The sequence below is a fragment of the Alosa pseudoharengus genome, unplaced genomic scaffold, assembly GCF_046254945.1.
Source record: "Alosa pseudoharengus isolate Yale_2024_CS ecotype anadromous, Long Island Sound unplaced genomic scaffold, YU_APseudo_1.1 YU_APseudo_1.1_scf_17, whole genome shotgun sequence".
Lineage (NCBI taxonomy): Eukaryota > Metazoa > Chordata > Actinopteri > Clupeiformes > Clupeidae > Alosa > Alosa pseudoharengus.
The window spans coordinates 18064662-18136750 of record NW_027468640.1 but is presented as its reverse complement, the minus strand read 5'-3'; the positions used below and the strand labels follow the sequence as shown (position 1 = coordinate 18136750).

Below are 72089 nucleotides of genomic sequence, written 5' to 3'. Positions count from 1 at the left end.
ATGCTATTTGTCATCTCTTGAAAGTTTCTACAAACTTGTTGCCTGTGATAGAAAATAAACTAGCCTCTGATTGACCACCCAGTCTGATGATGTCATTTATTGTCTTTTGCATTGGCCCAAGTTCTAAAAATAAAGTTCTCCAGCCTTAGTCTTCTACATTGTATTAGTTTGTCCTGGAGATACATACAACAGTATATTGCATTATGTGTATTACCTATGCACATTGCCTACACAGGCAAACAGACAAATTCTTTGTATGTCTCTCAAACGTTATATTTTTCAGACGTATGTACTGTATGGGTCCCACCAGGGGCTTCTAGTTTCAGCACCATGGAGAGCACCACATTGGGAACCAGACTCACACAGCTTCTCTGTGTTAATTTCCTCAGGCTTCCATTAGACTCCAGAGCTTAGTTGACATCTGGCCAGACTCCCATCCCATCTCACACAGCGGTGACTGCCTGGTGGTTTTAGAGTACAAAGGGGTATACCTGAGAGATTTCTAAACACTATCTGCTAATGTCAGTGCCAATTGAAATTGTTTACAACCTCTTGCAAGATTCTGTTTTTGCCTCCACATGATGACATAGCAAGTACACTACCGTTTAAAAGTTTGGAGTCACTGAGATATGTCCTTGTTTTCATCATTAATGTTGTAAATTCACTATTGTAAAAATAAATGGCTTATCTTTAATGCAATATCTACATACCGGTAAGTATACAGATGTCCATTATCAGCAACCATTCATCTAATGTTCCAAAGGCACATTATGTTTACTGATCCAATATCATTTTAAAAGGCTAACTGAGAAAACATTGGAAAACCCTTTTGCAATTATGTAAGCACATAATGTAATCTGAAAATTGTTGCCCTGATTAAAAAAAAAAACAATGCAATTGATCTCAGCTGGTATTCTGTCTATAATAGAGTCAATGGAAATTAATAAGTGACCCAAAAACCTTTGAACGGCAGTGTACATAAATACCTTGGAAATCCAGAGAAATCCACAATTTTAATTTGCTCAGCAGCGAGTCACTCTTGCAATGAGTAATGATGCTCATTACTTATGTCCCTTGTATTGTGGGGCACCAATCACATCTGTGTATCTGATATAGGTGGGCCAGTGGCGAGCTAAAGAGATGACAGTCGTAGTGTTATCCAATTGCGTCAAAGTCCAGAATCAGTCAATAAACTTGGTGACGCCCCTCGAGTTGGGCCATTACATTATTCATGGCCATACCCTTAATCTTTCGGATTTGGGTCTGGAATCTCCAGGCTAGTACATAAATGTAAACAATATATAATTTGAATCATCATTAGCTTAATTACTTTAACAAGCCAGGATCAGGACGTATGCTTTAGCGTCAGACACTGCATAAGATTGGGAGTTTTCTGATGGAATGGGTTACCTTTCTGGACCATGGAGAACTATTCCATAGTAGATTCCTCTGGGTGGACACAAGATGTTGGTTGGAGGTAACCAAGATTCCAACTTCATATTCTGGTACTACTCTCTCAGGCAGGGGCGTCGCCAGCCGATTTTACCGGGGCTTCAGCCCGGGGTAAATTGAGCTCAGCCCTGGTAGCCAAAAAAATGTTATTTAACTTTTTTATTTCGTTGTGCATTCTATCCCTCGTAGTCTGTTAGAACAAGGAATCCCGAACACTAAACTCTGACAAGGAGAAGCAGAACGGGCGGGGCGGTGCGGGGCTGGGCTGGGGGTGGGTGGAGAGCGGCAGAGGGTCGCTTTGCGGTCTGGTCTGAGATCAGTGGATCTGTGCTCTCAACTAACGTTACTGCTGTCAACTCACTGGGTGGTTCAGCGTCATAGGTTGCAATAGGCTACGTTGAGAAAGCAGACGTGACATGGCCAGCAAAAAACAATAGAAACTGTTTGGCTTTTTCAAACGAAAGGCAAAGGGTAAGAATTCATGTTTGCAAACTGAAATATAGGCTTAGTCCTGTCCGACCAACTCCATAAAGGCCAGCTATTAGTGTTGTTTACCTATCCTATCGCTAGCTGGCTAGCAGGCTATCATTAGTAAACACTAAGCAGGAGTCAAAATTTACTTTTTGAAATGTGAATATCTACCATTCACTATCTTGAATATCTTCACTGACAAATGAAGTGGCGAAATTCACCCACCATTCAATAGGTAGGCCTAATCCGTATTTTCTGTCTGAAATCTACCAACTTCAATATTTACCAGCATTTGTCTGGTGCAATTTTGAGCCCTGCGTAGGCTAAGCAAGCATTAGGCAACTGCAAGGCATCTGGTCAGGTTAATTGGCACGACACATTTCAGTGCTCGTTTTGAGAGAGAGAGAGATTTATTACACTCAGCTCTAAATAACTAAATTTAGCCAGAAGGGCTAAATGCTTTCCCCCGTTGTTGAACATTTGTACTGATGTTCTGAGGAGCAAATGAGGATGTTACACTCTCTAACACTATAGCAAAAAATTGCAGTTTTGATACACAGTAATGTAGGATTTTTTCGTAAGGGAGATGTTTTAACAGTGACAAACTATAAACCATTAAATATCTAAGCATAAGCAAAGCATTTGTAATTAGAGCTGAACATTGCAATCTCAAAAGTTCTTTGTATCCTGTAATGTAGTATGTTTTTGTTGGTTTGCCACACACTGATCTGATTCCATGATTTTGTAGAGGGTAGCTCTCTCTCTCTCTCTCTCTCTCTCTCTCATCCCATTTTAACATCAAACATTTTACTGTCTTCTTGGTAGATCTCTGGCATAGATCAAACAACAAAAGAGCAGTCAGGTGATGGAGAGAGAAGGGAGATCAACAGAAGGAGGTGCAGAGCATTTGCTTAATGATACATTACATGCAACCTCACACTTAAACGTGTATGTACCTAATTCAATAATAAATAATTTGGGCAGTCTAATGTAGTCTGTTGTCTACTATAATAACACCTTTTATGTACTGTCAGTGTTTCCCATGACATTGATTAATTTGTGGTGGCCCACCACAGTATCAAAACTGACCACCACGCAATGATTTTATTGAACTGGCATGAAATTCTTTAGAATAGAATACTGTTAGTATACTGTTGGGTTGTCGAGGTTAGCACACTATTACTAGTTACAGTTACTTCTCAATATTGACTTGTCGTGCAAGGCAAGTATAGCTATAGGCTATTCATCTTATTGACTCCGACTCAGACCCCCCCCCCCCCCCACACACACACACACACACACACACACCCTTCACCTACCACCACAAATACAATTCAATTCTGTGGGGAACACTGACTATATATATAAAAAATCTTTACATTTACATCCGGTCCAGCCGGGCTAAGCAGGTTGTCCTGAAAGTCTAGAAACGCCCCTGCTCTCAGGGCCCTATCATGACATTCTAAAGTGCATCGTCACTCGTCAAAAGTCTATTCAAATTTAGTAGGATGTCCAGTTCACATTGGGAGGGGTTTCGTTCTCAAAAGTGGAGCGCATGGCGTAACAAGGTGTTCCTAGGTCTTTTAATCAGTCATATGGGTGTGTTTGGGGCGTAACATCATTTTAAACCAATGAGAATGACATCTGTCATTCCCTTTAACGGCGCAACACGCGATATGTCAAATAAATGCATCGGTATTTTGGCATTCAACGGCGCATTTGAAGGAGGCTGCTTGCGAGACCGTATGGAATAGTCATTCTTAAACCATGCTTTACTAAAACCTAGCATAACCTTCACGCATTTGCACTCGTCTATTATTTGAACTCATTGGCAAAGTGAAACTAACTTCACCAAGGAGTCAGTCAACGACAAGACAGTTATATGCAGTTACTTTCACTATTGACTGACAATGGGTTACCATCGAAAACATAGGCTGGAAAAAGCAACACTTACCCTAATGTTGCTCAAATGACTGAATAAAACAACATTTATCCTGCAGAGGAGTTGCTTATACCTCATGACAGTGCGTCTTCAGCTGTGCTCCATACGTGTCTCTCGCCTCTCCCCTAATCACTTTTAACCGTCATTACCAATTTGCAAATGATGGTGAATAACTACTCATCATGAGATGTACAGTATTTCGTAATATCTTTATTCTAATTATGTTTCCCATTGTAATCGTGCAATTTAATGCTTTGCATGGATGTGCGCTGGTGTGCGTTCATGAATGATAGAAGGATGGTGCGTGCACCTGCCAATATGACTGTTGACATGCGCTCTTAAAATAGCATATGAACAACTCGCCATTGACTTTTGACCAGGTTTAGGTGGTGTATGATAGCGATTTTTTGACAATGCGCGAGTCCCCTCCCTAGGTTGTTAATTGCCACACCCCTGGGCGCAATGCTTAAAAAATAAACGTGCAAAATACCGAATTCAACTTTCCGCGGGTGAATAACGAGTATTACGCCATGCGCTGGTGACCCAAAATACAGCCCTCAGGCTTTTAAGTAGGTAAGGTGTTGAATAATTTAAAGGCATGTGGGGGCTCTAAAAGAAAAAAAACTATGATGGAGCATACAGTAAGTGATTCTATTATATTGATTCAATACAGATACTGTTTCAAATTCAAATGCATCTGGACTTTTAGTTAACAGGGCATATTATTTTACAGATTTGGGCCTTTCAGTACATACAAAACAAATCAACTTTATTGTATTCCAGGATTAGTATTCTAAGGTTGCATTGCATTTGCATTTTCATTCACAAAGAACTCCACTTGTAAATTATTGTTTCTGATTTGAATATCACCCATATACTGAAACAACTAAATTTATTCTGCAATCCTTATGACATTGTTATTGTTGTTGAGTACATCATTTTTGGTGATTTTCAGCTCAGCCTCATATGGTGGCAAATTAAGTGGACTTTATTCATACTACTGCTACTCCCTCTATTGGCAAAGCAAAGTAAATATTATCGCAATATCAGTTTGTAAACACAAGGTGGCAAACTACCAAGGAGTGGGACGCCAGTATGCTGGGTCACACATGCAGAGTGTAGGCCTACTTTTCTCTGTATCTCTTACACACACACACACACACACACACACACACACACACACACACACACACACACACTTCCTAAAAGACTAGCAGTAGGCCTATAGAAAGCAAATCTCAGATAATTAAATTGTGTAATAGTGTATTAGTGTTGTAATTGTGTAATAGTGCGGGGGGCATTAGGACCCAAGGTAGACAGTAATAGTAAACAGATAACAGTTATGGTAAATAGATAGGTAGTAAATACATACAGTAAAATAATACTGTGAATAAATAGTAGTAACAGTGCTCGAAGTGAGACAGTACATTTTATTCTTAAACGTACCTGTCCTTTTTCTTGCATAATAGCTTATTTGATGCCTTGATACCAGCTGATACATTCGCTATACCGTATGATACATGTGAATGATGAGTATCGGCACCTTTTTTTTCTCCACTTCAAGCACTGGATAATACAAATCTATAGCCAGGGTCAGACTGGGAACAAAATTCGGCCCTGGCAATTTTCTCCTGGACCGGCCCACTACTGGACCGACGACCCCCCCCCACCCCCCACCCCCACACACACACAAGCCCACCGATACCAAAATCACCCCCTGATTCCCCCCCATAAATAACAAACACACAGTATCATGCTGTAGCAACACTTCATAAACTGAACCCAAACATTTAGATTTGGACCTATAGGTTATTATATAATCAGTATCGTAATTTCTGTCAACTATGACGATCTCCATGCATGTTCAGTAGCCTATTTTTCATTTAGTCAAGCAGTGACATGTGGTTTAATCAGTGTTGGGCAAGTTACTTCAAAATCGTAATATATTATGCATTACTTATTACTGTCATTTCAAAGTAATTCATTACATTATAATATTACTGTCTCTGAATTGTAAGGCATTACACTACTATTGTATTACTTTTAAGTTACTTTTACCAAAATATCTGGAAATATGGATTTGGAATTCTAAATGTAGTTTATTATGCTCAATGCAGCTCATTGCACTTCTAATAAAGCTAATCATCGCAAAGTGTTGTGCTAATGCTGGGAACAGGCAGGGATGGGCAAAAATACATCAGAATGTATTTCTAAATAAAATACCTAATACCCTCATTTTTAATGTATCAAAATAAACTACAAAATACAGTAGGCCTAACCATATTACGTATGTATCAAAATAAAATACTGTATTTTTGTATTTAGAAAATACTCAAAATACTTTTTTCAAGGAAGTATGGAAGCACTGCAAAAAAAGCTTTTTTTTATCCCAAACATTTAGCCTATTTAAAGGAACACCAGGCAACGTTTTCGTGTTAATTAATCATCTTCGTAAGTCGGTATATGGTTAAATGACTCATTACGGGGCGAATGAAGGCTCTCTCGCCCGCCCCTACTGCCTGTAGGAAGAATATCCCACTTGCAAGTTCGGTGTATCCTACCCGCCGACCGAAGCAGGATCAGTTTACAGCACAGAGGCAGGCTAACGAAACGCTAGAGATTGTTGCAAACGTGCGTATAATGGCAGAGCCGGCGAAGAAGCAGCGAAAAACCTTGACGGAAGACGCAAAGAAAAGGAAAAGAGCTTCAGACCGAGCGAGGGGGAGCGAGGGGGCGAGTCGTAGAGAAAAAGCATCAGGCTTGCCTGGTGTCCCTTTAAACTATATAGTAAAAAACAATACAATTTGGCCCCTGTCGTATACCATATGCAAGTTCATGTAGTGTGATCAAAATTAAGAATAATTCAAGAATTTACATTTACATTTAGTCATCTACAGTAGCTGATGCTTATCCAAATGACTGACAGAGCTTTCAATTAACCACATTATAATCAATAGGCCAAAATCATAATTGTGTATCTGTGCCAAAATTCGTAATTCAAGTCCAGTGCAGAACTGAATAAGAAAATCATACGGCTATGTAGCTTGAAGTTCCAGTATGTGAGAGACTTGACGTGCCTTAATATCTCCAACCTCAAGTATGCAGCTAATAAGGAAATAGAATTGTTATTTAATTAAACAAGGTGAACTTCTCCCCACTGTGGAATGCAGAAAAGGATGCTACAAGGAAGGGAATTCAAACACACTCAACACTTTACCATCTATTGATGTCATTGTGGTTGAGATATCTGACATTTTTCTGTTAAAGATTGGCATGGAGACATTGGGACATGGTTGCCTTTGTCAGTGTCCTTATGTAAACTTGCACAGGTCAACTTGCTCATCTTTACTTGCGTAAACTTCACACCAGTACTTCAGACCAGAGCTGATGTTTCAGCAATAGCCGTCACTGAAAAGCTGTAAGTGTTGTTGAACACAGCTGTTCTCACATTAGCTGATTGCGATAAACATAAACCATTGTTGCCTAATTACCAATTATTCATTACACCTGTGTGTAGTATCTACTTTTTTGTGTTTTTCACATTTAGTATTTTGCAGTATTTTTAAAATACAAAAATACACACCAATAAAGTATTTTGATTAGGGCTGTCAATCGATTAAAAAAGGTAATCTAATTAATTACATACTCTGTGATTAATTAATCTAAATTAATCGCATATATATTTTTTGCTGTGAAAGTATTTTAAATATTTAAATTCAAATGAATCATTGAATAATCAGCATTAGTGACATTAAAGTTCAAAAACTCTTTTATTATTATTTTCACTGTTCAAATAATGGCCATAATAATCTATGATATGACCTAATATGCTGAGGAAATAAATTCAAAAGTGCTTCGGGAAGAAGTTTTTTTTTTCACATAAAAGGCATTTCAGGCCACAGATATAACCTAGGGGACACAATGAAAATAAATTAACACTCTCCTCAATGTCAACACTTGCAGACATTGCAAAGGACTATTTTCAACACTTTATTTTTATCAACACCATCAGGCCGTTTTTTAAAAGTAAATGTTCCAATCAATGATCCAGGCAGCACGTTTTCTTCTCTCTCCTTCATTTTACAGTCTAATTTTTACTGACTAGAACGGCTCGGGGTCAAAGGCCATACAGAATCGATTAATCTGCACTAATTTTTTTAATCAGTTATTTTTTCTCAAATTAATTAATCGAAATTAATCAGTTATTTTGACAGCCCTAATTTTGATACAAAATACAGAGCCATTTCCTTCAACCCAATAAAATACAAATGACAAAATACTATTTTGCATTTGAAACACATATTACATGTTTCAGAAATACTACCCATCCCTGGGAACAGGCAGATTACATCTTTATAGTTGGCCATATGATGACATACTTAGGTTAATACTGTATTTAACCAGTTAGGGCACCAAAATGGCCAGTAGCTGCACTGTGTAGCCTATCTTGACATGTCTTTAAGTTTTGGGTTACAATATACAGGTAGTGGGCTCTCTGTTGATTTTAATGAGTAGGCCTAAGCCTAAAGTTACAGCATTTCTATCACAATTGACCAGACTTTGACCTTTTGTCTTCTTTAAACAAAATTCTGGCTATGATTGTTCCTTGTATTGCATCATGAGCCATCACTGCACCTATTGCATTCTACTGTAGCCTTAAGCCTAGCTCAGTCATTATGTTGTACCACATTACCCTCCATTAGAAGTGCAATGAGCTGCATTGAGCATAATAAACTGCATTTAGAATTCCAAATCCATATTTCTAGATATTTTGGTAAAAGTAACTAAGTAATACAATAGTAGTGTAATGCCTTACAATTCAGAGACAGTAATATTATAATGTAATGAATTACTTTGAAATGACAGTAATAAGTAATACATAATATATTACGATTTTGAAGTAACTTGCCCAACACTGATTAAACCACATGTCACTGCTTGACTAAATGAAAAATATAGGCTACTGAACATGCATGGAGATCGTCATAGTTGACAAAAATTACGATTTTTGCCAACATGTTGTAGAAACACAACCACAGCCTTTAGGCCTATTTGGTGCAAATCTTCTACATTGGTTATAGTCAGCGATTCACATTAACTGTAGGCTATCACCACAAGTGTATACTAAACGTTTGTGTGCCGTCATCACATTTTGCAAAATTGGGCTACCTTCGTTACTAACCTACCAGTTGATACTTTTTACATGCATCGACTCGCGATTGATTTGCATCTAATGTAACACTCGGTGGAGAGACTTCCACTTTCCAAGTTCCACTTTCACTATCGTTGTGAGCTAAAAGGCTACTATATGGGAAATACTTTGAAGTTCCTTTTGAGTCCAAACATGAATAGGTTTTCTTTAACCTGTGCTACACTTTTCCACCAAGTTGTGCGAAAATTGTAGGTACCCGGAGTTGTTTTATGTTGACAGACAAACCGCACTACAGTAGCCTACATGGTGCAGTAAATGGAAGCTCTCTAATTTTTATTCCATAAATATATTGTTTTTATATATATATATACAATATATTTATGGAATAAAATTAGACACCTCTGATTGCTGTTTACGGTTAAACTGTGATGATGTGAACACCAGCCAGCGGAGGGCAGTTATATAGCCTAGGCTACCATGCATGGACTCGTAGGCTATATTTCCCCACAAACCAAGCGGCTGCTTGGACAAATCCACTTGAGGGGTGGGGCAGGGGGGCGCGATCGTAACACACTGAACCTGTCATGAAGAGGCCAAAATGATTGACCTGTCACCCCCCAATCCAAATGGATGCAACTGCATTTATAGGCTAAGCCTAGGTCTACATGACGGGCCGCAAATAGGCTAAATAACTTAAAAAAAAAAAAAATCCCGGAGGTCACCGGCCCACCGGGCATTTGCCCGGCTGTACAGATTACCAGTCCGAGCCTGTCTATAGCAAGTGCAAATATGGGGGCAATGAGACCCGCGGTAGACAGTCACAGTCCATGCACAAAAAAGCAAGCAGGGTATAAAGCGGACTGAAGTGCTCCATGGCTGTAAAGACAGAGTGGGGTAGTTGGGCTGATGCTGGGTTTAAATGCTCAACAAGGTTATGGTGCTGTGGTAAAAACTGGTGTGAGACCTAAGTCTCCCTAATGGAAGGAGGGAAAACAGTCCATAAACTTGCATGCCTGCCACAGACACTGTGTATGTCCCCAAATGGACCCCGGTGATGTGTTGAGCAGTTCGGCCACTGAAGATTCAGTGTGGCTTAGAAGTGATATTACAATCAATTGTTTATCTCAAATTCAAAATCAGTTTTATGTATAGTCTACAATAGGATCGAGAGTGACAGGTGGAATATGAGGAAGTCCAAAAACACACCAGGATCACAGAAATAGATGTGTGTGAGTAGCACACTATTACATTCTATTCAGTCAACTCAAGTGCAACAGCAGTATAGCTGAATCTTCTTGCACAGGTAAAAACACTTCTATGATCTTGGAGTGAAATCCTTATTTCACACACAGCAATGTCCTTTCTCTTGCCAGATCAAGCTGTTTTTTACATGTATAGTTTACGGTATCCATTTGCTTACTTATTTTTTATTTTATTTGTTTTATTTTGGTCAATGAAAGTTGTGTTTAAATGTGTTTTATGAATAAATGTTACTTACTTACTTACAAGATGTCTCGTTGGAACATTGTGATGAGACTTGACATCAGGAATATGATTAGAAGAAATGATACCACTACATGATGACTAAAATAATTAAATTTTCTTTCTATAACTGCAGTGAAAAAGTCAGGGCATCATGGTCTACAATCTAAACTTCTCCTCTGGAACTCCTGCCAAGACCAACGCAACGACATGGGACTATGGCTACAATATAAGACATTCCATCTTCCTGATAACCGGTATGTGTGTGGGTCTGCCACTCGTGGGTTGGGCACTAGCTGTTCTACGCCGCCATAAACACAACAGGGGCCGAGGCTCAGTGTTGGTCATCGCGCTCCTCCTGACTGACCTCCTGGAGATGGTCCTGAGCCCTGCCATGGTGGCGTACCTGCTGGCGCCGGGCGTCACGCGCAGCGGCTCCGTCTTCCTGCTCTTCTTCGGGGTGAAGTACTGTGGTCTGCACCTCCACCAGATGGTGGCGCTAGAGGGAATCATGGCCTGGACTTACCTGCCGGTCACTTCCCTTAGGTTCTGGCGACCCTTCTCCATCCTCCTCTGTCTCCTCGAGGGCGTATTTCTCCTGCTGTGTGTGTTTGTTCACCCATTTGCCCAGACGGCTGCAGTCACCCTCACCTGGCTGTTACTGGCAGTGATACTTCTGGGTGTCACATGCAAGCTAACCTTTACACCAACCCCCACCCCTCCAGACTCCTCAGAGACTGTCCAGGACAAAGATCGCACAGTGCTGGTTGTTGCCACTCTTAGCTTTCTCGCGTTGTATGGTCCATTTCTTGCATTTCAGCTTACCCAGGTATCAATACCACCGGCTTCCTTTGAGAGACATGCCAATGGCATAATGGCGGCCATGACGGTGATCTATCCAGCTGTTTGCCTCAGGCTCCTCACTGACCCTCTTTTGTGTGTGCTGGTTGTCAGGGAACTTCCACTGGATAGGCAACAGTAAAGACCAGTGTACGACTACAATTAAGGTTTCAGAAGGTGCATCTGAATTGCTTCTCAAACGATATGCTTCACAATATTTTATGGTGGAGATTTTTATTGGATTATTGCATAGCTTATTATACACATCCTTTAAAATTAAAATGACTGCATTTTCTATACTGAAGTTGAGATTTAATGATTTGTTAACAAATAAATGTATCTTCTGTCTGTTACAAAACAATATGCGCTGTCATTTTTAATGTGTGATGAACTTGAAATATATTGTGAAACACAAAGCAGTTTTTCAACCCAACACCTGCCTCTTTAAAAAACAGAAGTGAAACTTAGACCAGGATGACTTAAGTTTCAGTTTACAGTAACTATTTCAAACTGTGATTTCAGACAGTTGCCTCTCAAATTCAGATTCAAAGATACAAAATGTCAGTAATTAACTACGCGTTAGAAATGCCCAATCTGCCTTCATGAAGATTAAGTAAAAATCCATATAGGTGGTACCATTTTAGTTGTAAAAATGAGTCTTCATTACCATGGCCACATTTTAATAGGTAACAATGTAGTAATAGAATTATCATGACACTAACCATATCCCTGACTGCAAGTAAGTCTTCAGTTGCACTAGTATAGAAAGTGCTTTATACCTATTCACTTATTAACAGACTAATAACAAAGGAATCATGCCATAAAGGGTGGCTGAAGAAAGCCAGATTATCTCAGAGACCACAAATTTTCTGTGCTTCAGTGAGAACTCATAAAGCAAAAGGAAGTGCACCTGATAAGGTCCATAGAATTTGCATGCATAAATTTGAGGACTGACAATGTAGCCTCGCTGCAGATGTAAATCAAGCTTCAATTCGCTCACCCTACATTCCTATAAGCTGAAGTGGAAATTGATAGATGGAGAGAGAGACAGACGGTATAAGGATCCTTTAAATGGCTACTGGACAGTAAATTGTCAGTATAGCCCAAGCCTGTTACATTACAGAATGCAACTGATCCTATGAAGACACATGTAAATGTTCATTAAAGATATCACTAATCTGATGTCTGGGTTAAATCATGTGAATTTTGTGGTGAAATAATAAATAAGCTTTGCAGTACAAACAACTTGAAGCTGACCAAATAAACAGAGATTCACAAGGCTAGGGAACCATAACTACTTGGGCTCATTTCATTCTATAAAGTACTAGCATTTTATTAATGGTTTAATTGATTAAAGTCTCTGAGGTACCACATGTGTTGGGGATGGGATGCACATACTTCAACTCTCAAGGAAGGGAGGTGCACGAAAGATAGTCAGTCATGATGGCATGTGGACACCATGATGGCATCCAATCATAAGTAAGAAATATGTTTGCAAGGACAGAAAAATAACATACTTTTCACAAAACCACACAACCATGTACGCATCTTTCATAACTGAAGCAAAAGAGAGACCTTTGCTAGTCTTCAGCTAGTCATGTAGATGTAAATCAAGTTCACTCACCCATTCCTGCATTCCTTAGCCAAAGTGGAAATGGAAGCCTGGGAAAAGGGGGGGAAGAGAGAGAGAGAGAGAGAGAGAATGCTACATGCCAAGTTGACCTTTGACCTTCTGTTCTCATAGCAGGCCACCTGTGCCCTATATTTTGTATGAACTGATGGTGGTCTGTGTGTTTGGCTGGAAAAGGGAGGCTCCTGCTGTAAATCACTGTTTTACAAAAGATAATATTCAGAGAAAGTTAGGGTCAGGATTTGGCTAAAAGAGTAAAATAGAAACCTAGAAGTAGCTGACTGGTAAAGTATTTTCCACCTTAGTTTATTGCCAGAGCCATGGCACATAACTTCTGTTTTTGATTGTATGTGTGTCAAATTCACATGAATGTATGACATTTCAGTAACTGATGATTTATAAGTCTTTTTAAAAAAGGAGGTTGTTAAAAGGGGGGATTGTTTATCGAACAGCTTGTATAAAGGACAGACACTTCTCCAGCAGTTACCATTGAGTTCCAGCTCTCATCAAACAGGTAAGATGGCTCCTATATCCCTCAGAGAATTCTGAAGAAGTTGTCTTTATGCCTAAAACGTTCGTTTTATTTGAATGATTTGGATTTCCACCTATCAGGGCTTCTCTGGTGCTGTGCCTGAATTAAAATGTAGATGGGTTGCTTAAAATTTGAAAATAGATCATTACATATAAAGGCTTTGAACATCTCTGCTAACGTCTGCTTATTTCAGGCACAGGCACAGCCAATTTTCTTGTTTTAAGCCTAATGCCTGTCCATGATTCAAATGTACAATTCTGATGTCACTTAAAAACAAAATTCTCTCACCAGAGATTAACAAAAAAAATGTATATTATAGAAATTTTAACTTGAAAATGTCTCTTTCGGTTTACAAAATGGATTCATGTTGTGATAACCCAATTTGATTAAGTAATTCCAATGAAATTGATTAGGCTTACATGAAATATTCATGTAATTTCAACGATATGCGTTCATTTGCCTTACTGGTTCAGTACTTAGGTGCTTCACATTGATCTTTCTGTTGGATAAATTCATTTCTGTGCCAAAATATGTCAATTCAACATTTTCTTTGATGGAAAAACATGAGTTATGTTTTTTGCTCAACAGAGACCTCGCTTGGAAGCACCAGATAACCACCTCTCCCGCCCATTATACTAGACAATCTGCACTCATGTCTTCAACGTCCAAGAAGCACCAGTCCTTCTGCTCGGAGCCCATGAAGGGCAAGCCAGTGACGGCCCTGCCAGGTATAGGGCCTGCCCATGGCAGCCAGCTGCAGTCCAGTGGCTACCGCAATGCTACCGACGTGTTTGGGAAGTACCTGACGGTGCACGAGAACCGCAACCAGTTCGAGGGCTGGCTGAGAGACGAGAGCGGGGCCAACGCCAAGCAGCAGGGCGACTGCTACCGTGCGCTGAGGGAGTGGAGCGACAACAACCTCTAACACCATGCACCACTGGGCCGAGGGCATGTAATAAACATACAGGCAGTACAGTGCATGAGTCACATGACTTCATATCATATAACAAATTTCACATTGGTCTTCACTACAATACTTGCTGTTGTGACAAAAAAAAAATAGTATGAAGGCTGTTACTTCTATTCAACTGTATGTAGACTCTAGAGTATCATGCATTTACAGTATAAACCATTTAAATGGCATGTGATCATCACCATGTCTGTTTTTATTGGCTGTATGCTTGTTATAATAAAGAATAAATGAGGGGGTGTTTCTGTGCTTATTATCAGGTTCTCTTGAAAGGGAATAATTATCTTTTATTTTTTAAAGTCATTTTTGTGTGTAAAGTAATGCATTCTTACTGCTCCCATCAACAATGACACAATTAGATTGAATACCTTTTTGGATTTCTGATGAAAATTCAGAGTTGAATAAGACATCAGCAATACAATACAAATGATGCTTGGACATAATAATAACAGGGACGTTTGAGTCTGAGAGAGAAAGGGAGGGGTAATGCATATTATGACTATACTGTAATTTCATGTGTGTAAAATAACACATTTGTACATGTTATTTCAAAAACATCCAGATTTAAAATATTCTTTATCATCAGGGAACGTTCCCAAAAGGTTCCCTGACAGTTGCACAAAAACAGCTGTAAGGGGACGTTCTGGGAACGTTCTCTGAAGGCTGCATAACACAATACCTTTAGAGGACGTTCCCAGAACATCTTTAAAAGGTTTATTTTTTGTGACCTTGGAACATTGCACCCTCTTTGTACTAACCCATGTGATTATTGCTGATAGCTTATGCAACTCAGGATATTCATCCAAAACCTGTATGGTAGATGGTATTTAGATTGGACAATATCCAGTTAGTCCTTGATGAGTAGATCTGTAAGATGATACTGTCTGTAGCTTACTTTTATTATGACCACCGCGCAGCGAAGCGAAGGTTTAGTCAGATTTTTTTTTTTCTTTTTCGCATGGCCAGATTTCCGTCAAGGATTCCTGGGACACTGAAAGACCAGTGTACACGAAACTTGGTGGGCATGTAGCCCCACATGGATAGCATGGACTATCGTTTTTTGTTTTGATCTGTAGCCCCCCCCCCGCTGGACTGGAACCCCCGAAAGGAGGGTAGGGAAGACACAGTTTTCTGTGAATATCTCGAGAACCGTAGGGTTTAGGAAGACCACCTTTTTTTGTATTGATCTTAAGGGGCCATGTCAACCCATTCCATAACCACTCATTTCCTGTATAGCGCCACCTAGTTAAAAGCAAAAAAGTAAAAATAAGGTGTTGTAATCGCAGGTATCTGTGACCTAACATAGTCAAAACTGCACGAAATTGAAAGTGTAGGATCATTATGACACCCTCTAAATCAGTGTTTCCCAAACTTTTTTTCTGGCGACCCACTTTTTAAAAATGACAGACCATCGCGACCCATTTCACTTCAAATCTACCCTGCAACCACCAATATTGTTTTAGGCCACAGGTTCTCCAACTTTTCTATGCGTCCCCCAACCATACATTGCTATAGGATCCCTGCTTTGAACACGGTTGTGTTGCATTTTGAGCACCATCAGCGTGAAAAGTTGGAAATGACTACTGAAAAGATACGTTTTAATGCGCATCCGAGAGTAGGGGAAATTCTCGCATGTTGCGCAGTCGTCATTCGTCAGCATAGTAAGCTGTTCCTGTATTTCTAAAAAAAATGTTGTAGGCTATGTTGCGTTGCAGACAAATGGGTCCATAACACTGTGGACGTCAATTTGGGAAACACTGCTCTAAATGCACGGCAAGTTTCGTGGAATTCCATTCATGGGGGGCCACACAATAAATTAATTTATGTTACTGTACACCAACTGGCCTGTAGGTGGCCGGAAACAGTTTTCTGTGAATATCTCGAGAACCGTAGGGCCTAGGACGACCAACTTTTTTTTGTATGTTGGTCTTAAGGGGCCATGTCAACCCATCCCATTACCACTTATTTCATGTATAGCGCCACCTAGTTAAAAATGAAAAAGCAAAAAATTAGGTGTTTTAATCACAATATCTCTGGCTGACATGGTCAAAACTGCACGAAATTGAAAGTGTAGGATCATTATGACACCCTCCGAATGCATGCCATGTTTCGTGAACTTTCGTTCATGGGGAGCCATACAATAAAATAATTTATGTGTACATTTGGTGACCGTACACCAACAGAGTTTTCTGTGAATATCTTGAGAACCGTAGGGCCTAGGATGAATATTTTTTTGCGTATGTTTGCCTCCAGGGGTCATGTTAACCCATTCCATATGCACACATGTGCATAAACAGATACACACGCACACACATACATTTACAGTAATCATACGTATGACACATACTCACACAGTAGACATATGTACACATGCATGCACATGCACACACACAGGCGTACACACACACACACACACACACACACACACACACACCTACAAACACACACACACACACACACACACACACACACACACATAAACATAAACATGTACACGCACACATGCACACAATTCAAGAATTTCTCAGAATTATGAACAGGCAAGATGAGGGTGGGGTTGTATAAAATGTATTTTACATGTGAAATCTATGAACTAATCATGTTTTGGTACTTGTTGTCTAGCAGATACCAGTGAGAATTGAGTGTGGCTAATGCAATTTAGTGAGACAGTTAGAATCATATAGGCCTTTCAGCTGGACTTATTTTTGTGGAAAAATGTGCTGGACTGGGCGGCGGTCATATTTTGTACCACTCTGCGGTACATCTAGTTTATGTTGGAATTACTACATGTATATTATGAATGTACCTTATGATAGATTATGCTGAGTTAAAATTAGTTTGAACACCTTGCAGGATTTGGTTGCACTTGAGTTATTGGCTGCTGATGTTCATTTTGTTGTGTAGGCAGTAGACATCTGTGGAATGAATGGTGCATGACTGAGCATTTCTTTGTTTATGAACATTTGTCATCCTGTTCAACAACATCAAGGTACCTATCATTTTATTTACAGGTGTGGTTATCTATCTGTCTCCGATTGTGCCAAGTATATACAGGTGTGGTTATCCATCTCTCTCCGATTGTGCCAAGTTCAGAAAGAATGTTGAGTTTACATTTCCAACCAACTGGGGACGTGTGTGGCTGTATGCCATCAGCACTGCAGATTTCCCGTAAATGAAAACTATTTCAGGACATACAGTAGACAAGGCAGGCCTGGCTGCCTAATTAGGTAATCATGCACACCTGGTGAAGGTGTGTGTGGGTATTTAATGGATTGTTTTCTCTCATGAGCACTTTTCTGTTGCAGGCACTTTTGTGTGATCGCTCTCTCCCGTTTATTTCTCGATGATCTCCTGCCCGCTCCGCTATGGGTAGTGCCCTCTCACAGTTTATAAATGGTCAGTAGTGGGGACTGCATTCTCAATTAAATGGAGTAGCATAACGTTCACGCTCTTCGCACATGATATTCCATTATTGTTTGGGGGATACTGTGCCCAGTAAAATAGGGGCACTTGAATTTACTTTTAACTTTGGAAATGTGTGATTTAAAAAAGAAAGTTTTGTTTTAAACACACATTTTGGAATGTCACCAAACAAGTTGAGTGCCAAGTCAGAATGGTTGCCATGATAGATACCTCAGTCAAAGTTATCACTGTGTGATTGTTTGCAAGTAGGTTGGCCTTTCAAAGCCCAAGCATATTTTTAGAAAGCTGTACCTACAGAATGCTCTAAAGGTATGGTTATCTGTTGGTGATCAGCATAACAGATTTCTCTTAGATTAACTTTTGCTTTCTTTAGGCAGTTCACTTACAGTTTGTTGTAAACACTCAAATACACATTTTGGAATGTCAGCGAGCAAGTTTGAACCCAGAGTTTGGGTGTTTGTAATGTGTACCTGACCTCAGTCAAACTTTTTCACACACATGGTGTGACAGGTCATTAAGTTAATTTCTACATTTCAACACCCTAACACCCGTTTGCTCACCTAGGATGCTTGTGTGTTCATAACTTGTCTCCGGCGTCGTGAATAAAGCTTTGTACTCTGCCGTACGGTCGGCTTGCCTGTGCGTTACTTTTTGCCTCTCTGTGGATTAATACTTTATTTTTACCAATAGCTTATGCAACCCAAGGTTTTCATCAAAACCTGTATGATAAACAGAATTCAGTTTGGATATTTTTGAAGTAAACAATATGTATACATGTGGACAACACTTTATTTTTTTACTAATTTTAATACCTTCTAATACATTTTCTTAATATGTTACTGTTTTTGGGGAGCAGCCGTGGCCTACTGGTTAGGGCTTCGGGCTTGTAACCAAAGGTAACCAACGGTTCCCGACCAGTAGGAAAAATTTGGGCGGGGGAAGTGGTTGAGCACTGCTCTCCCATGCCCACATCCACGGCTGAAGTGCCTTTGAGCAAGGCACCTAACCCCTCACTGCTCCCCGAGCGCCGCTGTTGTTGCAGGCAGCTCACTGCGCCGGGATTAGTGTGTGCTTCACCTCACTTGTGTGTTCACTGTGTGCTGAGTGTGTTTCACTAATTCACAGATTGGGATAAATGCAGAGACCAAGCTTCCCTCACGGGATCAAAAGAGTATATATACTTATACTTATATATACCTTTTCCTTCAAAAATACATTGCCATTTCCCCACATTTCTACAGACATTTTTAACGATGTAACGATGAATAATACCTTATTCTGTAGGATTTATAATTGAAGGCAAAATATTCAATGTGAACGTACAGTATCATACATGTAATTTATCTGGTGTAAAGTGATCCAAAAAGGATCTACCTCAAACTGATATAACTTCTCATTTCTTGTCCCTGTATGTGTGGTCTATTATGAGTAGATCTGTAAGATGATACTAGCTTACTATTATTTCTGTGAAAATCCCTCTTTTTTGAGTGTACCTTATAATAAAGTATGGTGAGGCAAACAAATTATTTTGAACAGGGAGAACTTGCAAGCTTTGGGTGCACTTGAATTATCGGCTGCTGGTGTTTAAATCTGTGGTTGGAGATGTCATATGATTTTTTGTTTATGAGCATTTGCCAACTTGTTTAACCACATCAAGGTGACTATCGTTTTATTTACAGGTGTGGTTATCTGTCTCCAATTGTGCCAAGTTCAGAAAGAATGTTGAATTTACATTTCCATCCAACTGAGGACATGTGTGGCTGTATGTCATCAGCACTGCAGATTTCCCGTAAATGAAAACTATTTTAGACAAAGGTGTGGATGGTTGCATGGAATGGCACTCATAGCTTATGCAACTCATGATATTCATCAGAAATCTTTATGATAATGGTTATACTGTATTAAGGATACATTTTTTATCCTTTACTGACGTTCCCAGAACGTTCCCTAAAGGTATAGTTTTGTGCAACTGTCAGGAAACCTTATATCCAGGTATTCAAAAGGGGTAGTATCAGAGTATATCAGCTGACATCAGCCATCAGCCTGTGACCTCCATTGAACCCCTCTAAACTACTGTATGAGGTTTGATTATTATGCAAATGTACCGGCAGTGGCACATACACTGAGGGTACAGAGTTCAAACCGCCCCGACCAGATTATCTAGATTTGGTGGGCGTCTTCAATAACACATTAATATAAAGGTGGGCGAGTGCACCATTTTGTCAGTCCAAAGAATACTCACACAGGTAAGGTGATCTTGTTCTTCAATGGAGTTTCGATAAAAAATGTTATTTGTATAAATGTTTGGTTTGGGTGTATATACATTTTTAGAGACATTTTCCTGGCAAAAACTATTGTATCACTCAGGTGACAGATCTGCAATCTCAGTGAGTCATAGCACTGAGTCTTTAGCAATGCAAGGCAGGGACTGTGCTGAATGTTTATTATCCAGTGTTGTAATTTACTGATGCAGTGCTATTGGAGTGTTTATCCAATGTAGTTTGTCTAAAAGAGTTTCAAAAGGGTTTGTTGTGTATTCATTCTCATTTGTGCTTTCCCTCTAGAGTAGTCAAACAATAAAGTTACCCTCATAGAGAAGTTTCTGTCAAGATTGTAAATCTAGAATCTAGATGGTAAACTATTGAGATCAAGTCTATAAAATGACTGTACATGAATCATTACTGTAGTACTTGCAGATTAGATTTTTGTCCTAATTTGAATTTTGAATGTAATGATGGACACAGACTGAATGCCATGGTCATTATCATTTCTTGTTAAAAATGACAATTAAATAAGTCAACAGAGCACAAATTGTATTTTGTGAACAGACAACTGCAGTTTATTTTCATATATATATATATATATATATATATATATATATATATAATATATACAGTATATGTCTTTAAAATTACAATTTATGTAAAAATATGCATTTCTGCAAGCAATATTGTTATAAAGTTCTGTGTTGATTTTCAGGTAAAACATCTGCTGTCCAGTCAACAACAACTTTTCAATCCTAATCTGCATGATTACCGAGAGAAAGGGCTTAACCCATTTAGGCCTAAAACGCCTAGAAAAAATGCCTGTAAAACCTAAGGGTGATTTCAGAAAACCCCCTAAAACTTGAAGTTTTTCTGGAAATTCAGCAATTGTGTCAACGCCTACTTAATGATTGATTTCTCAGCCTCTGTAGCAGATAGGAACAAAATTTTAAAAAAATTGAGAGCTTATACCTGTGGCTTTGCTAAGAAATTGGGTTTATTTAGTTACACCTTCACAAAAATAAAACATGTAATGTGTCAGTGCAGGAACAGAAACCAGTGCATTTTCTACAGCTTGTCATTCTGGTTGACATCTACTGCCTGGTTATATGTATTATTGGTATGTTCAGAAATTACTGATAGGCCTACACAAGCTGAAATAGTTTCAAAAAGTGTAACTGTGTTTATTATATTACAAAAACATAGGCAAATTGGGGCCACCACCACCTTGACACTTATCAGTAATAATGAATACTGTGTGATTATTCACAGTAGTGGTGATCCTAGTCTCTGCTCAACCCTCCATACACACACAAAATGATGGCTTGTCATGTTTCTATTTAATATTTTGAATTCATAAACTTTATATATTTTGTTAGTATTTTATGATCTGCATAATTACTTATAGCTAAAAATATTCAGTAATTTGAATACATATTGATTTTTAAACTATTGCACTTGTCTTTAATGACATTACAGTGGTGATATGTAGGTGTAATTGAGTGCCTGTCACTTTGAGAAAAAACGTGAAAGTAATTAGCTTTCATTCTCAATTCCATAGCCTAGGTAGGTTACCGTGGCATTGTGTGTTGTCCCATTGACTTGGTCATGTTTAACGGGCTATGTGCTTATATCTAAACTTACCCTACCATAACTTAGAGTAGCGATTTCTGTTATTTTGATCCAATGAGTGAGACCTAGAAAGTGCTCAAAATAAAACGTTACGGTATTCTCTTGATAACGTTAGTGAAATGGATTTAATGTGAACGTGCACATAAAAAGACGCAGAGTGGCTACATAATACAGCGCACGTTTTGCAGTGATGTTCCGCCTTTTAAAAGCAGGTGTAGCCTAATCCGAATCGGGGTTAAATACATCAATTAGACAAACAGAATCAGTAGGGTACACGTTTTGTAGCCTACCAGAGCTATGTCAAAAGCAGGCAACATTAAGGAGGGGAGAGCGCGTTCAAAGTCATCAGCAATAATGTCATCGAAGCCGAGAATCTCCTCGCTATCAAAGTCCTCCATGCTTAAACAATGTCACGAGGAACATGACGACACTCCCTCGTGTCTATTCTGATGCATTTCATTGGCCCAGAGGCCGATAATTGGTGTAAAAAAAACCTTCTACGCGAAAATCGACGTATACGCTTTCCCGGCCTCAATGGTAGAATTACGCAACAGCGCTCCCGGCTTTAATGGTAGAAATGCGCCAATGCTTTCCCGGCCTAAATGGGTTAAATCTTATATTTACTTAAATTTAGTGAATGAAAAAAGCTCTTGGTGGACAGCAGACATTTTTACCTGGAAATCAACATAGAATTGTATAACAATATTGCTTGCAGAAATGCATATTTTTACATAAATTGTAATTTTAAAGACATTAATTATATATTCCAAATGGCCTGTTAACCCTGTGCTTGTTTTTTTTTTTTTACATTTTCAGCTTCAACTGCACATCTGATAGCCTGCAAGTCAACAAGCTGAACACCGTCAAAGTTTACTCCAAAGAAAGCACAGCAGTCTACAAGTTAAATTAAAAACTAATACATTTACAGCAGACCACAAGAGCACAATGGCATCTATCACATTAGAATTGGCCAGTCTAGATGTCATTCATTCAGATAGGTTTGAGGGTACAGACTTTGATCAGGAGGAAATACATGACATTCAGGCCAACTTCTACAAGGGTGCCCCTCCTCAGTGGGTTAACTTCTACTTAGCAGAGAAGAATGGAATGCCATTTGTACAAAGAGAAAGCTATGAAAAGATTCAGAGTCTTGTCAAGACCTATCAGAAAAGAAAGACCGTCACCATGGTTAACCTGCTACATCATGCTGGAAGTGGAGGATCTACCTTGGCAATGCAGGTTTTATGGGATCTGCAGAGAAAATTCTGGTGCACAAAACTAGCAACTGATGTAGTATTTGACACAAATGTGACTGTGAAAGATGTTATCAAACTGGTCACAATGCAAAATAATAAACAAAACAAAAGAAAGCCTGTACTGCTGTTACTTGATAATGTGGACATGCTGAAAGAAAATGTATCAAAAACTCTACAGAAGAGGCTTATTGATGCATTGAATGAAATCCACAACAACCTACCCATCATCATTTTGAACTGTGCTCGAAAAGTTGAATTTACAGACCGAGATCTCTACAACACAGTACTCTTGAATGCAGAACTTACCACAGAGGAAAACAAGAAATTTGATCAACATCACCGCAGTGTCAGAGTCAAATATGAAAGTGAACATGATATGTTCCATGGTTTTAATATTATCCATGGTCTCAGCGCAGGAGATATTGCAAAAGTGTGCAATGTCATAGTACCCCCGAAAAAAAAACGCCGGCCTCGCAAAGACCAGCTCTTTGCAATTATAGCCTTGGTCAATACGTATGCACCTGGCTCTGACTTTCTTCTCGATCAGTGCAAGAAGTTTCTACAAATAAGTCACAGCATTCTCAGGCAACAATCATTTGAGGAGCAGATGGGCCATTTTTCGGATCTCTTAATTACATACACCAATTTTGAGAAGAACAGCAAATATGTGCGTGTGGCTCATCCAAAGATTGGCAAGAAATGTGTTCAGTTATTTAGGGATCATGGCCTAAGTATGGGTGAAGTCACTCGTCTGTTTCTACAACATTTTTGTGCAGAGATAGCATCACCATGTCTGCTGCAGACAACAAAGACAATGCTCATCATGCGAGAAGTGAGAGGTAAAAATAAGGAGAAACACACATTTTCCCAACTGATCCAGGACATCAAGGATGAGGAAGAAAAACAGGGGAAAAGAGAGAGGGGGGAAATGTGCAAAACGCTGCTGATGGAGGCTTCCAAAATCTTTAAAGACCGGCCAACCTTTCCACAAGCTCTCGCACGTTGCTACTACCTTCTGGTTGACAAAAAAAAGCCAATAAAGAAGAGGGACTACATTAATGCTGAAAAATGGGCTAAGGAGGCAATCAAGCGCCATCCCAATAATTCATTCATCATGGATACCCTGGGGCAAGTTCACAAGCATCACTTAATTCACTATCTGAACGGGCAATATTGCCAGTCTGAGGTACTGAGATTAGGACTTTTGGCTATCGTGGCTTTTCAGGAGGAAGAAGAGGCTGCCGAAGTTGAGGAGGGTGATGGAAATGTGAATGAAGCCAATGTAAACATTTCCCCTACTTTCAACATGAGGGGAAAGTTGGGATATCTCCAGGTTGCTGAAAAGCTTTTTGAGAGTCTTCAAAAGATCGACAATGATTGGTGTGATGTCCTCCGTTGTTCAAGAATGAAAGAATCCTTAAGGATTAAACTTAAGGACAAATACAGGAATCTCACTATGAACCTCAGAGCAGAGGTTGAGAGGAGGTTTGAGTTTTTTGAAGAATACCTCACCTACTCCAAACCTGATTCTGTGAGGGATGACCCAACTTACATCAGAGAATATGCTGACAATTGTTACACCAAATATGTGGGGGCACCACCTAAAGTTTTGAAGATGAAGTCTGAGGATAAAGAAGAGATGGACATGCTGGAGAGGGAAGAGGATACAATTACAACTCTGACCGATTTGCAAAAGTTTTTGAGGAGACACAAGGCTGACCACAGTCCAGAGTTGTACCACCTTGAATTGCTCCAACTTGCTGAGGGCCAAGACCTCATGGATGTGGTCACAAAGATGAGAAAGGCTTATGAAAACGTTTACAAGATATACTTCCGTTCTCGCTACTTGGCGCCCCTTTACATGAAGTGTACAGAAGGTTGGCAAACACTCAGTGAACTACAACTTCAGCCCTGGGAGATAGAGAAAGGAGCAAGCAATAACTCAAATGAGACAGAGGAGAGAACATGCCCTGATCCCAGGAACATAGAAAAAAGACTTGTTAATCTGATGCGAGTCCAAGGCAGGATTGAGAAACCAAATATTAAGGCTGATTTTGAAAACACAACGATCCTGGTAGAGCCCCACAACAAGGAGAAGGTCCTGAAAGACGGTGCTATATCTTTCTACTTAGGATTTAACATTAAAGGTCCAGTGGCCTTCAACATCAGAGAACATTTGCACTAGTGAATCAAATGGAATGAAAACACAATTTACTCTTTGGACAATAGTTTAAAATAGCATGAATATGGCACAAAAGCTGCACTTTTAGCCTTGTAATTACAAACCGACTTCTTGTGTATGGCCTATATTTGATCAACAAGCCAGTAGCATACAATAGATTGGGGCTGTGTGCAGTTAATCAAATTAATCAACTAATTGTGAATTATGACTTCAAAATATAACACAAACATAACTGAAATGTAATGATTATTTTGTTGCATTCAATTTTGCAACAAAGCTCTCATTTTGTCTTGGTAATGTTGTACATGATCGTTTTTCTTGCATGTATTTTTGGGGGCCAAGCAGCGAAGCTGCGAGGCAACCATTGTGTTTCTATGATTTCTTATTATTATTATTTAACATCTTTCTTCCGCCATTGGAGTCTATGGCAGCCCATAGAACCGTCTGGTGAAAAGTTGTGAAATTTGGCACACTGATTGAGGACAGTCTCATGGTCAATTTCACCAAGTTTCATGTTGGCACCTTGACCGCTCTAGCGCCACCAACAGGCCAAAGTTGGACGTGCGTTCACGCACGTAACTTCTGACCCGTATGACCGATTGTCAAAAATTAGGTATCGTTGGATTCCTTGGGCCAAGACGAGTTCAACACACCCTATGACGTCATTTTCCGCCATGATGGATTTTCCGCCATTTTGGATTTTATCAAAAACACTAAAACGGCTTCTCTGGTCACAAATTTTGTCCAATCGACACCAAACTTCACACACATCATCTACAGAACACGCTACTTTAGCGAATTACTTTTTGTCTTCGGAAATAAAACCGTTCGCCCGTAACAGCCAATCAAATTTTGCGGCGAAGCCGCCAAACAGGAAGTGAACTCATATCTCAGCAACCCTTTCATGTATCATAACCAAACGTAGTATATAGACTACTGACCCCATCAAGAGGACGCTCAAAAATTTTGGTAACCTTTGACCTCTAGGGGGCGCTGCAATTAAGACACATGCCTTTTGGCCTTTAGCTGCTGTTGTGCTTAGAATTAACATGCACTAGTGGTGTCTGACAATACTGTGGAAGGTCCTTAGGTCAACAGAGGACAAATTGTGACATCAACATAATTGATTTGGCCGCCATATTGGATTTAATCAAAAACATGAATAAGTATTCGCAAGTCACAAATTTCAGCTGATCCTCGCCAAAATTGGCAGAGACCATCTTCAGACCATGCCTTATCAGTGTATTTTTTTCTGGAACAATTGACTGAAGCGTTCGCCTGTAACAGCCAATCGAAATTTGCGGCGAAGCCGCCAAACAGGAAGTGAGCTCATATCTCAGCAACGCTTTCATGTATCAAAACCAAACTTAGTACATGGTCCTCAGGACCCACCAGGAGGACGCTCAAGAAATTTGGTGACCTTTGACCTCTAGGGGGCTCTGTAATTGGCAAAAATGTATTTTGGCCTGTAGTTGCTGCATTATTCTGCAATGGAGGTCAATGGCAGCCCATAGAACCGTCTGGTTCATCCTGATGATGCACAAATAATTTGGTGACCTTTGACCTCTATGGGGGCATTGAAATTACAGCAAGCATGATCATATCTCAATCGATCTTTTATTTTTGATGTGAAACTGATGACAGCGAGTTCCATCCAGTTCATTCTAATGCGTGCGTGCAAGGGTGGGGCGGGGTGGGACGGGCAGTGGCGGTGGGTTGGCTGGGTGAGGGGGCGGCGACACTCAGCCCTGGTTCAGCCCCACAAAATCAGTTATGTTTTGATGTGAAACTTGACCTTGTACCTCAGCCATTCTTGGGTTGTTTGACATGGAACTTGCTGTGACTGCTTAATGCTATATGCCTGATGCCACGGCATTGAGTTGCATGGGAAATCTGGCCTGCTGGACTATCTGCTTGGCCCCCACATTGCTGCTTGCAGCTATATTTTAATTTGTTTTACAGTTGAATTATATTTAGAATTCAATTTGTTTTAGTTTAGGAAATATATGATCTTTTCAATATCACTGAGTAATCACATTGAATAATCATGTCAATTTTGAACTAAATAATCATCATTAAATTTTAGCTAAATCACTGTGAATACATGTGGGGAAGTTGGGATGATAATTATGTTTTCTATGGAAGGATTGCCTGTAACTGCCTGTATTCTTATTCACTGTTTTGTCCTGTGAAGTATCTTGCAGTGAGTGTACTCACACAAAATACAGTATATTCATCATTATTCTGTATATGATCTTCACATGAATCAATTTCAATCACCTGAAATGTAAGTACTTAATAATGTTGCAATGAGTTATGTTTTTACAGTAAAATCAATGCTTTGAAACATCTTGTTAATGTGAACAATTTATTGTAATCCATGTAGGCTACATAATACTTTAGATCAACTTATAACTGAGAAAATAATTAAATAATTATTCCTTAGTTTCAGAAGAATTAAAGTTCTATCAGAAAGACTCAGGGAGGTATAATGAAAGTTAACATGTTTTAATCCATCAAAGGATACACAAAATACATAAGCAAAATACATAAGATAGTCTTTGGCATAGGCCTCGTCCTGGGTCCAGGTCACTGAATGTGCAGACCCTTGCAGATCCTGCCGGAATGCGACGGCAGGTGGCGGAGCCTACCCCCAAAGAATAAAAAATAAAGATACCCACCAGAAATGTTTAGATGGTCATCCTCTCTGAAATAGAGCATAACAATATTAAACAGTGCATGTTGTAACCCAGGAGATGAATCAAAGAAAGCAAGATAGAGTATCCGATGACATGAATAAATATACTATTAATAAGATAACTAATGATTTGATAATAATTCAACCACCTGTAACTCAAAGATTTATGATTGATTTGGTGCTATGGAAGGGAATCAAGCTTGCAGATGTTGTTATGTTGTTAACTAACATGTAAATTCTACTTGTAATTCTACATTCTACTTGCTGCTAGCATAGACTGTAGGGTTGGGGAGGGGGGAATAAATGTATAATTACAGAAATAAATGTATAATTTTCTACATAAACAATATAAAATATGATGTAGCCTAGGCTATATATGGCCTGATGAAAGTGGACAGCTAAGAGACCTACTGACTAGGCTATCGAAGTTGTGTGGAAGATCTGCTCCAAGAAAATCCTCAGCCAATCTGAACACGTGTGCACCAACCAGTGGAATATTCCACATTGCCAGCCTTCGCTGGGCCTAGCAAAAAAGCTTCTTAAGCTATATTGCGGCGATCACTCATCTAAAATCTTAAGTAGCCCAGTCTGTAACCCCATACACTGCGCATCCCACGTTATTAGGCTACCGGCATGCCGACTACAAGGGCAGCGGAAAGTGAAAGTAAGGGGCTGCGATCGCACAGTCCAGGCTAACGAAGTAGGCTAAACAACTTTTACAAATAACGAATCCTGATAACCTCTCTGCTGCTGTCAGGGGCTTTTGCTAAATGCAAATCATGAAATACAAGCCTTACAGTGAAAGAGATATCTTCTGATCCTATAACGACAAGGAAAGAAATTGTTTATTTTAACACGGTGGAGAAGGATAGATAGATAGATAGATACTTTATTGATCCCCAGGGGAAATTCAAGACGAATTTGACGCTGTGTTTGTAACACGTCATCCTTCATAAAACCAAAATATTTCCATATAACAGACTTGCTTTTTCTTTTAGTCTCCAATTCCTCTTCACCCAAGTGTATAGCTTACCTCGCTCGACTCACTATCTTCAGCCATCACGACTTAGCTCCTGCCTCAACACCTAAAACACCACATACCTAAACTGGTAGGGCACGGGCTTCTAGGGCAGCATGACAGCATCGGTTTGGTAAAATATGTTGACATTAAGAATGTGAATACACCATAGACTGTATGGAATGCACACAGCACAGAAAATGTATCGAGATTTATCGAAAATTAAGTAATCTTTGCGGTATGTCTATCGCAAGCGTTGATATCGTGATAACGATAGATTTTAGATATATCGTGCAGCCCTAGGTGAAACGCACACACTAACCCAGAGCAGTGAACTGCCTTGCTACAGCGGCGCTCGGGGAACAGTGAGGGGTCAGGTGCCTTGCTCAAGGGCACTTCAGCCGCTCCTACTGGTCAGGGATCAAACCGGCAACCCTCCGGTTGCAAGCCCGAAGCCCTAACCAGTAGGCCACAATTGTCCCCCAAAATGACATGCAGGGCAATGAGCTTGCAGTTGTAGATGCTCAGGGTCAGAGCAGGGGAATAGAGCCTGCAGTTGCAGATGCTCGGGGCAGTGAAGCAGGAATAGAGCTTGCCATTGCAAATGCTCAGGGTTAGAGCAGAAGAAATAGAGCCTGCAGTTGCAGCTCATGACGCATGATTCGATGCATGGTACTAATGACAACCCACAAGCACCCAGACCCAGGTGCCAGCTGCACAAATGCCACCGAGCCAAAGCCCTGGAAACAGACAAAGCAAAGAAGAGATAAATAAAGTAAGATTAAATTTAGATAATAACCACCACCAGACATTTGCAAGAGAAAGTACATGATTACAAGACAGACTAAATCCGATTTAAAGACGACCCCTAATAAAAAGTGATGACCGTTTCTGTGAGCAAGCCGCATCCTGCAACAGAATGAAGCTAAAGCAGACCCAAGGGCAAGGTGAAATGAGTGAGGCCATGCTTTTGCACCTTGCTCTTGGAAAGCCCCCCAAAATAAGATGAGCAGCATAGGTAACGTTAGCTGAACAAGACAAGAAAACAAGACAAGAAAACATGAATATTAGACATCGTCCATGGGTAATAAGTTCAGAAGCAGTTTAGAAAAGGTATTGAGAATAAGACCAGATGATAGAAAGTTTGAGATCTCGAGTGAAAACATGACCAGCATTGGTTTATGCAGCAGATGAAGCGAAGTGCAGGAGCTTGCATAAGCTCGGAGGTTGCGTAAACTCAGTTCTTGCGATGCAAGAATGTGGTGTAAGCACCCGTGGTTTTGTGCCGATTTGATGAACGATGCGATTCGAGACGACTGCCGAGTCGTCCATGATGAGGCCTATATGCCGATCGAGACGACTGCCGAGTCGAAGTGTTGTGCTTACTAAGAAGTGATATTGAAGAGGCATTAATTGTTGTGACTAGCTGTGCCGTGGTTTGAGCTTGCAGAAGCTGACCAGGGGCGGCGGTGCGAATGTGACTATTATGTACGAATACTTAAACTTTGTGCCTAAGTGCCGGCTGTGCGAAGTGACTGAAATAAGAATGGCTTGGGTCGATCAAGATTAAATATGCTTTAGCTGAGCTGAAGAACCACCACCAGACCTTTGCAAGGTCTTACCTTAGATTCTAGCAATAGCACTCGCAATAGCTCTTGGGAGTACTTCGACCTAGCGTAGTAATATTAATTAACACCTAATTGTAGATCCTATCCACCGTTTGCAGCGAAGCGGAATTCTAATAAACATGAAATCACTATAATACTTCTGCTTGTTATCACAACCCTTCACAATGCATGTTATAACCATGATTGTTCACAATCTACTTTACCACTACCTGCTACTTTGCTAAGTCAGCTCAAATTAACCCCAGCAGGGCAGGTTGTCTCTATTTACGGAAATGACTGTGTGTGTGCCTCGAAGGGGGAGGGGGGGGGGGCTGAGGGGTCGGCTGAGGTAGATAGGATCTACAATTAGGTGTTAATTAATATTCAGGGATGCAAACAGAGGTATGGTCAAAAAGTGTGAGTGAGATGAGATTGAGAAGAGTGAGATTATCGAAGCCCACGCCCCCGCAGGAAATATCATATAATTACATTTTGCCACCACCTCTGCCATCCAGGGCTGACCCTATTCACACAAAAATGTTCTTTATATGAAAATACACTGTCCCAGTTCCTTGGCAGTGATGCAAACACATGTGAGGTTACTCAACTCATTACTCAGCATGGTTGCACAGTGCTTGCATGAGAAATACTTCCCAAAAACCTTCCCTAATTGTAAGGATGCCATATAGGGGTGTAAATCACAAGTTTCATCACGATTCGATACAATATTGATTCTTTAAGCCAATGATTTGATTATTTTCGATCCTTCAAAATTTTTAGCAATTCCATGTGTTACTGGGGTCTGTTGTTCATAGGAAATGATGATAGATTTTGATTAATTTTCATGGATTCAAAAATGCCAAATATTATAGGCTTAATTATAGGCCAAATACTGAACATTGACTGTGGAATCAGGTAACACACTTTTTTCTCTTTTCCTCCCCTAAAACCTCCTGTGACTTGCCAGATGCTTTTGAATTTAACATGGTTTAACTCATATGTTGCAGTCGAAGTGAAAGGAAACTAGCCTATTTGGAATATTCTGTAGGCCTGCTGTTCCTTTTATGAGAGCAATTTAACTGACTGAACACGTTTTTATCAGGCTATTGAATGCTTTATATGTGAATGCTATATACTTAATTTACCATTAGCTAGATTAGAATGGTTCTATACGCAGTTGTCATATAAATGCTTGTTTTGTTTTTCGTGTTTTGTAGTAGGCTATTATTCAAAGCATTTCACGTTCATTACTCGTGGTGCAGGCCTATGTCTTGAGTGATCGCTGTCCCTTTAAATGTCTGGGACTTTAAATTAGGCCTACGTTTTGACTCGTTTTGCTGTTTTTGTTGATGGACGGTGCCGTCTTTCATTCAGTTTTCCTACCATTTTAATTAATGACACACGCAATTCCGTGGTTGAAGTAAGGAATTGTTTTTACCCGTATTATTGCAATTCCCACATAACATTAAATACTAGGCCTAGGTCACTGACAGGAATAATTTTATTATTGTACGGTTCCGGATGATCAGTCAGATGGCAGCGTGTTGCGTGTTGAAACTTCCACCTGAAGTAGCTCAGTGCGGAGGTAAGAGTGCGAACTGAGAGAGTTGCCTCCTATAGGCAAAGGCTATTCGTACCAGGGGTACGAATAGACACTCCGTAAAAGTTTTGGCGAAGTGAGGCGCCGAAAAGCGCTGTGTTTGCATCCCTGAATATTACTACGCTAGGTCGAAGTACTCCCAAGTGCTATTGCGCCACACATTGTAGTTCTCCTGTTTATTCGCTTGGAAAATCGCCACGTTTCATGTTGTGTGACCTTACACATTTTTATCAACTACTCGTGCAACTTTATTTAAGTAGGGAAAACGTGGATGTGTTTGATTACTGCTATCTTCCTCCCTCTATGGCTACGTCTGATCCCGCTAGCAAAGCAACATGCTAACACATTCGCGCCGTGCGCCAGAGCGTTTGAGTGCACGTACCGACACAGGAGAGGTATGACTCAACTCGTAAAAGTTAAGGTAAGAACATATATTACTACTGACATTGGGTGGCATGTTCCTTTAATGGAAACCCCTGAGACTTTGGTGATGCGTCCAACACAGTTGAAAGCGAACGTAAGGTAAGGTCTGTGACTGCATCACATGTTAAAAGTTTGGGTAAGGCTATTTGTACCCCTGGTACAATTAGCAGTGTATGCTATTCGTACCCTGGTGCAATAAGAAGTGAATTCTATTCGTACCCCGGTGCACACAGCAATGTGTCCTATTAGTACCCTGTCTGGTACAAATATCAATGTATGCTATTCGTACCCCGGTGCACACAGCAATGTGTTCTATTAGTACCTCGTCTGGTATAGAGGGTGACACGGGAAGCAATTTTCACTCCCGTCCCATCCCGAGCCCGCACAAATACTCCCGTCATATCCCGATCACGTGACAGCCCCCCCAAAAAAATTCTGTCCCGCAAAATCCCGAGAGAAAGACTCCCGAATCCCGTCCCGCTCCCTATGTTGATGTCTAAAGTTATCCGACTGTTAGGCTACAGTAGCGTGCGGTGACCATACATTTTGGTAGGGCAGAAAGCCTTGTCTAACTTTTCTTTAATAGCCGATCATTTTGGGCTATATTAAAATTACATATTTTACAGTACTTTGCTGTAGGCTATGCTTAAATCATTTCATAGTTAGATCTCATCCCATCAGTTAAGTTTGCACCGTTCTCATCACGTTAAACCAGCGAAGCATAGCAACGTTGCTATGAGTAAACAAAACAATTTTTTGTGTTCCGCCAGGGTTATGCGATAAATATATTGAGGAATGCGATCGTCAAGGTGTCATGCCCCAACATTGCATGACACATTAAACTCAACGAGAATCGCTTTCCCGGACAGCTCGTGCAATTGAATAGAGTTGTCCTTTGCTGATACTTTCGCCTGTAACTGTTTCTTTGCATCCATTTTGCCTTAGGGCCTATCGCTGAAGCTGATTGATTGTGAACAGGGCAGCTGCTTGTCTTGCTCTGATAGGCTACCAATCAACAACAAACGTATTGTGGGTTGTAATTGGTTCTCTTTTCTAAAACGAAATGCCTCACGTCTTTGGGCGCACTCACTGCATTGCAGCGTCATTTTTTAAGTTAATAATCTCTGGCTTCCCGCCAGCTCCCGTTTATTATTTCCTGTCCCGTCCCAATCACGTTACCAACAGTGAAATTTACTCCCGTACTGCGGGAAACCCGCGGGAATACCGTGACCCGCGGGAGTCCCGAAAAATTGTCACCCTCTACTAGCTACCTAAGCATGGATACGGAACATCGAAAATCGGCACCTGAAAGCAACAGGCAGGTGCAAAGTCATGTCATTATAAAGACTGATGCAGACAGGTGATTGGTCGGAAGTAATGGTAACACTTTACTTGACGGGTGAGTTCTTAACACATTCATAGCAGCTGTCATAAACTTCACATAAAGCATTCATTACTGTTTCATGAGACATGACTCAACATTCATACCAAACCTTTCATTAATGTGGAAGACAGAACGACGACAACTCGTCAAAATAAAAGTCCATCAGTCGCAAAGCAGCATTGCCGTTTTTGTTCCAAACCTCTTACCTGACCATGTCACATCTGAGTCAATGGGCTAGTCCAGTGCCAAAAAGACAGAACATGGTCAAGCAAATAATTTTTGTTTCATAAAAATGTATTTGTTTTATGATGTAACCTTTGCAGATAATTTCTCATCTTTTGCTACTGGGAATGTCCAACCATTCCAGGTTACACAAATACAAGTTGAATGTAGGCTAGTTTGCCTCCCAGTGTTAAACTCAGTGATTACAAATACTTCACAACTTGTATAGTAAAGTGACATTCAATGTAGACTTCATAAGATATTCATGAAATATTTACAAAAACGGCAATGCTGCTTTGCGATTGATGGACTTTTATTTTGACAAATTTTCATCGTTCTGTCTTCCACATTCATGAAAGGTTTGGTATGAATGTTGAGTCATGTCTCATAAAACAGTCATGAATGCTTTAAGTGCAGTTTATGACAGCTGCTATGAATGTGTTATGAACTCACCCGTCAAGTAAAGTGTTACCGAAGTAATGAATGATGAGTGACCAATTAAGTCTTCCTCACAGAACTAACGCTGACACTTCCATTTATTCAGTTCTCATTCACTGACTGCGAGTTTTCAATACTGTAATTATGAAAGAAAAATGCTACTTATGGACAAAGTCATCTAAATATTTTCTAAACAATCTTATCTTAAAAAGCCTTTCCAGATCTTCAATGCAAGGCATGAAGAAATTAACAAACAGTATCTGGTATCCATTTTTATATTGACAACTACTATCAATCACATGAACAGAATCACTCAAATAATATTTTGTCTGTACTAAAAGCCTGTTGAAATAGTAGGTAGAAAATAAGCTGATCTGAATCTAAAGTTCCGGTTTAAAGTACAAAAATCAAAGTGCAGCCTCACATTAATTGTAACATGCTAAACAATTGCAAAATAATCTGTCTACAAGGGATTTATCATTAAAGGTCCAGTGGCCTTCAAAATCAATTCACGAGTAAAATTGTGCACCTCCCCAATGTCATTTAGTCTTGGTGGGAATATGCCAACTGTTGCAGTTCTAATTATAAACACACTTATTCAGTGAATGACATAAATGTAATCAATTAAATACTAACTGACTATACCCAGAAATGCACTAACCAATACAGTGAGCCTAGTGGGCTATGGTTGATGATTCAAGAAAACACACATCATCACTCCAAGTGTGTGTGTGTGTGTGTGTGTGTGTATATATATATATATATATATATATATATATATATATATATATATATATATATATGTATGCAGGCAACAATCTTTAATTATTTTGACTGTATAACCAATGTTTGAATCACATTGATTATCATGATGATCCAGATTGAATTATTACATGACTGACATAATTAGGTCCAGAACAGGAGACATTTTATTGAATTTCAGTAACTGATTGAGACTACAGAATTTCTGTACATCAGACACATAAAGAAAGCAATCTATGAAAAAAATATTATCTGAACAACCTCATCTTTCATCTTTTCCACAAAGAAAAATACTACACAAAAAAATAAACCTCTTTAAGCAATGACAAAAAATGTCTGCTTAGTTTTGAAGTGAAATATCTTGATAGCTGCAAATGATACTAAGGTTCTGAATAGTTGTATTAGTCAAAAGGCCTGCAATTGCAATGAACAGGGCAGAAAACCAGCAGAAAACAAGCTAGCTTCTGTATCATAGATTTGCAAACATTTCCCCCAGTGGTGAAAAAAAACCCACTTCAAAGAAATACTATTGATATGTATAACTCTTTCACACACACATAATGTAAATGTATGCATTATATATCATACAGACACACAGCATCTCAGAGACAGACTCACATGTGCATACTGAGTGCAATTCCTCTTTCAAAGCGACCCGTACAATGGTTCTGTATCCAAACTAACACGGCCCGGGCCTGGCGTTGCCGTGCATGTGCTTCTCCAGCCCCTTGCGGAGTCGAAAGGCCTTGCCACAATGTGGGCACCTGTACGGCTTCTCGCCCGTGTGCCGCCGGAGGTGGCGCCGCAGGCTCTTGCGCAGGATGAACTTCCTGGGGCACTGCGGGCAGTGGAACGGTGTCTCGCCGGAGTGAAAGCGCCGGTGTTTGTGCAGAGACTTGACGCAGCGGAAGACCTTGCTGCAGTCTGGGCAAACGAGAAGGGTTTTCTTCTTGAGGGTCAAGCGCGGGGGTAAGCGGTCCAGTTGCACGGAACAAGAGGGCAGCGGTAGGCTGATGCATTGTGTAGATGGACAGCTAGGTGGAAGAGGTACAATTCCTCCTTTTATTCCTGCTCTTTCTACTTGTTCAGCACCCACCTTCACTATTGAGCCAGATGATCTTAGTGTTATGTTGGGCTTCGACCCTGACAAGCAGGCCTTCATATCATAGGACCCATCTTCCTCCTCCTTCACCTCCTTTTCATCCTCCTCCTCATCTTTATTCGGCCACCTCTTCACCTCCTCCAGTCCCTTCCTGACATCACTTGCCCCCATTATGACAACCGCAGGCGCTGCATGGTCAGGTGATTTTCCTGACTCTGTAGGGCAGGCGAGATGACCATCTGGGGTGCTGGGCTGAGGTGGAGTGACATCCACAATCTCAGCCTCGCTTGCTCCCTCACTTTTATCCAACTGTGCGATGCTGGGTGTGGCTTCCACCTCCATCTTGAGAGGAAAGGCACCTAGAGAGCTCACACTCCCCTCTGCGGGTGGTGTGCTACTGTCAGTTAACCTTGACTCTCCTTCGCTGCCTGAGTGTAAAATGTGTTCCTCTGATGGTGTCTGAGCGATCAATGGCTTTTCCTCTTCCAGCTCTACTTTACACTCTGTTTGAGCATGCACTGTCAGAGGCGCCTGTGATCCCAATTCAAGCAGCCCATGTTGCACCTCCCTTTCATTCTGACCAGAGGTCAGCGAAGAAAACAAGGTATGGGCATCAGCAAACGTTTCAATGACAACAGGCAGGTCAGTCATTACCTTGGAGTCTGCCACATACACATCATGAGCTGAACTGCACTGAGGAAGGACCTGACTGCTGGCTTGTCTGCTGACACTAGGGGGGGTTGGTGTCCTTATGGCGGTGGAAAGCGGTTCATCACACCCTACAAATGAATGGGAGGGAGGGAGTGAGTGTGTGTGTGTGTGAGAGAGAGAGAGAATGCAATGATCTGAATGTGTGAGGCCATTTTCATGTAGGATAATTTTGCAAGTCCTCCAATGTACAGGTTATGGCTGTTTTAGAGGGACATCCCAGGTCAGTTGCCATTAAGGTAAACAAAACATTTAGTAAACTTGTCTGTTATGGAAGGAAATTAAGTCTCTTCAGCAATTGACAAACTTTGCTTTGAATTTGTTTTGTAACATACATGCAGCTCTCTGAGTTTAATTATGACAATTGGATAGTTACGCATGTGAACTGTTTTATATTAACATTACTACTTTCAGGACATCTCTTCCAATGAGATGTTTATTCATCTTTTAATATACTAAATATTATTACTATGTGGCTGTTATGTCCACAGTCTCTTCATGAAAACACAGACCTTTCATTCATTTTGTTTGGGTAGATGTGATTATGAAATGTTGATATGATACATTATGCAATGTGGATATTTTACCAAACAGTCTGACAGTCATACTAGGTGCTCATTCTTTCACACAAACATACAGGCATTTGTGGGCGTTTGAGGGCAGTAACCAGGTATGCAATGCTGTTGAAGGTGCAAACAAACGCTGCATCGCCATCGAGATCATATAGTAAGGAGCTGGCTCAAGGGTTATAAATGTATTTTGTTGTGTTTAGTTGTATTATGAAAGACATCCATAGACATCCATGTGTATTCACTTCTGGCTCCTTGGCTATCAATTTGGTAGCCTAACCATAATGAGTATTTGACGTTTTTAGAACAGTGTTTTTTCAACCGGGGTGCCATCCTCAAGAGTGCCACAGAAGTACGTGGCTGACAAAGGCTAATAAAATAAAATTGAAATAAATTAATGCATCATTTTGGAATCTTTCTTCTAGCTTCATCACGCAGTTAGGTAAATGGAGGCCACATCAGAGAAAATAGTTCAGATTATTTTATCTAACGCTGAAGCTGCAATCATGGTTTGGAACGTAGCCTGTATTAAATCTACAAATATTTACAGCGCTTGATTTGTCATAGCCTTGTGTCACAGTGGACAGGTTTTTGAAAAGAAAAGCTCCAGAGTCTGATACATTAGGCCTTAACATCATCCTCTTCATCGTGTCATTCAGTGAAGGAGGTAGAGACCTAGCAAGACTAAGAAACGACAGTATAATGACAATTACCTCACGTTCTGATTAATCTTATAGAGGTGGGGTAGTAACGTGTTACAAGTAGCCTAACGCACATGAGTAAAAAAGTATTTTTTTTTTAAGATTATACGTTTATTATCGGAGGAGAAAGTATCTTGAGGGAGAAAAGCTCTCCCCTCCCTCGGTGCACAACGGCGTGGAAAAAAGAAACAGGGCTTCAGAATGCATTGTTACATTGCCCTGCGATTATAAAAGTAATGACTGGCCTGACCATGTTGTAGCAGCCTACTACACTACTACTACTTTAAATATGAGAGCTGTGGACCAGGAGCTATGTGTGTGTCAGTCATCCATTCCTGCGACAATAGAGCGGTTGTGTGCATCGTCCCAGGCCCAAGTCTCTCACTGAGTAAGTCACACTCCTGTGTGTGTGTGTGTATGTGTGCGTGTGCGTGCATCAGCTGTAGTATGCTACATGTGTTATGCATTTGTTGGTCTTCAGAGACAGCGTGTATATTCTAATGATAATGTAAATAAAAAAATAAAATAAAAATGTTTGGGGTGCCTTCATGTAAAGGGTGTAGCGATTGAATGTCTAATAAGGGGAGAACTTCCACTCTCGGAAAACTTCCGGTTTCTGAACTGGTTGCAGTTCCTTCTATGGTTCCATGTGAGGTTGCTCGTCCACGACTGCAGAATGAATGGAGGTCTATGGAGCTGTACCACTCAAAATCCACTTTTCTCAGGATATTTTTTTTTTGTCTAGTAATTTGAATGTTGCATTCGAAAGGGGTGTCAAAGAAAATACACACTGTTGAGTATATTTTTAAAAGTCACTTAAATGTTCTAAAAAGCCTGTCAAAAGTGTCATTAGCACAATGCTAGCGTGTTTTGGGCAACAATGACCCAACCTGTAAGAAACCAAAAGGACATAAGTACTCGTTCATTCAACTTTCGACCTATAACCCATGTTGAACTTGTAAAAACTACTATCACATCTGATTTCTCAACGACAATCAGGTGAAAGAGACAAATTTACCCATCTAGCTCCATAGACTCATTTTGCACTCATGGCGATCGCCCCCAGTGGAACTGCAACCAAAATTCGGTAAGCTACAATGTCAGGCTCTCCGTAGACGGGCTCTGGTGTCTCTCAGTTTTTGTTTAGTTGAGCCTCCAACGCCAGATATGCTGGTTCACACTTTTGACCAACATATCTTTTTAGTCCTAATCCTAGTAATGATTTTATTTATTTGAATACAAATTAAACCAATAGAATAGACTACAGGATTTAATGTGACTATTGATCTAAACGATGTTCGGGGGATTCATTTTCAAACGATTTTAATTAACAATCGGTCTCCAGGCTGCGTGTTCTTATGCATCAACTTACCCTTAGCATTGGAGAAGTTGAGCCATAAAACCATTTATGTCGACCTATAGTATTTTGTTTTTCATTTGAGTCAGGCACACAGAGCGGAAGTTTCAACTGATGATAGGCTTAGTGCTACAACCTAAACACATTCGGCCCTTTCTTTTACTGTCTATGATTTGGTCCCTGTCCAGCCTTTTGCTAAGTAGGCTAGGCATAGGCTATGCCTATTTCCTCTAAGACCGCTGCCACTATTTTCCTGACTGACTCGAGATGGAGGCAGCGTAGCCGAATAGCATTATGCTCGCAAACGTTTTCATTACCTGGCGATGGACCCGACTGTCGGATACTTTTAAGACTTCTCCTTAGTCTGTGCTGGAGCTCTGCGGGGTCTGTAAAGCCAATGTAACTACCCGCACGAGATAAACCATTTTTCTCCGTAGCAAAGCATGTATGAAAAATATCACTAATTTCATCAACTAATACGTTAACAACGGCTTCTAAAATACTCCTGACATGAGTTTGAATATCCATATCAACTGTGTAAACTTCAGTAGCCATGATCAAGATTCGTCAGGGGTCAAGAACGTGCACTACCAGCGCTCGCCGTGCTGCTTTACAAGTTTGCGCGTGGCGGGGTATGTTGACGCAATGCGCATTACGTGCTTTGCGTGATGACATAATAGCTACTTAAAGTGATGGTGGTTCATTCACACAGGTGTGTGCGACTCTTAGAATCATAACTTAAATGTGAAAAGCACCGGATAACATCTGATGCGTGAGCCCAAAGTGAAGCCAACACGTTTGTCCTCTGGGAAGAAATTACGGTGAGTGATGTGTAGACTGCACTAGCAAGATAACGTTAGCCCACCTAATAATAGAATTGCTACGCGAGTTGCATAATTGTCTCCACTTAATTGTACCGTTACAGGCTAAGTAGCAGCACTGAAGTTGTCATATGTTAGCCTACTTAGAAACGATATTGAGCGAATAGGGAACATCATCTCAGCTGACTGAGTCATATGATGTCAGTTTGCCTCGCTTTGTCAGCTGTTTCGATAATAGAGCCTCTTCTAACCGCTCTTCTAACAGCGTAGGTTTTCATAGCTCTAGGCTATAACGTTAGTCAAAATAGGTAAACATGTCTCTTCTTAGTTAGCTACCTGTTGCTAACTTATGCATAGCTGGTGTACTGAAGCGGCTGACCTGTTATTCTTCATTTCAGATCATAACTTATTAACTTATTAACGCATCTACCGTTGTTTATATTTATTTGTAATTAGGACTAGACGGTATCTATAGCGCTGGAAAATATTCAAAACTTTGCTCAACATTGTCAGAGTTAATAGTGTAAATAGTATTGTCATAGTTTCGTTTTTACATTGTCTGTCCGTAGGCTAGTGTTGGGCGTAGCTTACAGCGGAAGAGGCCAAAACTAAAGGCAAAGTTACTGTCTATGGCAACATTCTAGAAATGGCTCTTCGAACTGTTTTCTCTGAAAAGCTACCTGCTATTGCATTTGTAACTGATTGCAGTGGGATACGTGTGTTATAGTGTAGTGAGTTGGGCCTACATATCAGTGAGAGAAAGTCAGTTTTTGTTAGGTGTAGGGTCAGGTGTCAGGTTCTTCCCTGTCTCTCTATTTGTGCCCATATGAGAACAACAAGGGCATTTCTGGATTTTTCTTATTATGCTGAGCAATGCACTCATTCTACTCTCAGCAATGTGTTAAAATTAAATGGCACTTGTGTATCAATCTCTGCAATCTCTCAAGACTGATGCAGTATTGATGAAGCGTGCCATTTGGGCCATTCTGTGTCAAATCAGACAACATTCAGGAAAATGGTTGCTGCGCCATCTACATAATATTTAGGTTCCAAAACTAAGGCATGTGAAATATTTTTGTTAAATTCCAATGTTTTCATACATTTTGTCACCCTTCATTTTGAATATTGTTTACACTCTCAGAAATGCCTATCTTGGAGGCCATGTTTGGGCATTAATATCTTGAAATGTATTATTCCTAGCTTGGCAAAACTTTGTAGGGTGGAAGTCAGACATGTTCTCGGTATAATTGGACCGTTAAAAGTTTGTACATGGTATTGTCCATGCCGGATTAGCGATTGTATTTCCGTGCCCGTGTTTTAGGGACATTGGAAATCGGCTTCAATATGGCCTCTTGGCCAGACTGACCTGCAGAGAAAATCCCAAATTTGCTGAAACATCATATGGGTAATTCCAGGCAAATGGCTGTCAACAAACACCTGAAGATGAGTGCTTTTTTAATTGTACCAAAACCTAAGAAATACAATGTACGAGAGTCTTAATGTCTGTGGGCGGCTCTAAGGAGCACTGCTCTGCCACTCTGCTCAGCTTCAAGTCGTTATAAAGAAGTGATTTTAGCTACCACCTTTTTCCTAAAAAACGCCAGCCTACGTGCAGTGGCTGCACAAAATAAGGAAGGAAGGATTATCGTGAGCAAACGTTTTGGTACAACTGAGGCAATCCTCTTCAGGTGCTTGTTGACAGTGATGTCAACAAACAGGAAACTTGTTTGCCGACTTCAAGTAAGTTAGTGCACAGAGCCCATAAACAACTGGTGGTATCAAGGGTCTTGTACTTGATACTTTTTTGTAAACCACATGATACCAATCATTATTTTTTCTGCAAATACGCAGACAATTTCCAATATGACTAAAATGGTATGTGGGGTATGTAGGAATAGCTCAGTTTATAGTCATTTTGTGTAGAATACATTAATCAGTATGTAATGAAAAAAAATCAATGAGAAAGGCGTACAAACTTTAAGGTTTAAGGTTCAGTCATGCTGACACCATATCTGTCTTCCACCCTAAGTTTAGGCTGCCTATGAATAATTATTTTCATTATATTAATGCCCAAACATTGCTTCCCAGATAATGTGATTTTCAGGCTGTAAAACAAGGCTGAAAATAATATGAAGGCATAGGATTTGAACAGAAATATTTTACAGGCTTTGGTTTTGGGACCCATTCTTGATAAAGACAAGGTTTGGACAAAATCTGAGACGGTGCAGCAACAACCTTTTCTAACACACACACACACACACACGTACACACACACACACTTAAAGTTACAAACTCTTTTTACTTTTCATCCAGCATTGGTTTCACAAACACCTGCACCCTCATCTGCCTTCCCCCACCCCTAGATGGCGCTGTGGCAGGAAGACTCTTCCAGTATGCTGGAGGATGAGCTGACATGCCCTGTCTGCTTGGACCTGTTCCGTGACCCCCACCAGCTGCCCTGCGGCCACAACTTCTGCTTGCCGTGCCTGCAGCGCCTTCGTGGGGCCGGTGGCGGAAGTAGCCTAAGAGGCTCCCTCTCTTCATCCTCCTCCTCGTTTCTGCGAGCCCGTATCCGCTGCCCAGAGTGCCGCCAGCAGCAACGCGGCTCAGCCGGCATCCAGCGCAACTTCAAGCTGGCCAACATCGCCGACGGCTACCGGCAGAGGAGGGACCAGCACGGGGCGGCCGCCCAGCAGGGCGCGTGTGCAAGCACGAGCGGTGGCGGCGACGGCGGCGGGGCCGTTTTTGACGCTGTCAGCAGGAGCGTACGGCCAGGGCGCGCCAGCACCCCAATGTACTGCGACTTCTGCCCCCAGCCCTCAGATGCCTGCGTCGGTGGCTCCCGGGACGTGTGCCCGTCAGATGGCCCGAGCAGCGTCTTTGTATCTTCCTCCTCCTCCCCACTTTCCTCCTCTTCCTCCTCCTCTTCCTCCTCCCTCTCTCCCTCCTCCTCCTCCTCTTGCGCCACAGCTGGGCTAGCGGTCAAGATGTGCCTGAAGTGCGAGGTCTCCATGTGCGTGGAGCACCTGCGACCGCACCTGGAGCTGCCGGCCTTCCGCGGGCACACGCTGGTGGAGCCGCACGGCGACTTGCGCATCCGCCGATGCCCGCAGCACGAGGAGGCCTTCCGCTACTACTGCATGGAGGAGCACGTGTGCTTGTGCAGCTCCTGCATCATCATCGGCGAGCACAGCGGCCACACCATCAAGACCCTCAAGGACGCCATGAAGGACATGAAGGTAAGGCCTTAAAGGCTAGGACAATGGTGGGACAAGGTTAACTACAAGGTCTTGCTGTGTGAGCTACTTCAGGGAGGGTTAGCCATCAGTTATTCTATATAAATGAGTAGCTTAATGCTCTGATATGCAGAGATTTTATTCTTTTTGAGGTATGTTTTTAAACAAAACTTCCTGACTCCGCCTTTAGGCTAATATTGAGTGATGTACAATATAACTACAAATATTGATATGTAGTTTAAAATTACTCACACTTTAACAGTAACAAGGGCTGTGAAGTATTAGTATAACTAATTATGTCACACAGTTGCTGTGGATTGCTCATTCTCTATCTGGTCTGTGTAATAGCAAATGGAAAGCGACAAAATATAAGTACTAGAAATTATTATGCATGTTTACATATAGACTTACTGAGTGGTCTCCTGGAACTGGGGTATTTTCTGTCCCATTTGTTTTAGATAACAATATGTATATAAGACTGAAGTGAAAGACTCCATTGTATTTAAACTTCTATACTCTGGAGTCTAGAACTGTGGTGGAGCATTCCTCATTGTCAACAATAGTCATGTGATCATTTCAAAACACTGGGAACTGTCATTATTAACCTCTCTCTTTCTCTCTCTCTCTTTCTCTCTTTCTCTCTCTCTCTCTCTCTCACTCTCTCTCTCTCTCTCTCTCTCTCTCTCACTCTCTCTCTCTCTCTCTCCCTCTCTCTCCCTCTCTCTCCCCCTCCCTCTCCCATAGTTCTCGTTACAAAAGCAACTCCAAAGAGTGAGCAGGAAGATTAGTAAAGTTGAAAAAACACTGCAGGACCACAATGATCAAGAACGGAAAAACAAGGTGAAGTGTACTAAATGACATGTGTGTACACACACACACACACACACACACACTTACTGTTGGTGTAACATGCTACTGCTTTTGCTTCTCTTTCCTGTTTATTTATTTTCAATTAATAACATGTTATTCATGAGAGAAAGGTCAACCTGCAGTCAAAACCAGTGCTTTAGTGTCTGTGTCATGCTTCTGTAGCTCTTTGCTGCAATCTGAACATAGATATATATATACTGACTCTTAGGCTGACTGTCAATATATATATATCTATGCAATCTGAAGAGAATGGCCTTGGTCTTCCAATAATAATGAATGCAAAATAGCAAAGGTCTAAGGCAGTGGTTCTCAAATGGGGGTACGCCTACCCCTGGGGGTACGTGAAGGCACTCCAGGGGGTACATGAGATTTTAGACTAACCCTTAGAAGCCGATTGACGCAAAGTGCGTCAAAAACACACCCTTTCTTCTCTGTTACATTGCTCCGCTGTTCATAGCAGCGAGATGAAGCCTTTATTGCGTGACAGAGCAGAAGTTGAGCTTTCCAACGAGACCACGCACTTGTCTGTACGTTAAAGTATGAAGATTAAAACAAATCATGAAATGAAATCAAATTGCATCATATTTACAGTCTATACTTCTCTGCGTTCACCTGCGCACCCATTGCTGTCATTTGAATTAGGCTACTCGCGAACCCGTGAACGCATACATAGAACGCAAGCATATCAGATGAAAGAGGAGACACAGGGCTATCCATTGGTACCAAGTATGTCGATCCTTCTGGCTTATGAAAACAGACGAAGTGACTGCAAAATAATAACGTCATGTACAAAAACCAACTGCACACCCATTACTCTCGTTTGAATTACTCGCTGACCTGTGATCGGATAGATATGCCCCGCATGTCAGATGAAAGAGGAGTCATTTGATACCAAGTACATCCTTCTGGGTTATAAAACAGACGAAGTGACAGCAAAATAATAACTTCATATAGCTCGACTTACCTCACGTTTTTGTCTGTTTTTGTGGCAAAGCATGTTTATAATTCAACGCTATTGTGTGTTTCTTTATGGCAAAGAATGTTCATAATCCGGTTTTGAGATCCTAGCAAATTCCTTCATGGCATCCAATTCAAGGCTCAAATTGAATCCTAATTTGTTCAACAAAGAAACACCTTTTTTGCCTTTACTTTGTTCATGGCAATGCAGTAAAAAGTTGTAGAGAACCATGAGTGGTAGACACACACAGGCTAACACGTAAACTCGGGTCAAGTCAGATCAGTTCGTGTTACAGATATGGAGCGCAGAAAGGTCATTTTTAATCACTAAATAAAAAAAATGCCATTTATTTCTGTAAGGCTCACACCACATATGTCTGTAAATTGCTCAGCCCCAGAGAATCCCTCCACCATGGCAATGATATTGCCAGATTCGGGACAGTCTGCCCTACACACACATGAAATGCATGTAGAGCTATGAGCTTGCTGTGGTGAGATACATGTCAAAATATAAGAATTTGTATAATACACTTTTTATATTTTAATTCTTTAAAAATGCTAGTACTAATACATGAAATGATGGCAGATCTGAATAGCCTAGACTCTGCCGGAAAAAAACAATATATAATATGTGTGTGGCACTTACTGTACAATGACCAGAATAAATCCTTAAAGGTAGTGAAAATGCCCTAAAAACAGCTTAGTGTAGCCTACTAAGGGTTGAAATATACATATATTTAAAAAGTAGAATCCATGCAAAAATACTTAAAAAACAATTATTTAATAAATATTTCAGGAAAGTATAAGTTGTATGTGTATGTGTTTATTAGTTCCAAAGTTTAATAAATTAGACACTGATGGCTACAAATGCTTTGCGCTGGTTAGGGGGTACTTGGCTGAAAAAATATTTCAAAGGGGGTACATCACTGAAAAAAGGTTGAGAACCACTGGTCTGTCAGTACTGGTATCAACATGGGCGGCAACCCAGGAGCTTTATGCTGTATGACGGCTTTTACGAGCAGGTCAATAGACTGGTGTCTAAATTGCATTTCACTGCAAGATGTTTCTCAGTGATTAACGGCCTAGTTGCTCACATCATGACAAGATGTTTCGATTTGATTTCAAAATACAGTTTCAGTTTGAGGTAGAGGGGCCTAATTACATGAATATGATTCCAGTTACAATACATTGTTACACCATGGTCAGAGATCTGTGCAAGTACATTTTTTGTTTTTGTTAATGCAAATTTTCCTGGAATGTCGTGTCTCCATGCAGGCGTTCTTGGACGATACGGACCAACGCGTGGCGATGCTAGGGGACGTGTTGAGCGGGCAGGTGGCGGGGTTCTTGTCAGCTCTACGTGAGTGCACCTCGTCCCACTGCGGCAGTGCTGCTACCGGTAGTGCCACCCAGTCTGAAGTGCAGCAGACCCGCGGACGCATCGCTCGCGACCAAGAGTACCTACTGGGCGTCCAGCGTAACCTCCAGGGCTTGATGGACGAGAGTGACTCTTTCACCTTCCTCAAGGTGTGTGAGTGTGTGAGTGTGTACGTATGAGTAAGTAAGAACGCTATGTTAAGTGTTCTCTCATTTGAGCCTGTTGCAAGGAAAAGGCTTAATGTATTTAATTGTTATAAAATGCCATCCACCAAATGTGCCTGACATCTCACATGTGTCATAAGCACCATCTCCCAGTAAAAAAAGGAAAACTTAAATACAAAGAATATAATACTTAGAATAACTATGGTGGATGTTTTAGGTTAAAAAAAAAAAAAAATGACCTAGAAATGGCAACAGAATCTGAGGAAACAACTTTTTTGACCTAATGTTCATATATCCCCTGAAGTTATCATGCACACCAACTACACCAGGCCGGCTCTCTTGAAATGCTGTGTAATACCACATTTTACCAGAGAGGACACTCTATGACCTTGCGCACTGCACAAGTGAATGCAAAAGTGCTATGTGGCTGCAACTGGACAACTCAAAACCTACAGAATTCCACATTGTTCCTTTGCAGTGTGGTCACATCGTGTGTGCACAGAGCAACACGTACTCCCTCTGAAACTTAGTTTATGTCTCTCCCTTGGTTAGACCCCGAGGTTACCCTGTGAGTGCCGCCGCAAAACCTTCACATGATCAGTAATATAACATGCAATGTAATGAGTTTCAGTTGTACATTTTGAAGGCACAGCAGCCAACATCATCTTGAAAAGTAAAGTGCATCAAATCCTCTCAGACCTTCTCTTTCTCTTAAACTCAACAGAAAGTCAATATTTAAGAGGTAATTTTTTCACAATTGTCTTCGGAGGGGGCATGCCCCCAGATGCTGGGTTACCAACTTTCTGCATCTAACAGCACCACTGGTGGAAACGTTTCTAGGGGGAACACTGTTAATATTTGCACTGGTGGTGAAATGTTGTTTTCCTATTTATTTTACTTTATTTTACAATGCTTCAGATTGAAGTCAACAAATAATCTTAAATATGCTAATATGACAAATGAGATACTAGTCTGTGAGGATGTAAAATATTGTCTTACTATCGTTATCAATGAAATCCTAGACAAATATCTGGGTATTTTCTTGTCTATTGCACACCCCCAGTGTCCACAGGTGAGACATGCTGATCTTTTGATGAATAATAAGATGATTATATTCACTATAGTTGTTTGTTTGTTTTTTACCTCTAGGAGTATCACACAACTGGGAAAAGGTAAGCATCTCACCTGGCCACTTTCCTGTCCATGTTGTGCTGTCCAGTAATGTTATTTTATCCTACATGTATGTGTTGTATGTAGAGCACAGATGCTTTAGCACAGGTACGCATCCTATTAATTTGGTAGCCCAGTTAATGACTTTGGCTTTAGTTCAAAATTCTGAAAGACTCTGATTTGCAGCTCGTAAAATACTAATGAGAGGTAGGATACAAGGTTTCAATTGAGTAGACTTATTCAAATGTCCATTGTTGGTACATAGTACCTTTACTTCTGGAGACAGAAATTTCTACCTCTGGATTACCTTGCCTAGCTTCATCGCTGCCATGCGTTCCTGGCTTTACCCCAGAAAAGTTCTTCCTGTTCTGTTTTACCTGTAATATTTTCATATTTTATTTAAATGTTTATAATATTATTATAATATCTATATTGTCGTGTCCACTGCAGGATGCGGCGTCTCTTGAGGAGGCCGCTGTACACCCCGGACTTCTGCGGTGTGGACACAGAAGCACTCGCCATGAGCATGGAGAACAAGATGGAGGACTTTCTGGTGTCCCTGCGGCAACACGGCAGTAACTTCATCGACACCGTCTGTGAGTATATATTTGCCTATTGGTTGTGGTGTTGTCGTATTAGGAGGTAAACAAATTGGCACAAGTTTGTAAACGTAAGCCCAAACCTAGTACTCCCTTCCCCCACTGTATGCTGTTTGTTGGAGGTTGTTTGTTGGAGGATTGTTTCCTTACAAACTTTATTTTCTGAGGAGAAATGTCTGAGGCCTTTTGAATTCATGGCTTTTCTTGTAATTGTTGAGATTTATGGGAGTACAAATAGGTATTTTTGTATTATCTTTGATAAAGAGACTGGAACAATGTTGCAACCGCATGTGATTGATTGTTATGCTAAAGAATAAGCTGTGAAATAAATAAATAAATAAATAAATAAAAACATACAGTATGTTATGATTGGAAATATTAGGCAGGGACATTCATGCTTTTATTTGTGGTTTACTGTAATGGAATCTTCATTGGCTTTCGTGCACTGAGATTTCTTACAAAAAATAAAAGAACTGACCAGTCCCTTCACTGGCTCCCAGTGACTTACAGATTTGTTTTTAAGTTATTGCTACTTGTTCATAAATCACTAAATGGGTTAGGATCAAAGTACCTATCAGACATGTTCCAACAATACATACTTTTCAGACCTCTCAGATCACTGGAGAAACATTTGCTGATACAATCCATTGTAAGAACCCAACACTGTAAAGCTTTAGCTGCTATGCACTGCAGCTCTGGAACCAACCTCCACATGACATGAAGAATGTTCAATGTTTTAAATCAAGATATAAACCAAAATTATTTTCAGTTGCTCTCCTAATCTGACCTTTAGGGTTTTATGACTGTTCTGTATTTGTAATTCTTTTTTTTTCCCCTTTTGCCCCTTAAGCTTTTTGTTTTTATGTTGTGTCCTATTCTCTGTTTTGTCTCTGTAAAGGACATTGAATTGCCTTGGTGTATGAAATGTGCTATGCAGTATACTGTAGTATAGTATATAAAATTGCCCTGCCTTGCCTTGAATTTGTGATTTTCCCCAGGTACAATGCATGAAGAGGAACAGGGGGAAGACTACCACAGTGAGAATGACAATGAAGACGAAGACAGTGAGGATGATCATGAAGAGCAGAACATCAGCGATGAGGAAGATGATGAGTCCAGTACAGAGGAAGAGGAGGAGGAGGAAGATGATGGAAACCACAGTGGATCAATTGATGGCTCCTACAGCCCAGAGGAAGAGGAAGAAGAAGAGGAGGAGGAGGATAATGTTGATGAGGAAGAGGCAGGCGACGATTCTTCATCTGATTAACCTGGCCATATGTGTAAACCTTTCTTCATGTCTGTTTACATACATAACATGTGATTACTATGATACACAATTGATGGCCATATTCGGTGTATTGAAGGGGAAAATTAGCATTTAACAGGGTTCCTAAGTTTACTTTGAAATCTGTTTAAAATGTTCATTGGTTAATGATTGTTAGGTATTGATCCATAAGAAATGTATCAGTAAATGTATGTTAAATGAGACTAATGAAGTTGCAGACTATTGGCCATGTTATTCATATGCATAATATGCATTTTGCTCATTTCATATATTTGTCTTAAGGCTAAAAGTGGTAAACATTGAATATTCTTTTTTTTTTTTTTTTTTTGATAAATATTGCAATACCGCATTTTTGAAAATCTGGGGAGCATTTTTTATATTAATCTTTTAAAATTATATTTTTTGTGATTGCTGCTCTATTGTTCTATTATCTATTGTAATATGATGGCACTTTTGTTAAAACACAGTAATAAAGCATACAGTATTGTTTATTAGTTTGAATTTGTGTTCATGGATACAGTAATGTAGTGTGTATTTGCAGGTGGTGACCTACAGTAGTCTCATTCATCACTCTATGCTAAAAAAAGAAAAATCTTGACCACAAGGATTTTTCTGTACCTTCCTGGTAAAAAAATGGGGGGGGGGGGGGGGAATACTGCAATGACCAGCAGCAACTACACAATCTAGCATGGTCACACATTAGTATTCAAATAGTTAAAAAATAAGTTCCATTATCTATTATTCTGTTATGTATCCCATGGAATATTTTGTAGTCAATTGTATTGATTTGTGTGATTGATTTGCCTTTATTTTATTTATTTATTTATTTATTTATTTATTTTTATCACCCATTCAAATACATTTACATATTTTTCAACAGATGTGCAAGTAAGTTAAAAAAAAACTGCAGAGAAGCAGTCTTACACTCAATGATAATCATTGTGCATTGAGAAGGCTTACTGTGTTTCTATCAGTCCTGGTTAAGTTAGTTAAGCATCTTCTAGTACAGACACTTGCCCATAACATTTCAAAAGCACAAACTGCTCATCTCCAGTTGATTAACCTGTCCAGCAGAGTAACTCAAGACTGGTAATGTCTAACCTGTTAGCAATAGTCCATGCAATAGTCACTCACGATTCTGAACCAAGTAGGCGGAATATTTCTTGAGTCTTAGCCCCCTTCCTTTCCGAGAATCTGCAGCAGAGACAATTTTGTCTTGGTGTCAGTGGATCAAACTAGATTTTGTTCAAATCTACACACCTATGGCTACTGAAAAATGTAAGGTTAATTTATCAAATGTTATTTTGAAGTATTAAAAAACATTGTTGTTTCAGAATGGTTGGTAATTAGTCTTGGTGTCAGTGGATCACCCCTCTCCATTTCCAACTAGCATTACTGTGCTCTCATTTTGAGAAGATTGTAACTGCAAATATACAGCATGTAATGTGACGCTGAGTTTGCTGGGATATTTGTCTTGTCAACTCTTTTTTCACGTGGTAAATTAAACGAAACCTGAAGAAAAAATACAGACGACATGACCTTGGTGTGTCCTAAATGGGCATGCACGCAGTAAACAACTTGAAACAACTTTTAGAACTAGTGTTAGAGTTAGTAAAATAAGTAAAGTATAGAGTAAGACTAGGAATCCCATCTTACAAAGCATCTTTATTCTCACATTAACAGTGAGTAATCATCATTTTATAGCTTGAACAATGTTGTCAGATGACCACAGTTTAAAATATTGTGAATATGAAATGTTTCGTTTAAAGATCTCTTCCATTTCATGATCTTTTATTCTCTAGATCATGTTTTACAGGGTTTTTCAGACTTTCAACAAGGTGAGGATCCACCTCCTTGAGGATGTCATAGAATGTCTGTTGAGCAGTAATCCCTTTTTTCCACAGCATCCTGAGTAAAGTGCGATTCTTTTCATATTCTGTGCATCTAGTATCAATGTCTTGCCTCTCTTCATCACGCAGAACTCTTGTTTTCTCCAGTTTGCTGAGAATGGGCCCCAGGAGAGGCAGTCGATGCTCCAGAGCTTCCTTGTGATGCCGAAAAAACTCAGTACAGTGGACTATGGGAAGCACAAAAAACTTTGATCTGGTAAGACGTTGCTCAAAACAAAGCAAATGCAAAGCCCTTTACATACTGTACATACTGGTGCATACGTAAACATACATTATGTATACATCTTTACATTTTCCGGTTGCACTGTATGATGTTTAGATGCAAAACCCTCTAAACATCACCTCCGTCAATACTCTTTTATATATATACTCTTTTGATCCCGTGATGGGAATTTGGTCTTATCCCAATCCGTGAAACACACTCAATCAATCAATCAGATTTATTTATATAGCACGTTTAAACATGAATACACAGTGAGGTGAAGCACACACTAATCCCAGCGCAGTGAGCTGCATGGAACAACAGCGGCGCTCGGGGAGCAGTGAGGGGTCAGGAGCCTTGCTCAAGGGCACTTCAGCCGTGCCTACTGGTCGGGGTTCGAACCGGCAACCTTCTGGTAACAAGTCCAAAGTGCTAACCAGTAGGCCACGGCTGCCCCCCTATGGTGGTGAGTGAAAGCTCTCCACACATACTATTACATAATAATATCTGAAACCTCAGCAAATGAACTGAATTGTGAAATAGGTGAACACAGCTATTGTGCTGATAAGGTGAATTCATAATGTAGAAAACCAGAATAATACTCACGTTTCCCGATTGCCTCTATTCTTGCATCTACCTCATCTTTGTCTATTGGGGAGAGATTTTGTTGTTAAACTTTGATCACAAAAAAATACATCAATTTCAACTTGTTTTCAATGAGATGTCATTTAACTTACGTGTTTCCAGTGGTTTACGGTAACAACCCAGCACACAGCAGATGTTGTTAGATATTTCAATCAAACCTTCAGAGATGTAATGCAACATTAATGCATTATTATTAATTAAAGTCCTCAAAATAAGAAAACGTTTCGCTGATTTGTTATCATTTTCCCAAAATATATCTACCTAAAGCAATTCCAACTAAACATGTTCTTGTAAATGCATGGCTCATCTTATTAAAAGGTATTTACAACATTATGGAGTTATTACTGACCATGACCCTCAGATAGGCATAATAAACAAATAAAACATTTCAGAAATTAAACAAAATAATAAAGTTACCCAGTTCCTGAACTGGATCTGGCCTGATTTTCTTCAGCAACTTTTTTATCAGTTTCAATCCAGATTCCAATGTGTGGCCCAGGTTGCTCCAGGTATCATGGTTTTCAGTTTGATCAGTGAAGCTGTCTTTCATGTCTTCTCCCAGTTCCAACAGGTGTGCAATCACCGCTCGTATGTCCTTCACAGTCTCATTACTGAACAGGCACAGTCACAAAGTCATTATTCATGTGGTTAAGGTTGTGACACATTATAATTATATCAAATAATTGTCCAGTTATTTTTTTAGAATGTAGTTTCTATCAATATGAGTCATGTTTAGACTACTGGAGAGATAGCCTTAGATGATCAAACATCACCTCCCATCCTCCAGGTTACTGGTGAAATGGTCAAGGTCTTTGAGTCCATCTGTATATTTCTGCAGGAGAACAGTCAGCGTTTCAGCATTGTACTCCTTTTTGCCCCCTAAAAGAGATAGAGATCTTTATTAGATAATGATGGATGTCAGTGGAAGCAATAAGAAGGGAATACAAGAACTGGTCTTATTCTGTCCTTTTCCCTCCTTTGTTTCCTTGTTTCTGCCTCCACCCCTCAACTGTCTAATTATGATTGTTGCCTGCCATTTTCTGTAAGATTTGGCCACTGATTTGCAGGAGTGGCCATATTGGGACCACTTTTTGGTTTGAACCCTAGTAGGGTAAGCATAATATGATAAGCAAAACAGTTGTGCATTTTATGACTAAAGCATGAAAGTTTCAATATATAATCTTCACCTATGGAGTCAAAATAGGGTCTTTAATATTGAGAGCTTGTGAAAAGATGTTCACATGTGTAATAAAGTTTTGCAGCTGTGCAAAAGGAGTTCTGCATGTGAAAAGAAATTTCGTACCTGTAGAAATATTTTGTACATATGTGAAAAAATGATATACGTAGAAATATTACGTACTTGTGTGAAAGAAATGTGTATCTGTAGAAATGTTTTGTACATATGTGGGGGGAAAATGCGGATCTGTAAAAGTATTTTGTACACGTGTGGAAAAAATATGTACCTGCACAAATACTTTGTACGTGTGTGAATCTCCTACGCGATGCTTTCCTGCACAACACTGAAAGTACGAGTGTGAAACTGAGATACATGCTTACGGACTTTTGACCCTAATTTTACGGCCTTTCTGAAGAGCCAATCAACACATTGCTTATTGCCAACCAATCAGCGTTCCCCACCGACCACCCAGATTTTGCTGCTTTGGCATTGATATGGAACGGCGATTAAACTTTTTTTTACCACATCTACTTCATACAGTAGGTGTAGTATATCACTTTTTAAACGACACCCTTTTCAACCTAGACCATGGTATAATCGCAGGTATCTGTGACCTGACATGGTCAAAACCAAAGATTCTAGAACAGAGCTCTAGAATCTTTGGTCAAAACTGCACAAAATTGGAAGTGTAGGATCATTATGACACCCTCTGAATGCACGCCAAGTTTTGTGGAATTCCGTTCATGGGGGGCCATACAATAAATTAATTTATGTTACTGTACACCAACTGGCCTGTAGGTGGCCAGACACAGTTTTCTGTGAATATCTCGAGAACCATAGGGCCTAGGAGGACCACCTTTTTTTTGTATGTTGGTCTTAAGGGGCCATGTCAACCCATCCCATAACCACTCATTTCATGTATAGCGCCACCTAGTTAAAAATGAAAAAGCAAAAAATTAGGTGTTGTAATCACAATATCTCTGGCTGACATGGTCAAAACTGCACACAATTGAAAGTGTAGGATCATTATGACACCCTTTGAATGCATGCCAAGTTTTGTGGACTTTCGTTTATGGGGGGGCCATTCAATAAATTAATTGATGTGTACATTTAGTGACTGTACACCAACAGAGTTTTCTGTGCATATCTTGAGAACACGTAGGGCCTAGGATGACCAATTTTTTGTGTATGTTTGCCTCCAGGAGCCATGTTAACCCATTCCATATGCACACATGTGCATAAACAGATACACACCCACACACATACATTCACAGTAGACATACGTACGCACACAAACACACACAGTAGACATATGTACGCATGCATGCACATGCAGACACACAGGGGGACACACAAGCATATGCACACACACACACACACACACACACACTACAGGGGCGGACTGGGACCAAAAATCGGCCCTGGCATATTTGGCCCAAGCGGCCCTCAAATTGGTTGGGCACACCTGATTAAATACAAAATCTTTGCATTACCCTTAAATATATATATTTTCTACTGCACTGAAAGTGATGTAGGCCTCATTGGCTATCACTCTGATTGATCAGAGGTAGCCATGGAGCACATGATCTCCATATTCAAGTAGGCTATACAAGCAATTATTAAAGAGTTTCTGCTTGAATTCAAAGTATCATTTCAAATTTCAATAGGCTACATTTAAACTATAAAATGTTCAACTGACAGCAGCACCAAACAGTTACTGAAGCCTATGTGTAAGGAGCTAAATTTCTTGATTGTCGTAGACATTAATCACTGTAGGACAACTGAAATAAACAGGGCTGTTGCTGGAAATATTTTATTCCTGTAGGCTATACTACCTACCTACATTGCTGGTACATTTTGGAACAGTATAGCTATATTAATTAATTATCTTTAATGTCTTCCAGTAGCCTATCGTATAGGTCACTGTATATATAGCTTAGTTGGCTTGTGCATGAATATGACTTGATGTTTTGTAGCCTACATTTCCGTCAGTCTACAGTCTTTTAGCCCATCTTTACCATGATAACCCTTCCTAGAACCCTTTCGACGCTCTACTTAGAGAGACCAACCACCACTCATGCCATCAATGTTGAATTTTGGGCGTCTGACGGAAACTGATCAATCTGACCAACAATTAATATCGATTTGACACTCTTTTGCTGTCCGGGTTTGCAAATCGTTCATTTAGAACATTTAAGTTGCGCTATTTGTTATTATAATCACAGCACGGCCATACTATGTTGTCATTACTATATCATTACATTATCGCAATTAATAATCATCATAATCAACATCGTCAGCATGGCACTTAGCCTACCTGCTCCACCACTGAGTTCTTATCATGTAGCCTCAACTAGGCTCCACCACCTGCTCACTGTCCCTCTGCTCTGGATGCTTGCTTACATCCTCGTTTAAACTCAAAGAACTTCAACATGTTGCTGACATATGCTAGCCTACTTGCAATATTGCATTTTTGAAGCTTCTACATTGGTGTTACTTTTGCACTATTGTCACTACCGGCACCCGCCGCAATTTCATGTAGGCAACTTCGATTAACTTTTGATGCGCTCTAGTCCAAGAGCATTAGCTTAAAATTGAGTCAAACCCGGAAGGCCGGAACAAATTAGTAACAAGCTGAATTGTTCAGGATATGTTCAGAATACCTTTAGGAATAACATACTAAAAGTCCCCGTGAATCCCCCTTGTGCTTTCTGAGATATTCAAGATGGCGTCCAAAATTGCCGCTATTTGGAGATTTTTCCATATCTCAGGCTTAAAACATAATACAAACCCCTGCTTTGATGAGAATAAGGATAACAAATGTTGAGTATACAAACTATATGTTGTCTGATTCATTTTACAAAAAGAAAAAGGATTTGGATGGGTGAAATATGTTCAAAAAATGCCTTTTTCCTAGGTGGGCTAAAATGGTAAGCTAACTTAAATAGCTGAATATCTCAAAGAGCACAAGGGGGATTCACGGGGACTTTTAGTATGTCATTCCTAAAGGTATTCTGAACATATCCTGAAAAATATGTTCAGGGGTGGGGCCTGACGTGAGCTGTTATTGGATCAGTCGAGTGTCAATATGGAAATGCAACCAATGGGCCGCTGATTGTCCTTCCTTTGGGCCGATCGTTGGCCAAAATTATTTAATTATATACTATCGGCCCAAAAGGTGCGTCGGCCCACCGGGAAAATGCCCGGTATGCCAGATGGCCAGTCCACCCATGCACACACACACATAAACATAAACACGTACAGATGCACACAATTCAGGAATTTCTCAGAAATCTCAGGCAAGATGGGGGTGAGGTTGTATACAATGTATGGTAGGTTGTATAAAATGTATTTTACATGTGAAATCTATGAACTAATCATGTTTTTGTAATTGTTGTCTAGCAGATACCAGTGAGAATTGAGTGTACATAATGCAATTCAGTGAGACAGTTAGAATATATGCCTTTCACCTTTTGTTTTTAGCCAGCAGCCAGATCAGCAGATACCCTAACTTTACTGAATTACTGAAGCTAAGCAGGCTTAGTTAGTACTTGGATAGACCTCCTTGGAAGAGTATGTTCCTGCTGGAAGTGGTGTTGGTGGCTAGCCAGTAGGTGGCACTCTTCCCTGTGGCCAAAACCCACCAAACAATGTCATGTCTCGATGGCCGTGTATGTCCAGGCTAACAGTCTCCAGCAACTGCTGGAGCACTTTGTAGTGCTAATGTATGATAGGACAAGGGACATTACAGAGGTGAATGAGGCCAGAAAATACCTGTTCACACAGAAATCTAGAGCTTTAGAGAACATCCCACCCACAAAGGCTGCGGGCCACTTATCAAGCCAGTGTCTGGTACCAAGCTTTAGTGCTTGATCCTGAGCTACCAAATCCTTCTGATTCGGGCTGGGTTACTGAATAAAAACAAGCATTACATTTTAACTGTCACAATAAAAAAGAGAAAGTTTGCGTGGAATATCACGTTTTGCCTTCTAATGTGTAGCTTTGTTGTCAATGGGCTTATTGCCAACGGGCTGTTAGTAAGACTGGCAGAGTGTGTCTGACGTGTATGGCATTTCTCTGAAATCATCGGACTTGTTGCAAGAACTGTCAGTGACGTGACAAACAAGTTTGTAGCTGACAGGAGACAACGACCATGCATGTAAGTTTGGGGGTGGAAGCCATAGCAGTAATGGAATAAAATTAAATTGAACAAAAGCTGCCTGGTCCTGTCAATTGTGCCACAAGACAGGTAGGAAGATAAGTTTTGTTCAGTTTCTGCCACTTTGTTTATTGTTAAAACAGATATGCCAGCATGGCATGTATACATTTTGTGAGCCAATATAAAGCATCATTGCCTTGAACATTGAGCCATGTCATAAAAGAAAATCGTCTGTGAAAAATTAAAACATTTTACATCTTGAAACTTAAAATAAAATTGAACAAAAGCTGCCTATTCTTGAAACTTAAAATCTTAATGAAAACTAGAAGATAAACTTACTAGAAGCATGGTCTTCAGACATCCTAATCCAACAACGGATATCTTCACATTAAGTTCCAGAATAAATTAGATTTGCCGCCTGTGGGCTCTCAAAATTACATATTCAGATTAAGACGAGGAACTATACAGCTTCAAGTAGACTTTTGACAAGGGAGTGGCCAAGATAAGACTGACCTATTGGAGTGCTGCTAAACAGTGGTTGAGAGAGAGCTAAAGTGGTCAGCATAAAGAAAAGATGCAGCTGACACCAATTGTATATTGACCACACTGCCATACAGAATGGCAGTCCCGATGGGCCCCCATGTTCCTCAAAAAATAAAATATATTCCCTCTATATCAGGGCCCCTATAATCAGTAGTGGTTTTTTACCCCCAGTCCGACGCCCCTGCACACATGCACACCCTGTGTGTGTGTATTCACCATACCATGACTTCCCAACTCTGCACAGTATCCCATTTGGATAGATGACAGCACCTTGTAACCGATTAGCCTAATAGCCCAATTTACCCAGAGAAGCCTATTATTTAGTATGAAGTCCACAACAAACTGACCGTACAGATATAATAATGGGTTCATAAAATGTAGTGAAAAGGCGTTTCACAATAACAGGATGCCTCTAATATGCCCATGTTATTCAGGCTTCACTAAAAACAATGTCAAATTGAAGTATTTGAAATAAACAGTTCTTTGTTGGCATTGAATAAGACTTTTTTGTGATGCATTATTTAAGCTGTTGTTTGTTAATGTCTCCTTGTGTGAAAAAGTGTGGTTTATCATAAGAAACAATAGATGGATTCACCGTTTAGAGGCTGCTTCTCAGCTTGTGCTGCATCCTGCACAGTAGCATTCCCTATAACATCAATCAAAACATGTTAATATTTAATTATGTGATGGAGACTCACTGAAAAGCAAAGGATTATTCTAATTAGGGTGACCATTCTGATCTTTACTGATATACGTAGACACACGTGTGACACAAGTGTAATGTTTATATCAAATTATATGTCCAACTACCATCTCCTTTTTTCCTGCCTGGCTAAAATGTACTGTTTTAATCTAATTCAGCCTTGTTACTGTACTAGTACAGAGCTAAAGAGTTTATGTCGACTAACAGAGTAAACAGTTGAAATTAGCTTTAGTCATTATTGGTCAATGTTACCGTTTGTTCCTGTAAAACAACTAACTTTTTTTGTTTAATGGCAGTGAGACTATTTTTTCATTTATTTGCCATTATAACAGCAGACAGTAACCCAACACAGCCTGCAAGAAATAATTAAGGAAATACTAATCCAATACACATAAACACTTTTACAGCCCATTATCATTTAATCAATCTGCAGTATTTAAAGTCATTATTATCATGTTTTTAAAACTGAAACAGACATAAAGAGTAATAATAATAGATCAATAGGTTTATCCAGCCTTACAATGCAAAAATAGATAAATCATTGGTCTGAGCTGTTGTGCTGGAGGATCTAAAAGGAACAATATGTAGATAAACATGCTTTGCCACAAAAACAGACAAAAACGTGGGGTAAGTCCAGCTATATGAAGTTATTATTTTGCTGTCACTTAGTCTGTTTTATAACCCAGAAGGATGTACTTGGTACCAATGGATAGCCCTGTGTCTCCTCTTTCATCTGATATGCTTGCCATATCTATGCGATCACGGGTTCGCGAGTAATTCAAACGAGAGTGAAATGTTCTCTGCGATGAACAGTTCCGGAATAATGTAACAGAGAAGAAAGGGTGTGTTTTTTGATGCACTTTGCGTCAATCGTGTTCTAAGGGTTAATATAAAGTGTTACCATATATATATATATATATATATATATATATATATATATATATATATATAAACATTTCAGTCAGTAGTCATTCGGTCTTTGTTAATTTGTTAATGATTTGTTAATAATTTCATGATATGTCTTGCAGTGTTGTAATACTCGGACTCGAGTCTGAGTCATGAGCTAAATTTAGAGACTCATGACTTAATTTGGACTTAAGCACTACATGACTCGAACTTGGACTCGGACTTGTACATTCAGACCATGCAGACTCTGACTTTTTTTTTGTGATGTCATTAGGCTATAATTGTAATATGTCATTAGAATATTATTTTGTATATGGTAAGGGTACATGAATTATCATGAATTCATGCATTAATTAATTCATGATTTATGTATTACTTAATTCCTTAATATCTCATGAATCATCAGAAATTTACATGAGTTCATATTCTGTCATTTGTGACCTCATACATGAACAACACATCAACTAAAGCATTAAGTATGGTCGGTACATCATTACATGATCGGTACATGATTTATGATTTATTAAGAATGATCATGATTTCTTTTTCTGCCAAAAATGTGGTCATCGCTACTCAAATTCTGATTTGAGCACAACTTGTGCAGTTCTCTAAACACATGCGATTGTTAACACTTTAGTTGAGAGGCCACAAACATGATGAACTCATGAGCAATTAACATTACATTCATGTTATCATGATGATCATGCTTAATAAATCATAAATCATAATGATGTACCCATCATACCTAATGCTTAGTTGATGTGTTGTTCATGCATGAGGTCATGAATGAGAGACTATGAACTCATGTCAATTCATGATGATTCATTAGATATAAAAGAATGAAGTAATACATAAATCATGAATTAATTCATGCATGAATTCATGATTATTCATGTATCCTTAACGTAAAGTGTTACCGGATTTTAATATCTAAAGTATTTTAAGTATTAATATTAGTGCAATGGAGTGTTACTGCTTCATGTTATACATCACACATCACGCCATGTTCCTACAATTTCGGACATTAAACTTCAACAGCGCCAAATGCCTGGAGACATGAATGCCCCGAAGGTTGGCAGTTTTGCATTTAACAGTGACGCGACTCGGATGAGTAGTAGCGACACAGACTTGACTTGGATTTTTTTTTAATGAGTTGGACTTGACTCGGACTTGAACACTGTTGACTCGAACCTGGACTCGGACACGAGGCATAGTGACTTGACTACAACACTGTTGTCTTGTAGAGAAAACCAAAACCCATATCAGCTAGATATCTATTTATGAGCAAAGCTGCTATATGCCATTACCAAAAACCGTGATGTACAATAACAAACAATAAACAACAACAATGACAACACATAGCATTTAATGCTTTCCAAGACACCCAAAGCACTTCACAGTGATGGTGAAGGTGAATGTACAGTACGATTAAGCGATATGACACGAGTAGGAGTGGGGTTGGTAAAGGATATCGCTACAACTATAATTTGGCCGTATAGGTACAAGGCCGAAGGCCAAGTGATGAATTAGTTAATCACTTATTCGTTTTTTGTGCCTAACAATGAACAATAAAGATGCATCTCTAGATTATTACCCAAAGGTTGCACTGGGTCAGGTCTATTCTTCTGTGCCAACTCCTCAAAGAAACGTAAACCTGATTCCAAAGCTGTGTGAAGAGTTGTGAAAACAACACCATCCTTGAGCATATTGTGTATTTCATCCGCCACTTTCAAGAGATGAGCAAACCACTTCACTGTTTCGTGGTCACTAAACAGACTGCAAAAGGAAAAAGAACCATTGAACCATGTCATACTGTTTCATTAATTAATTCCTCCACCACAACAGTATGAGCCATATTGACTTGTCTTGTTAAGACTGACATTTTCATTAAACAAATCTTAAAATTTGCCCTTACAATGAGTGTAGTGCACACATATAGAAGTGGCTGTCAGTGGCAGTCTGACAATAAGGATTATGAGTACTGTAAACACTGTAAAAATATGTTTCTCTTCTTGAAGGATAATTTTCAAAGAATTCAGTAAATATACTACTACTACTACTACTACTACTACTAATAATAATAATAATAATAATAATAATAATAATGTGACGGGCTAATATCAGTTTTTTGCTGAAATGCAGAAGTTATAAGTTGCCATGTTTTGTGACCTTGTGCTGTCTGGGGAGGTCCAGCTGAACTGCGAGACATCCTTGAGGCTCTGTTTGTATTCCTGCAGAAGACTGATAAGATTTTCTGCACTGCAAGTCGCTTCACTCATGTCTTCAACTGCTACAATGAGAATATGACAGAGATATGAAAATGAGACAATATCAGTTACAGAGGTTACGTGGGGCATGTTGTCACACTTGTCAGTTTAACTGACAATGACTGCAAATGCCGATGTGTTTAACTGACAATGACTGACATGCTGACATGCAAATTAAAAATATCTTGTGCATGTGTTTTGTGTTTTGCATACAGTTAACTATTTCAGTATAAAAGTGTAGGAAGTCAAATTTAAGTTTCACAGGGTATCGTATGGTCTGTTGTTAGTCCAGGCATGGTGTTGCATTCTGTTGCAGGTTCTGGGTAAGTTATCACAATTTTTATGAGGCAAATATTGATTTAGGAGTACTCCTAGTGATAAGATGAAATACGGGCCCAGATAAGGATGTTAGCACTTGAATTTTATGGACCAGGGACCTTGAACTGCCAGTGACCCTGGCTATGAATTACTTTGTTGTCCAAATATAGAAATATATGTGTTCTGAGCTGACTCTGTGGAGATGGAAAATAGTTTTTTTGTCCAAAACGGTGGTAAAATGAGAACTGAAACTGACAAAAAACAGATCCTGTTTAGACTGCATACGGTTGCTATCCACTTAGGCTACAATCTTAAGTTTCTCTTGTACTGTTGTCATTGCCTTGATGTGTGGGCATGGACTGTCTTTTATATTTTGATATTGTGTACTCACCTATTGTTGTGTCTGTGCTTAACTTCTCAGAGCAGCCACAAAAGACATTCTCAAGCCCTCAAAAGATAGAAATGTGCCCTCAGCATAGTACTGTAGATGAACACAGAAATGTTGCTTGATTCAGCCCCAAATGCAAAACTGCTATTTTAAAGAGCTGGAGAGGGCACAGACTGACCGTGACACTTCCCGGCAAACAGGTTGAACTGCATCGGCAACTGCTGACACATATGGGACTAACCGGTATCCTTATCCTTTCATGCAGGCGATGTAAAAGTGAAAGTGCAAAGTACATGTGATCTGTGGTTCAACAATTGCTGTATCATCGGCTTCCCAAACGAATTACTGCAAGAAATAATAAATGATTGTCTAAAACTATAGTAGCATTGCAAGCAGTTTTACCCATGTGTAACCCCAAATAATTCATTTGACATTTCACTTTGACACTTTTGTCAATTCAACTCAAGTGCTATGTACAATATAGTATGTTTCTGCTGGCATAGGTTGTTTGTTTTATTTTGTTTTGTCATTGTGTTTGTTTTGTAAGACTAGCCTTTTGCATTCCTGAAACAGATGGTTGTAGAATGCCCTTTGAAAAAAAGTCTGAATATTTTTTGGAATTTATTAACAAATATTAGTTAATATAAATCTGATGATATCCACATGCCCAAACTGCCTACCGTGTCTAGTGCCACCAGCTGACCAAACAGGAAGTGTGCCAGACATTGACAACACCTTGATTAATTGGTTGGAAACTTTCAAAAATATTGTATATTATTATTATTATTATTCACATGCCTATAATGTGTGTAGTATAGCTCCACCAACTGGCAATATAAGTATTTTTTCCATTTGTTTTGAATATTGATATTAGATCTTAATTCAGTTTAGATGTCCTGACTTCACACATCTACACTGGAAAACACACACACACACACACACACACACACAGAATCTGACACACAAAAATACATTGTAATTAACATGACCAGTCAAAAAACACACTATTCTCACTACACACAACACACACGCTCTCTCCCTCTGTGACACACAACACACACGCCATACATGCTCAGGCCATTATAATTTTTCTATCTTTTGTGATCACGTAAACAATGTTCAAACCAAAACAATTGCACCATAGACTAAGCAATTATAACTAGATGAGTCCGTTGTTGTGCCTTTGCTCACCCCATGCCACTGTCTATGCAAGTAAGATGTACATGATCACATGGAACCATGGTAATATCAAAGGCATACCCAAAGGCACAACCAAGTTTTGAATATTTATATATATATAAGTTTTGAATATTTATATATATAATAATATTTATATATATATTTAAAAAGTAGAATCCATGCAAAAATACTGTAAAAGTAATAATTTGTAAAAGACTCTATGGACATGATCAAACTTCTTAAAGAAGTAAGACTTCCAGCGAACACAGTATTGGCCACTTTTGATGTCGAGTCTTTATACACCAACATCCCGCACGATGGGGGCATTAATGCTATTGATTTCTTTTTAAGAGAACATCATTCAAATAGGACCCCCAGTGTTGATTGCATAAAAATGTTGACTGAGATTGTGCTAACCAAGATTTTCTTCATGTTTAAGAATGATTTTTTCTTGCAAATCAAAGGGACTGCTATGGGAAGTACTATGGCACCTAACTATGCAAATCTGTTTGTGGGCCATTTCGAACACAATGTTGTTTTGAATCCTGTTGTTGCCCTTTGGCGCAGGTATATTGATGACATATTTTTGATTTGGCTGGGTACAGAAAACGAACTCTCCGATTTTCAAGACTTTAAATAGCAAGAATGAACATCTGAGATTCACTGGGGATTTTAACAATGCGGAAATCAGCTTCTTGGATCTTATGATATCCAAAGACGGCGATGTGTTAAAAACGGATCTCTATAAAAAGCCTACAGACAGGAATACTATTTTACATGGGAAAAGCTACCACCCCTCTAGTCTAAAGCGGAGTCTACCCATCAGCCAATTTAATAGAATACGACGCATTTGCAGTTCCGATCAAGACTATAATGTGCAGTGTGCCTCTATGTCCCAGCGCTTTAGGGAGCGAGAGTATACAGAAGCATGGATAAGCAATGCAGTAGAGAGGTTTAGTAACACAGACCAAGAGCATTGCCTAAATAGAAAGAGAAATAAAAAAGATGATAGGAGACTCTCCTGCATTACACAATACTCGCCACTAAGTAGAGAGTTTGAAGCGATAGTGAGAAGACACTGGCATATCCTTAGCTCAGACCCTACGCTAAAAGACGTTTCCTTTAGGCAACCCCCACGTTTTGTCTCTAAACGCTCACCTAATATACGCAACCTTGTTGTCAGAGCCGACCGACCACCAGATAACGCACCGCAATTCTTCCCTCCTATTCCTGATGGCAATTACAGGTGCGCGAATTGCGCGCAATGTAACTTCACTTACAAATGTAAAACCTTCAACCATCCACATACAGGAAAGGCACACAAAATAAAGGGAGTAATAACGTGCAATACAAAAAATGTAATATATATGATCAAATGTCCTTGTGGTCTAGCCTATATTGGAAAGACAACACGATGCCTCAAAACACGTATTGCTGAACATAGAAGCAGTATAAGGCTCAAAGATGAAAAGAATCCAGTGGCAGTCCATTTTAATACAGTAAAACACAATCTTGCAACCCTTAAGTATATCGGAATTGAACAGGTCACTATTCCTAGACGGGGCGGTGATGTCGACAACTTACTCCTAAGAAGAGAGGCTTTTTATATATACACCTTAAACACTATGTCACCAAAGGGGCTTAATATGTATTTTGATCTCAAGCCTTTTCTGTGATTTTCCTTTTTTGGATGATGACTAATGTATGATGACTATGTATTGTTCCGTATTTTGTATGTATGCATATGTATGTGTATAGCCTATTTGTATCTATATATTTGTCTTTGCCATTATGACTTTGCACATAGGCCTATGCTGATTGATATAATATTTGATTGATACAGCTTTTTTCTTTATTATTGACACATAGGCCGAGTTGCCTGTCATTCATGATTGGCACCCTTGGGTGCCCTGCCTAGGCGGGTGCTGAATGAATGGTCATGTGATATAGGCCACACTCTTCCTGTTACCCACATGCCTGACGAAGATCCAAGGGGATCGAAACGTTGCTTTTAAATTAATAAAGTTTATATTTTGGAGCAGTTGCAGTGTGCAGACCACACTTTTTCTAATATCAAAGGCATACCCAGAAAGCATGCAGATGTTGCACAACCAAGTTTTGAATATTTATATATATATAAGTTTTGAATATTTATATATATAATAATATTTATATATATATTTAAAAAGTAGAATCCATGCAAAAATACTTTAAAAACAATTATTTAATAAATATTTCAGGAAAATATAAGTTCATAAAATGAATTTTATATTTCAGTAGGCTATTCAATTTCATTATCCTAAAAACCCAGAGTCCCCCCCATACCAGGATGGTTCGACCCAACCTGTCACATGCCACCCGCCATCAGCTGTCAATCACTGTCAAAACTCAAACAATGGAGTCGTGGTTGAAGCGTAGCGGTAATTCTTGTCCGCTGGTTAGGGGGTACTTGGCTGAAAAAATATTTCACAGGGGGCACATCACTGAAAAAAGGTTGAGAACCACTGCATTAGCGCATTCAAAGAATTTTGGCTTTGAGCCACTGTGGGAGGGTTGGGGCCTGATGAGAGCTGTTACAGCTGTTAGTGTGCCATGAGGGATCGTCAGGTGTGCCGTGGAAAAATATCCGATTTCACTTCACTGGTCCAAAAAGATAATCCTCCTTCAAATAATTGTTTAATCTTTCACGAGTCAGGCCTGCACAGGGATTTGAAACCGGGTCTCTGGAATGAAAGGCAGAGATCAGTCCCTTGTACCACCACCTGTGAATGAAGGGACCAAAATGCAGAGGAGTCAGATGCAGGGCAGTTCTTGCAGATTGGAGCAAAGTATCACAGGCACAGGCAATGACCATCAGAACAAAAAATAAGCAAAAGAAAAACACCTTAGAGAGAATTGGGTAACAAAAGTCGGACATCTAGTGGCAAAAAGTAGTAGCTGCAACCAAAAAGTCCCTGGGGCTTGACATAATCGTACTGCTCTCATTGAGCGTATAACTGTGCTGTTGGTATGCTGTCAATGTAATGAAATCAGTCTTGAATGAAACTCCTGGTAAGTAGCACAACTAGTAAGCCTACCCCATTGTTGATTTACAGAGAAAAAATAGCTCAAACACAACACAACACACAACTACAGGGCCACCTTTTAATTTATGTCATGGACATTAAATAGGACAACTGTAAGCAACTTAACCCATTGTTTATTGTAACCTAAACTTATTTATCTCAAGTGTAGACACAATGAATGCAATACAAGTATTAACCCATTGTTATTTTGTATTATACTCAAAAAAATGCCTGACATATATTGATAAAAAAACATCGCATCACAAAGTTTTTCCAAAGCTCAATCAGGCTCGAACTGTGTGGGACCCTCAATGCAAAACTAAAGGGTTGTTTGGTGGACATTTAAATATTCGGAGTATGGCAACCAAATGTGAACAACTGGAAAACTTGCTTGTAAATTCCAATATTGACTTTCTTGGACTGACAGAAACTTGGTTAACTAGTTCCTCCGCGGATGCCCTTGTTGTTATGCCAGGGTATGATGTTTTTAGGAAAGACAGAGACCAGGGAAGGGGAGGGGGAGTTTTATTATATGTGAAAAGTACTATTAAATGCAAACAAATTAAATGGGAAACTGACATTGAATGTGTTGGGGTCAATATCTCACTCTCAACTGAAATGGCATTTACTTTAATCTGTCTATATCGAAAACCATCAGCAAAGCCTGAATTTTATGATCAGTTAAAGAACTTCCTTCATAGTTTGGATTTTAACAAAGAGGTTATATTGATGGGGGACTTTAATGTCAATTGGAGTGATAAGAGTGGAAGGAAAAAGCTTAAAAACATTACAGACTATTTCAATCTTACACAGTTAATTGAACAACCAACTAGAATAACTAATCGGACAGAAACTAAAATAGATTTATTGTTCACAAATAGACCAGAAAGAATTACTAAGACCTTTAATCTAATGACAGGGCTGTCAGATCACAATATCATTCTTTTTGCCAGGAAGCTAAAAAAACACCGTTTTCATCCCTCAGAAACATCTGTATGTAAATATGAATCAGTTCCAACTAGTCAGCAGGAAAATCTTGGTGTAGCACTGAGAGAGATTGAATGGGACGGGGTCCTCTCTAAAGGAGACCTGGAGAGTGACTGTGACCAATTCACCTCAACAATTAGGAAAGTTATGGGGCCCTACCTCAGAAAGCAGAGCCAAAAGAAACGCAGGGAAACACTGCCCTGGCTTAATGAAGAATGTAGGAAACGTATGAAGGAAAGAGATCAATTACTGAAACAATCTTTAAAATCAGGTCTTACAACAGACAGACAAAAATGTACCTCATTAAGAAACAAAGTAATAAAAAGGCTAAGACAAACTAAAGCCAACTTCTTCATTAACACTATTGAAGAGGCAAGAGGAAATGGGAAGAAGATATGGCAAACCATCAACAAGCTGATTGGCAGAAAACAGAATCATAACAATAAAGAACTACAGTTGAAAATTCACATTGAACTAGTCACAGATCCAACCATTTTATCTACACAACTGAACATCTTCTTTCTCGACTCTGTTTATGAAATAACCCAACTTTTTAATTCATCCAGCTACTCTACTTGCCCCATTAATTATACACAGCCGATTTTCCACCTACAACAAATAACTGAAACAGAAGTAGCAAATACCATCAGTGGCTTAAAAAATTCAAAGGCCATGGATATCTATGGCCTTAAAACGGCACAAAGAGACCCTTATACAGCCTATTACATATCTGATTAATCAGTCCTTAAGTCTATCCATTGTGCCATCTGCATGGAAGATGGCCCTGGTCACACCCGTTTTAAATCAGGTGGAAGGTCAGATATGGCCAATTATCGGCCAATCAGCATTTTGCCTGTTGTTTCCAAAATAGTTGAAAAATGGGTGGCTAAATTACTGATTCAACATCTCAATAAAAGCAATAACTCACTTCACCCTATGCAATTTGGTTTCAGGGCCCATCACTCAACAGAAACAGCCAATTGTTTGTTTTTGGAAAAGGTTAAAGGCTACCTAGATAGGAGTTCTTATGTTGGTGCTGTCTTCCTAGACCTCAAGCGAGCTTTTGATACTGTAAACCATGAAGTTCTCCTATCTAAACTCACTTATTTTAATTTCTCTGTGCAAGCTCTCAACTGGATGAAATCATACCTGTCCAGCAGAAAGCAATGCGTTTGTATTAATGATTCAAAGTCTCCACTCTGTGAATGTCCAGTAGGGGTCCCCCAGGGCTCTATACTTGGCCCAATCCTGTTTACACTTTATATAAATGATCTGCCAGAGGCATGCAAAAATGTTGATGTCCAGATGTATGCAGATTTTTGCACATGCTAAGAACTACCAAGAGATAGCATCCACACTTACAGCTGCAATGGCTCACATTGATGACTGGCTCACCAAGTCATGTCTCTACCTAAACACTAAAAAAACAGTCTGTATGGCGTTCACCAAACAAAATATGAAGGTGTCACATTCCAATGTGTTCCTTAGAGGACAGGAGCTTGATTTAGTTAGCGAATTTAAGTACCTTGGGGTCATGATTCCACCTTAACCTTTAAAAGTCATGTAAAAAAAGTGGCAAATAAAGTTAAATTCAATTTGCTAAATTTTAAGCAAGTTAGGCCATTTCTTGACACCAAGGCTGCCAAGTTGTTTTTATATACCATGATATTTTCACATTTTGAGTATTGTTTTATAAACTGGTCATTTACCGGCATAACTACTCTTAAAATCATTGAATCGCTATTTAAGAAAGCCATAAAAACTTTTGATAAAAAGGCATTGTCATTTCACCATTGCGATATCTTAGAGACACAAATTTTTAAGCTTTGATAATTTTAAACACTTTAAGTATGCGTGTTTGGTATACAAAGTGCTGCACAATCTTGCCCCCCCTCCGCTGCATGGCTTTTTCCAAAGACTTGGAAGTGGAGGTAGTATACGGGCCTCTGTAAAAGGGGACTGTATAATACCATTCAGACGCACCGTTTTTGGCCAAAACGTATTGTCAGTAGTAGGAGGTAAACTATGGAATAGCTTGCCCCTCCCAATAAGAGAGTGTCCTACATATAACACCTTTAAAACTCACTTAAAACAGTGGCTCCTAGAAAACCAGAGATGCACTCACCTTTAACTGCCACACATGTAATTTCATCACCCACTCAATTTCACTATCAATTGAATGTATAGAGGTGGATGAATTATGTCCTTGTCTTCATGTATTTCTGTTTCATTTTGTTTGTTTATTCTGTCAATGTACTGTATATGTCACCCTTATGTCCTCCTTGTCTACATGTATTTCTGTTCTGTTTTTGTTTTGTCTGTTGTGTTTTGTTTATTCTGTTAATGCATAGGTCACCATTATGTATTTAATTTTACAGTGTGTGAGTGCTGTATGACTGCTGGCTATCTATACTGTATGTGTTGTCCTATGTCACCTGCCTAGGGACTGCAGATGAAAAGTAGTTTTTTTTTAACTAATTCTGGCATATTTACATAGTGTTTATTACACAATGTTCATTAATATGCATGGTCCCTATCAAATAAACCAATAAACAAACAAACAATTTTTTCCTGAGTTTATTTTACTGAAAGGGTCTTGCATGCAAGTGTCTGTTGGAGTTTTTAATATTATAATAACGTTTAGACTATGGTACATTTTATTTTTGCAACATTTGTGTTTGCCATGGGATTTTTTTCAGTGTCAAAAATGAGCCATGGTACAGAAAAGGTTGAACATACTGTTCTTAAGGACAAGGCTGCTATGTATTTTTCATTTTATACTTTATACATTTTGAGATATTAACAAAAAACAAGCTTTTCCCCCCTCAGAGACTTTGTATTGGGCTTTTTGTATTGGGCTTTAATTGGCTCATAAAGAAAACTAAGTTGCACCTGTTCCAACTGCCATCTGCTCAACTAGACCCCCTTTCTCTTTATGTCTCTCTCCATTCAAGAAGACTACAAGGCACCTTCCATCACACTTTCTCCCATCCACCCAATTCAAACTATTCATTCAACCATTAAACTATCTGTCTATCAACTTCACACAACTTGTTTTGTGTTTGTGATGGGCTGTGCCTAGGGTGATGGTACTTGGCTAAGGTTCTTTATGGTTTATGGTTCAGTCCACATCAACGGGACGGACCGACCTAGCCAACTTAGACCATGCCTGGGCTGGTTAAGAGTATTTTGAGTATTGGATATTTCAATGTGGTAATATGGTGGTAGCATGGAGGGGAGTGTCTCCAGGACGCTGGTTTCACTGTTAAGCCTTCATGAGGTGTCGTGGGCCTAACTTAACGAAACATCGGTGAATGAGGGTGCCCACTTGATAACCCCAATG

General features: G+C 39.7%; 4 protein-coding genes and 1 pseudogene across 9 annotated transcripts; 3 read left to right on the top strand and 2 right to left on the bottom strand.

Annotated features, from left to right (window-relative positions):
- The first annotated feature begins 14153 nt into the window (after positions 1-14153).
- LOC143127997 (barrier-to-autointegration factor pseudogene) lies at positions 14154-14426 on the top strand (annotated as a pseudogene).
- Positions 14427-20042: 5616 nt separating this feature from the next.
- LOC143127996 (sterile alpha motif domain-containing protein 9-like) lies at positions 20043-25703 on the top strand. The gene is made up of 2 exons (XM_076289684.1): positions 20043-20140; positions 22607-25703. The coding sequence occupies exon 2, from the start codon at positions 22736-22738 to the stop codon at positions 25229-25231; it is 2496 nt and encodes an 831-aa protein (XP_076145799.1). The 5' UTR covers positions 20043-20140; positions 22607-22735; the 3' UTR covers positions 25232-25703.
- Positions 25704-35550: 9847 nt separating this feature from the next.
- On the bottom strand, positions 35551-40477 carry LOC143127332 (uncharacterized). The gene is made up of 2 exons (XM_076288762.1): positions 40135-40477; positions 35551-37261 (listed from the first exon to the last, which is right to left on the bottom strand). Exons 1-2 carry the CDS (start codon positions 40370-40372, stop codon positions 36060-36062), a joined length of 1440 nt encoding a protein of 479 aa, XP_076144877.1. The 5' UTR covers positions 40373-40477; the 3' UTR covers positions 35551-36059.
- A 21-nt stretch (positions 40478-40498) lies between these two features.
- On the top strand, positions 40499-50786 carry LOC143127331 (E3 ubiquitin-protein ligase TRIM47). 2 transcript variants are annotated; one of them, XM_076288759.1, is made up of 7 exons: positions 40499-40638; positions 43002-43877; positions 44619-44714; positions 46977-47228; positions 48393-48415; positions 48864-49009; positions 50011-50786. In XM_076288759.1, exons 2-7 carry the CDS (start codon positions 43002-43004, stop codon positions 50277-50279), a joined length of 1662 nt encoding a protein of 553 aa, XP_076144874.1. In that variant the 5' UTR covers positions 40499-40638; the 3' UTR covers positions 50280-50786. The 2 variants fall into 2 exon arrangements, with proteins under 2 accessions (XP_076144874.1, XP_076144875.1); XM_076288760.1 differs by having other exon boundaries at positions 42952-43877.
- Positions 50787-51942: 1156 nt separating this feature from the next.
- On the bottom strand, positions 51943-63791 carry LOC143127330 (uncharacterized). Of its 5 annotated transcripts, none has more exons than XM_076288754.1 (10): positions 63694-63791; positions 63519-63608; positions 62712-62832; positions 62137-62318; positions 59529-59579; positions 53828-53933; positions 53472-53665; positions 53147-53212; positions 53016-53057; positions 51943-52374 (listed from the first exon to the last, which is right to left on the bottom strand). In XM_076288754.1, the coding sequence occupies exons 3-10, from the start codon at positions 62819-62821 to the stop codon at positions 52079-52081; spliced, it is 1047 nt and encodes a 348-aa protein (XP_076144869.1). In that variant the 5' UTR covers positions 62822-62832; positions 63519-63608; positions 63694-63791; the 3' UTR covers positions 51943-52078. The 5 variants fall into 5 exon arrangements, with proteins under 5 accessions (XP_076144869.1, XP_076144871.1, XP_076144872.1 ...); XM_076288756.1 differs by having other exon boundaries at positions 62712-62829; XM_076288757.1 differs by lacking the exon at positions 59529-59579.
- Positions 63792-72089: the final 8298 nt, after the last annotated feature.

Bases quoted from the DNA above. Each gene is read 5' to 3' on its own strand.
- LOC143127996 (XM_076289684.1), top strand. From the start codon at position 22,736: ATGGCATCTATCACATTAGAATTGGCCAGTCTAGATGTCATTCATTCA.
- LOC143127332 (XM_076288762.1), bottom strand. From the start codon at position 40,372: ATGGCTACTGAAGTTTACACAGTTGATATGGATATTCAAACTCATGTC. The intron at 37,262-40,134 runs GTAATGAAAACG...ATTCATTTGTAG, and splicing joins ACAGTCGGGTCCATCGCCAG to GGTGTGATGAACCGCTTTCC.
- LOC143127331 (XM_076288759.1), top strand. From the start codon at position 43,002: ATGGCGCTGTGGCAGGAAGACTCTTCCAGTATGCTGGAGGATGAGCTG. The intron at 43,878-44,618 runs GTAAGGCCTTAA...CCTCTCCCATAG, and splicing joins ACGCCATGAAGGACATGAAG to TTCTCGTTACAAAAGCAACT. The intron at 47,229-48,392 runs GTGTGTGAGTGT...TTTTACCTCTAG, and splicing joins ACTCTTTCACCTTCCTCAAG to GAGTATCACACAACTGGGAA.
- LOC143127330 (XM_076288754.1), bottom strand. From the start codon at position 62,821: ATGAGTGAAGCGACTTGCAGTGCAGAAAATCTTATCAGTCTTCTGCAG. The intron at 53,934-59,528 runs GTGAATCCATCT...TATCTCTTTTAG, and splicing joins TGAGAAGCAGCCTCTAAACG to GGGGCAAAAAGGAGTACAAT. The intron at 52,375-53,015 runs GTGAGTATTATT...TGCTTCCCATAG, and splicing joins AATAGAGGCAATCGGGAAAC to TCCACTGTACTGAGTTTTTT.